Source organism: Synchytrium microbalum (assembly GCF_006535985.1).
Source record: "Synchytrium microbalum strain JEL517 chromosome Unknown SmJEL517_scf0017, whole genome shotgun sequence".
Taxonomy (NCBI): Eukaryota; Fungi; Chytridiomycota; class Chytridiomycetes; order Synchytriales; family Synchytriaceae; genus Synchytrium; species Synchytrium microbalum.
Genome location: NW_022158366.1, coordinates 362086 through 430436, shown reverse-complemented (window position 1 = coordinate 430436; position 68351 = coordinate 362086). Strand labels below are relative to the sequence as shown.

Below are 68351 nucleotides of genomic sequence, written 5' to 3'. Positions count from 1 at the left end.
AACTACCTATCCGTACGCCCTCTTGGGATACACAGCAGACATTGCCGACTTGCTGCTCAAAGCACCCCATCAATCTCTCTGGAACTCTATATCCACTCTCTTCCGCTTCAATGAGGTCAAACTAGATGCCATATACTGTGCTATAGGACATATGGATGTATCAGCTCGAATGCTAGCCAAAGAAGCCCACAAAGCATCTCAAGACACGACAATTACAAGTCTTGAAACGAGAAAGAGTATTAATGACTTGTTGGCGTTTAGTGAGCGTGCGTTTTTGGATGAGAAGGGGATTCCGGGACGGGATTGGTTTAAGCATGTGTTGTATTGTGCTGGTGAGTGCCAAAAAAGCAGATGCTCGGCTTATAACCTTCTAAGCTGTTGTTGTTTTCACCTACCAATTGGCAACTCTATAATCTTGAAAATTCACCTACTAGGATTATGGGCTGGCTATGCAGTTGAAGTGTACCCAGCTATTCGTGAAGCCATTGCATCCAATGATATGCAAGAAGTCCAGCGTCGCATTGACCGTGTTGCTACGATTCTTGAACGGGTTGCTCATGCCATGAAACCATAATAGTTGGGTGGTGAGTATTGATGTTTGCAGTCAAGATATTCATTCATAAAGATCAAGTTGTTTTTTTGCATGAATAGAACAAACCTGAAATGGATGCATTACTTTGTGTCATTTGATGCTGTGTTGCATTGAAGCCTTCCTGTTCAAGACTGTTCTGAAAATCAGGGGTCCCGAAGCGTTCAGAGAACTTAACATTTTGGAAGCCCGACATCGCTCAACATCTAGATTAGATTTGACCATCATAAATATATTATAGTAGAGCTCATGATAATTAATGCGGCAAAGCGTCATCCTTCCATCCCCAAATACAATAGAATTCTCCAACCAGTGTGCGTGTTTCGGGACCAGCATTTACATTGAGACAACAGTTACTCTTCCTCCTTCATGCCAAGAATACGAATGTATGTATCTGATTTTATAGCGTATCCCCACTCATGTAATAGACAGTCTTCTTGACGAGCACCGAGGTGTAATGAGGCAGCTGCGAATAGGCAGAGTAGATTACCAGGCTTAAGAGTAGGAATACCACGGTATCTGAGGATAAAGCAGTGTGTACAATTAGTGTTCAATGACAGATGCTGCAAATACAGACTAGCTATGTAATCCTCAAGCACTTACTGAATGTAGTCTTTTCCCAGCCCTCCAACATGTATAGACCAAAAGTGAGTTCATATTGATAGTTTTTGAGCCGGATCCACTCGCGGAACTCTTTCAGCATGGCTATATATAAAATTGACCAAGATTATTATCAGGATCTTGTTTTTGAAAATTTCAGGTGAGCAAGCGAGGAAGTCGTGACAAGGACTTGGGGACGAACTATATTCAAGCTGAAGCTATATCAAACGCTATCTGGCGCGTCAACTTCCTCTTTAGATCAATAGATCAAACCAAACCTTGTTGTGTCAACTCTCAACATCAACTGTTTGACTTTGAAGCGTACACGGGCACTACGAACGTCTAACAATCCTGCCTATACACTATGATGAGTGATTCTGATATCGAAATCATACAAACTGCACCACCACCGCCAAACATTGAAACCACATTACTCCAACAAGCTGCATTTGGAGTATCTTACTACTGGAATCGTGCTCAATTCGCGTTAGGGTCATTCAACTGGTTTGATCGGTGAGTATCAGGGTTATATGTGGTCGTGGTGTGTTTGGCTGGGTGTGAAAGTGTCAACACATTTGCAAAATTTTGGCCTTGCTTTTTTCCGCAATCGCTGGAGACAATTTTGATCCAAAGTTGATGCAAACAAGCTGCTTAACAGTTATCGTCACTTTATACTCATTTACGTATCAATGTGTTGACAAAAGACGTACCAAATCACACACGAAATCTAACCTTCCATTGCACACATAGCGTCGACACCCACGTAATCCTCGGCGCGCTCCCACAAGACACAGACCTAACAGAGCTCACCAACGCCCCCCTCAACGTATCACACATAATCAACATGTGCCAAGAGACCGAAGGTGTCGAACGACGTGCCAAACTATGCGGTCTAACACACTACCGACTACCATGTCCAGATTTCAATGTCCCGCCCTACGAGCATTTGGTTCGAGGTGCCGAGATACTGAATGCGGTGGCTGATAAAGGGGAGACTGCGTTGGTTCATTGTAAGGCTGGGAAGGGCAGGTCGGCGAGTAAGTCTGACCAATTCATCGGTAGTTTGGGATTTGTTTGACTAGCTCTACTTTAGGTGTCGTAATGTGCTATCTTGTAACCAGGTACCAGCTAGATTTAGAAGGAGCGCAGAATCTGCTGCTGGAAAAGAGGAAGCAGGTGGAACCAAATTTAAAGGACGCTATTGCTATCAGGCTATTTTACGAGAATTTGAAGAATAAGGATGAGCGGAAGCCATTTGTATAAAGGAATAACAATTCATGTCGGATATATTCGTATCCGAAAATTACCTCTTCCCTGCTAAGACCGTTCATCCCCCATCATGTACACTTCATACGCTGCTCCATATCAATGGAATCTTGTACTATGATACCATTACCAATAATTTAAACACATTACACAAACTCTGCTGCACCAACACATGTTTTTTTACTGAACTGTATGAGGGCTGTGGTGTATTTTTCAGGGATATGATTGTACAGCAAAATTATGAAGCAAAACAAAGAAGAATATGCGAAACGATTTCTTCAAACATGACTCGGTGGACCTGACGAGGCAAAGTAATTTGTCGCTGCACTTTGAGCCAAGTTTGAAGTCGTTGGATTACTACAAAAGAAGGGGTGATAAGTTATCGGAGTCGTGATATGAGGTAATTCCAGGTTTCTTTTTTGTTCTTACCTGACACCGATAGCTATCGCTTCGTTCTTCGCACTCTCAAACGAGTGTCCTCCTGCGCCGAATATAGCATATACTTCACGCATCGTCCATAACGAGTACGTGCCAATGAGAATCCACAATGCCATTACGATTATGCATACAACTCCTGTTCCCACAGCACCTCCTGTTATGGCTCCCAACATATTTATGAAACCTGCAGCGCCAGAGCCAGGGATCCCAACTGCCATATAGTAGCAACTAGGAGTTTGATAGAGCAAGAAAAGTTAGACGAGTCAAAGCTCAACACTCCTTGAAGAAATCTGACTTACAAGAGGATATGACATCCAATAAAGATGAAAAACACAAAGTAGAAAAAGGACGAGTTTTTGCTAAATGCCAGATACGCGGGCCTCCACCATAAGAAGAAGCTTCCAGCAGTGATTGTAAATATGTACACCTTTTGAAGAAAAAAAAGAAAAAAAAGGAAGTTGATCAAAAACTTGTTTCAATGCTGGTGGAATCCGCTGGTTTTTTTCGTTCAAAACCTACAAATGATACTCCAAAATCAGAAGCAGCTCCAGGAAGTCCAGGTGGGTGTGCAATTAATATTCCCTATTCAAAATCATCAGAAATGGTTGTGAGGACAGAGTGCTTTTTCATAGTAGTGATTTTCTGAATTTTTGGCATCTTCCGGTTGAAAACTCCAAAAAACAAACACAACAAAACCTCACCAAACACGCAAACATATTCAAGATCAACAACCCTTCACTCGCCAACCACAGATAAAACACTTTTGTAACAATTCTACGATGCTGTTCAGGCACATCTTCCTGGATATCATGATGCACAATCGGATAAAAGGGTGGCCAGTTTGGTGGTTTGGCAGACGTGCCTACACGTCTCAAATACTCTTGCTGCTGCTGAAGCGTTCGTTCACGAACTGCAAGCTCGGCCTCTTTTCGGCGTAAGATTTCTTCTTTTTGGGCTAGTGAGTCTGAGTCGGGGACGATAAGTGAGTTGTTTATTGCAAACGCATACAACAGCCAAAACAAAAGAGCAAAACAATAAACTCAAATGACGTACCAGTCTTTGTCGAACTCAAGTCAACACCAACATACGAGCTATTCGGAAATGCACCATTCGTAGGCAGCACAGGTGATTCAGGACTCCTCTGTGGAGCAGGTGTATAAAACTGGAGTCCGGCAGATGGAGCTTGTGTGAATGGCGTTGCAATCAGTGAGCTTCGAGTGTTTGTTCCGAGGAGTGTTGATGATGATGGTGCGAGCTTGTAGTTGTCTAGGAAGTGACGAATAAGGTGTTGGATTAGACTTGTCAACTATCCCTGTTGAAATGTGTGCAGTCCTTTCAACTTTTTATGTTAGTTGGGCTTGTCAAGAATGAAAATGGAAGCTCTTCTAGGCTATTTATATCCGGTCTGCAGAGTTTTTGTTCTTCTTAGTGTTGAACGCTGCCTTGTTGTGCTTGACAACGTTTTGACCCTCCGATTTTGAGACTTTAGATAACCAGCTAACAGAGACAAACTGCTTCGTCTGCATGCGTACCTGCGAATGGATCTTCATCGTCGTCAATGATGAAGTCTCCTCTTGAACTCATCTTGGAATTTCAACTGGTTTGTTGAGAGTGTTTGAGTTGGTGGATGGTCGTTTGTCGTTCAAACCCTGGTAGGCAATCTAAAAGCCACTGCTACAACAGGATCAAGCTTTGGAATGAATGTACCGATTCATATGCGTGAAGTACACCATAAGAGCGTGTCGCCTTTCCGCTTTACTCCACAATCGCGTCGAGATCCGACAACGATCACTGCCACTCTATACCAAACTTGCCTTCACAATTTCGGCATCATTAGTATTGCTATACGATGTTTTCGGCATTCCATTAAATAACTTATTTACATTCCAGGTGCCTTCATTTCCACCATCGCAGTCTTCCACCATTCACGATTAAACCGATTTCCAAACATGGATCGGAATGCTAGTGTTGGTGTCGATGGTACTGCTTCTTGTTCATTATCTTCTATAGGGAAAGCAAAAGGATAAAAACTTAGTGCGAAACTGCTCGAATAGACTTGGCATCATACAGCGAGATGGTAACTTACTAGATTCAACCTGCTGACTCTTGATAAACTCGACAAGAAAGTCCAACGACATCTCCTCCTGCAGCACCATCCGATTCCCTTCATCATGATAACATGCCGCAATCAACGTAGGGAATAAGACCTGTGCCAAATCAGGTCTTATAAAATACTCGAATGGCAATTCTCCCAGTATTTGCAACACTACTGGACGTTGTCCAAATCTTAAAACCGATCTTCCTACTCCCTCGGGCTCTAATGCGGCTGCTCCAAGTAACAAGATGAGTTCGTGTAGTAATTCATCATGTAGTTGTTTTATGTGGTCGTCGGTACATGTCGGGTACCAGTTGGCCCGATACTTGAGCCAAAATTGGATTAGGTGGAGGAACTCGGTTCGGTGCGGGTGTGGAGTTAGATATGCATGCAGTGTTGGGAGTGATATGGTGGCTATGTGGTTTAGTGTTTGGAGGGCGTGTATACCCATTGTTAGGAAATCTAGTGGGAGATTGGTGGCTGCTGCTGCTCTAGCTGATCCACCATGGTATCTAGAATGAGAGTACAAGCACGTGTTAGTGAATGCAATGGAAGGCCTGCCTGCTTCTTCTTTCTTTTGGGTCATAGGTACAAATTCAATACTTACAAAAGAAGAGCATCCAACATGGTAATAATCCCAGCCAAATCAGTACTTGCAAATGTAGATGCCAGTGCCGGCGCGGCACCTGTATTTGGCTTGGCAGCATATAATGGCAGCTTCCATAGACTAAACAGCGAGTCAAGTCAGACAAGGCAAAACATGGCTTTCCTCATAAGCATCAATGCAATGCAATGAACTTACTCCGTATGCTGGAAACACGTCAGCGCTTCCATAAACACCATACACCTTTTTACAAATACAAATTGAGGTGCATCGACATCTAGAGGTCCATGAACTACCAACAGAATGTTGTACAACATGTCTACAAAGTCCAATGCGAGTATAAAACTAGAAAACAATATGTTAGATCAATGAGCCAAAAAAACACTTGGGACGGCTGGACTTACTTGATCATTTCATCAATAACTTTAGCAGCTACACTCCCAAAGACACCATCAGTGCCACACTTGAGACACGAGGCAATGAACTCGAATAGCTCTGCACTAGCCAACAAGCAGACATCTGAGGTTGGATTACAGACTGGCAGTAATCGAGACAGTAGGTCAATAGCTTCTATAGCAACATCTTCTCCTTCTGAAGTTAATACCAGTCGATCTTTGCTCGGTGCCACTGACATTGCAATGTTGAGAACACGAACAGCCGGTATAATCAACCTGTGTCACGATAAAATTTACAACAAAAACGAGTAACAATGTCCAGAACTAACCACTTACGTTGGTGGCAAGACAGACCAACCGTGAGCATCCTGCGTTCCAATAGCTCTACAAATCCACGTCAAACAACCGTTTGAACACAATACCGACAAATCATTCGGATTCGTCACATCAATAAGCCTTATGACATCTTCCAAAGCCTTGATGCAATTCGTAACAATAGCCACTCGTTCTGTCTCTTTACTACTATTTGCACCAGTAGCAGAACTACTTCCATTACTAACACCACTATACAGCACTACGAATTTCTCAAGACGAGTGGCAGATTGATCTAGTGCATGGACCAACCCACGATTCCGCTGTGACGAAGGCGGTAGAGCAGGTGGTAACAATACTATTCCTTTGGTCAAGTCTTTTAAACGTTGGCGAATCTTTTTCAGTCGTCGTTTAGTTGGTTTGTCTCTCTCTTGTATACGACGTGGTGGCGGAGTGGGGGACAGGAGTGATCGGTCTTCTGATATCATAGGGCGTCGGAATGGAGATGGTGGTGCAGAGCCGTGAGTATGATCAGCGTTTGTGTCATCATCGTTGAACTACAGATGTTGAATAGAATAAGCAGATGAACCTTTCTTAACCCTGTAAATTCGGTCACAAGATCAAAGGTCCTACCTCAACATTACATTGAAGACACATCAAATGTCTCTTGTCAGGAGTCCTAACGGCAGAAACTCGACTAACAACTTCTTCAGCTTGTCGATTCTGTGCTGCGGCTCGCTCCTTGACATTAACCACAAACTCTTCATGTCGTTTAGACACCTTTTCAAGCTTTTCAGTCAACTCTCGTCTCTTCTCAGCACTTTCAGCCTCTTTTTGATCACGTTTCAGTTCAGCACGACGCATTCTTTCATGCGTAGATCCTTTACGTCGTTCCATTTCTTGACGACGGACTTGCTCTGCTTTTAATTCTAGATCACGGCGTCTTTCTTCTTCTCGTTGAATCCATGCTATCCGATCTGCTTCTTGAATACGTCGTCGTTCTAGTGCTGCTTCTTGTAATGCAGCTGATTCAGATAGACGTCTAAGACGTTCATCTTCTAGTTCTTGAAGACGAGCAGAGGCTGTTCCATGTCGTTGTTGCACTTCTGCTTTTTTACTTTCGTTGCTAAAACGCATAAAAAAGGTCATTGAGATCGATACGTTGACGAATATAGATCAAACGCACACTATGCTCACTTGAGTTCTGATATAAATGCAATCTCGTTCTTCTTCTTGTCCTCCTCTTTGGCCTTTTCCTTGATACTCTTTAAATGAGACTTGCGTAATTTTTCAGCCTTGACTTGCTTTTCATCAATGATTTCTTTTAATTGTCTCTTTTGCTCCATTTGAGTCTGCTGTCGTTCACGTACAGCCTGCTCAATCTACATTTGGAGGCTCTTTAGTTCGAGAGTCGAACAGATGACAAAAACATCGGGAAATACCTGCACAGCTTTGGTACGTTGTTTCTCAATCTTGTCATTCAAGAAGGTTTCGCGTAATTCTTGAGCTTTGAGTTGTTTACGTTCTAATTCTAGAGGATCTTGATTCCGTTTGGGAATAGGAGGTGACATGATTCTGAACTCAAACGGTGGTGGTGACAAGGTGTTTTCGCTCACCCTAAGAAATGAAGCATGAGTGTTTTGTTACTATTCTCAACAACAAGTAAATTGGTAACAGTGCAAAAACGACCACATACAGGTCTGCCCAACTCATAGTTCGTTTACGACGTCCGGTTTCAGAAGTTTCAGTACTGGAAGGTAATCGACTAGCCAATAAGAAGGCACGTTCACTAGCACCTCCGTCAGCAGTAGAAGTAGATTCCGAGTCTTCGCTACTCTTTTTCAGAGATTCTGAGTCTTCGCTACTCTTTTTCAGAGACTCTGATTTGGCCTCAGGATCCATTACAGCGTCCCATAGCAGACCTAAGGCCGGTGGAGGTACGACAGCTAATATATCTGACTTTGTTACTAGACCGCTTTTGACTATTGATGCGAATGGTGTTGGCTGTGGTATTTGACTTGGCTGTGGTTGGTGCTGGATATGCTGTTCTATAGGTTCGGATGGTTGTGATCGTGGTTGAGTGGAATCAGGAGGTGTCAGTCTTGTTACATCAGCCTTGAGTAGAGGTATAGGCTGAGGTGATTTTATACCAGTAGTGGCAGATAGTTTTTGTTTGAGCTATGAGGAGTTCGGTGCATGACCTAGTCAGAAAAATGCCAACAAAAAGCGACAAATGAAAGTCTATGAGTATCAACCTGATCGAATAGTGCACGGTGTTGGTCCAACAACTCCATTACACGAATGCACGTCTCTAGATTTAACTGCTCGCTGCATTGCCGATTAAGATCAGTCAAGGTTCTAGCAAAAGAAGGTCGACATTGGATTAGCTTGGAGTGTGTCCGTTTTCTCTAACTATTGCACCTACTTGATGAGACTATTCAAAGATGGCTGAGTAATGCTCGCTATTGAAGATCTACTTGATCTAGCGGTTGCATCGGTAGAGGCTGTGGACAACCTTGGGAAGCCTTCAGCGGGAGCGACGAGAGGAGCTCCATATCGTTGTGATGCTTGTGTTGCTGTCTTGACAGCATTACGAATAGGAATAGACGACGGAGTAGTTTTACGAGTAGCGACAGTAGATGCTAGTTGTTTAACGGGTGTGGTTGTTGCTGTTGCATCACGTTTTGTTGGTGCATTAGAGGATGGTCGTTGTTTAGGAATTGGCGCAGTTCTGGAGGTGGAACTAGAGTCAAGGGCCCGTCTGGAAGCTTGTAATGGTTTAACTAGTGATATTTAAATGTGATTAGCGGCAGATCTAGTCCACGTTTGCGGTTGAATGACAACTAATGTATTAATCCACAATGTGAGATGTAAAATGTGTACCTGGAGTAGATGAAGTTGATTTGGGTAATCCGCTACGGTAAATGGAAGATCTAGATCTATCTCTAGCAGATCGCATAGACTCTGGAGCTGTATGAGCAGCAGCAACGGCAGCAGCAGCAGTTGCATTAATTCGTCGTGTTTTCTTTGACTGAATAATGGTCCATGTGTCTTGATGCACATCCGTTGGCATGCTAGGATTATGATCTATATTATACATGCCATCTGATGGAGGAGGCATCCTCTCCACAGACGTCATCATCGTGATCGTGACGCCTTCACAGTTCGTTTCAACGCCAATTAGGACTCGAAAGTTGCGAAGCAGACAGTAGTAAGATATTTACGCGTAAAAATTTATTATTCAACATTTTATATTATAACATTAGATTGCTTCACGTTGAACAGCCTTCACTTTACTCCAAACGAAACAATGATTGCGAATAGTCTAACACGACAATAAGGGAGTTCAGAGAGCATATCACCCATATCACGTCAAATAACGCGTCATAATTACTTCATTACTTCAAGCTTCAGAAACACACTCTGCGTTGGACGCCGACTTTGTGTTGGTTCTGTACGTCAACTACTTGATTCTTAATTCCTTAACACCATTCTTGACATAGATATTCCAGTCAGAGCATCATCGTCTACTTTTCACATCATATATATTCTCGAAATCGTCGAGCAAAGCTTCCATCTTTAGCAAGAAAAGGCTCCTCCACTCTCAAAATCCTTCAAACTAGCTCAAGATGCCGTTTGTCGGTCAGTCAGCTTATACCATGAAATGAATACACAATTCGTCATTTACTAACTACTATTTATCATGTTTTTTATACAGAGAAGATGTATCTACCTCCCAACGTCTCTGAAGATAGTGTTGAACGAGGAAAATTTCGCAGCACCATCATGTATGTTGGTGACAGTATTCCTTACTAGTTCAATACATAATTTGAAATATCTAGTAATAATCGTTCACTGCCTCACTCTGTTAGTGACCTGGAGGAAAAAGGACGAGTTCACATCGAGTATATCAAGGAGAAAGGTCGACAAATCCGTATCACTGGTGACGATGCCGACGACGTAAAGGCTGCATTGGTCAAAATTAAGGATCAAACTGAACCTCCCCAGCAAGGTGAGTCTCTGTGGTAACTGGTAGTTTCTTCACCTACTGTACGCACTTCTTGACATCTCGTCGTCACACTTGTAGCTTCTCGTCATCAGTGGCCACGAGCTCCAAGACCTGAAGAGTTTGGTTGGGGTAAGAGAGCTGAAATTGCATTGATGCGCGTGGATTTTGCTTTGAAGGATTTGTTATCTCATTCCTCATACTTTTCCACTTACCTAAAAACAGGTCAAGCTCGAGTAAGTTGGGACACAACATAAAAGCCTCCTTATTAACTAAGGAATGCATGCAATCTTTACACTTGCAATCCTCACACGTCCTCATATTATTCATGCAAACAGAATGTGATTCTACGGACCGATGTCACCGAACCCAACAGCAACACCTTTCAGAGCTCACGACAACCATTTGGTGGTGTTGATGTCAATGCACCTCCAACCTGGATGCCTCTTCAGCCCACTGGAATTGGTCTCAAACGACCACTTGGCAGCTCCTCTCGAAACCATAATAATAGTATTAATAGTACTGGTCTTGAGTGGAATTCATCAACTCTTGGTCATCATTCTCGCGATGAAGCTCCTGATTGGTCTCGACCTCCGTCTCTTGCAACCAACTACTATGGAACTGGGCTCGACAGGAGAGCACCTGCTCCTTCTCCTCAAATGGGCAATTACAGGCCATCTCCTTCTTTAAATGTTTGCAGTGACGCTGGAAACTGGAACGTACCACCTTCTCCAGCTCCCAGCGACTGGATGGAATCGCCTTCTCAATCGGTAAAGAATTGGATGGCAGACTCTCCTACTGTAAACAGCAATGGAAGGGCCTTGTCATCTCTTCCTACTGCCACCCGTAATAATATACCCCCATACGAGTCTTCAAACCCATCATTTTTTCATCCCACTGACGCCGAAGCGGGAGACGACGAGTCACCAGAGTATGTTTGTGGCCCAACCACTCGACGCAGACGATCTGATGCACCATCACCTCCCAAACTACCTGAAAATAATGAATGCGGTGATCAAAGTGAGAGCTTGGATGGTCTTTGTGGTACCAGTAGCACAAGTACTACTGTGACCAATAGTCAGAGTAGAAGTATATATAATTACAACGGTCGTGCTGCCTCAAACGTACAAGTCACTTCTTCATGGAACTCAGACTCATTGTCGTCTGAACGTCCATCATCGTTGTCATCGCAACAAGGAAGGACTGGCTCACTCTTGATTTCTGAGCACACTCGTCGTCCCTCAGACAACGTTGTTATTAACACAGCGAGTCCAGCATTCAAGATGACAAATAATCACTTGACTCGTCCTGCCGACGACGTGTCCCTCAATGCACGAGCCAGGAAAGTACCTGATAGTCTCGTGGCTGCTGCTTTGCAATCTGGTAGAACTGGTGATTTCGGTGCCTCGTATCCATCATCACCATCAGATATTGTTGAACCAGTTGAAGAAGGAGTCGTTGCCAAACCAGCTCAGAAACCTGGAGCTAAGGAAAAGCCTGTAAATTCAACAAAGGCCGCTGAAGTCAACATTGACAATGTCAACGTTGGAGCAGCGAAACCTGCTGAATTCAAACCAGCTGAACAGACCAGACCAGCTTACCAGGTCAGCAATGGATCATTGCCTTCTGCCGCTGGTGCACCCACTGCTGGTGCATCTGCCAGTAGTACTGGCAAAGTAAGATTAGTCAAAAAGCCACACGTCTTTAAGCTCAGGATTCGCACTGACTTGAGTGAAGCCCAAGAAAATGAGGTGAAACAAAGGATTACTGATTGGAGGAAAGAAGCTGAATCATCAGGTGTCACTGTCATGTCTTGCATTGACAAGCAGAATGTAAGTTGCATTGACATTTTCTTCTAGTATATTCTGTACATGGCACTAGCTAACAGAATTGACTTCTTAGGGTGTACTTGTTATTGGTCCAGCTACTTCTCGTGCAGTCATTGAACGATACCTTGGATTGTTGGTGGATTTGGAAGCTTCACTTGTCCGCTCGGTAAGCCATCTTTGGCTTATTCACCTGCATGTTGCTAATATCCTCTTTTTTTAAAAAAAAATAGCTGGTGGGAACTCGTTTACCACAACGCAATGAAGATGGAAGTCGTATCTGCCATTCAGAAACCATTAGTCCATCTGGAAGTGCATCAGGGTCTCAAATTGCATCCACTTCAGCTGCTCTTGGCAATGGAACAGCAGCAGTATCGGTTGCAAACGCTGGTGTCGCTGGTGCCACTGTACGATTGGCTACAAGTGTACCACCTACCGCAAGTGGCGCAATGGCTGCACTCGCATTTGGTGCGCCTGTACTCACAACATCAGTAGGCACTACTGGCGGTGATACCGGTATGGCTGGTCAACAAACAGCATACCCATATCCAGCGTCTCAAATGCCATACAATCCTATGCAAGGATACCCTGGATTCCAACATCCAGCATATCAACCATATTCACACTTTGGTATGCCGAATCAAGCTGTACCAAGGATGAATCAGCAACATCCAGTACCTCAAGCATGGTCTGGAGCCGGTGCTATGCCGCCTACTATGCATCACAACTTTGCCTATTATGGAGCTGGCAACAAATACAAATACAGCGATATAAGGAGCAAGGAGGAAATGTGAAAGAAGGGAAGAAACACATAGATTTGTGTAGTAGTAGCATTTGTACCCATGTAAGGAAAGAAACCAGTTGTTTTATAAAGCTCATACCCCCTGAAAATAAAGTTCTAGCAATACCCCCATTGAATATGTTGAATTTCCGTCGTCGCGTTGCCTGGTCCGTACGTCGATTCTTGCACACGACTGACTCGACTAGAAAAATCTTCAGCCTTGATATCTCGCCTTCGTGACGCCAGATCTGTAACGTACATCGCATAGCTCTTATCGGAAGCCAAAATTCCCAAAGCTGTCTTCTTTGAAAGAATCTCCTTCCTCATATACAAAACATCGAAATATCAAAAGATGGCGTATACTGGTAATTTGTCAACACTGGCATTGATTTATTTCGTAGTCTGCCTAATATGTGCACACGTCTCTTATTAGGAAAGATGTACCTCCCTCCCAGGTTCTCTGAGCAGCTTCAACAAATCTGCACGTGAGCTCTGCAGGTGAGCTTTTCATGTACATCGCACATTACAACTCGATAGCTCGAATACAAGCGTTGAATTAATTATTTACTGATGATACTCGTTTGCTTTTATTAGAGACATTGAAAAGGAAGGATGAGTTACAATCACATATGTCAAGGAGGGAAGGTTATTCCTATTACTGGCGATGAGCAAGATGGAGTCACAGCTGTGTAAGTTGAATGCTGATTTTGTTGGATTGTGTCGTGGTGATGATGTTTGTTAGCTGGCCGGTATTCTATATGCTGATTTGAATGTGCAAATATCACGTTCATGCTGGAGGTGTTTGTCGCTGGTCTTTTCGACAAATCTGTCAAAAGACCTTAAGCTATTTGAACATTTCTGTATATACAATTGCGCAGATGCACTATGCTGCTTTCAAAACACACGGTCACTAAAGGTTACGACAACTTAAACACCAATTCTTGTTTAGCATGGCTAGAATCAGGAATCTGACTGGACAAGCTCAAGCTCCTTCTATCAATTCGTTGGGGCGACCTGAAAGGCCGGATGGAATTCATTAGGGTAAGACAAGAGAGGGGAATGGCAACTGGATTTTGTTGCAATCGTGTGGTGGACTTATTTTTGCTCATCTCTCCTTTCTTCAAATAGGTCAAGCTGGAGTAAGTTGTCGCTGAGAACCCTTTCTCGAAATAACAATAATAATCGTCTCGAGATGAACGAATGGTCGACCGCCCCCTCTTGCCAAAAGCAATGCCTATGGACATGGAAAGTGCACGGTCTCAGCTACTTCTCCTCCTCAGCTAGGCAAATATAGATAATCTCCGCCTCAAAGTGAACTTGTAAACTGGAAATTGCCACCTTCTCCGATTGTCGGTAATGGACGTTTCATTGCCTTCTTCGACAGCTCCTCGTCTCCTTCTCCACTATCTCGTAAGGATAAACCTCAAACGGGACTTCAATTCCATCATACTCTCGTCCCACTGGTAAATTATTATCCGACAAATATGGAAACGACTTCTCATCAAACTATGATCGTACACCTCGACGACAAAGTGACACAGCATATAACCAGCCCCACCCTTCCAAACCATCGAATAATAATAACTGGAAAGATTGATATCGAGATGTGAATGGTCGTCGTGGTAGCACTGGTACCAGCACTACTGTCGCCAGTAATCGTAATAGTACTCGTAAAAGTTTCGATCAACGTACTTACTCGCACGTACAGTCCTCTCCTTTATGGAATTCAAGCACTTTGGTGTCTGAACGTCCATCATCAATGTCATCTCAACCAGGAACGACTGGCTCTCTCTTGACGTCTGAATACAGTCGTCATCCTTCAGACATGCGTGCTACCAACACCGAGAGTCCAGCTTTCAGGATGGGAAGTAATGCGTCGTAGTCGTACTGCCAGTTCTCCAGTCAGGAATGAATCTGGCAGTAGCGTGTCGGAGGCTGTTGCTGCACCATTTGGTCAAAGTAGTGATTTTGGTGCTTCGCATGCAGCATCAACATCAGCTACTGTTGACGGTGTTGAAAACGAAAAGGTCACTGAAGACAAGAAGACACTTGACGGAAAGCTTTCAAAACCAGCTGAGAGTGTAAGTCAATGTTGACAAAGTCAAAGTTGAAGACGCGCAACCCGATTAAATCAACCCAGCTCCAACGCTTACTGCTGCTGGTGTATCCACTGCTGATGCATCTGCTAGTAGTAGCCCCGACGAAGTAATAATAATCAGAAGACGCTTTTCCAAAGTAAGAATTCGCACTGACTTGACTGCAGACCAAGAAGGGCCTGTGAAGAAAGATTGCTGATTGGAGCCGAGAGGCTGAAGTATGAGGAGTCTCTGTTGTTTCTTGTATTGACAAACAAAATGTATGGTGTTGTACTCAACATGTGTTTGTCGATACGGACTGATGCGTGCTTTTTTGTAGGGAGTACTAATTAAAGGTACATCTTCTTCTCGTGAGATAGTTGAACGATATCATCAATTAGTGGTGGATTTGCAAGCTCAACTTGTCCGCTCAGTAAAGAATCTTAAAAAGAATCTTGGAATCAATTGGTTGATTTCAGCTGATGCGCAACATTTTTTGCCGAACCTAGCTTGTGGGAATTCGTATACCACAACGCAGGGAAGATGGAACTCGCATTCGCTATGCAGAAACCAACAGTCCATCTGGAAGTGCATCAAAGACCGCCAAAGGCGCTTCTACAAAAGCAGCTGAAGCACGCCAAGTTGCATCAACTTCAGCTAGTCTTGGCAATGGAACAGCAACAGCAGTAGTCGACACTGGTGTATCGTCAACTGAATTAGTTGAAACCACTCGTGTGACTGCTGCTGCTGTTGAACTGGCTCCAAATGTACTGGCTGCCGCAAGCCCACGATCACCAAAGCCTTGTCTCGAATTTGGTGCGCCTCCACTTTTGTCACCACCAGAACCCACTACTTCTGGTGATACTCTTCTGGGTGGTCAAGAAAGGACATACCCACATCCAATACGTCACGTGCCTTACAATCTCATGGATACTCTGGAATCCCACATCCAGCATATCGACCATACCCTTACTTTGGTGTGCCAAATCCAGCTGTACCAATGATGGATCAACACAATCCCATGCAAGGATACTCTGGATTCCAACGTCCAGCATATCGACCATATCCTTACTTCGGCGTGCCAAATCCAGTTGTACCAATGATGGATCAGCAGCCTCCCCACGGCAAGGATGGTCTGGAGCCACTCCTATGCCGCCTACTGCGTATCCCAGCTTTGCATATTATGGAGATGGAACAGTCAAGATTTGCCGGAGAACATTGGCGATAGGAAATGAAGGTACTAAGTACGGGTAAAGTAACATAAGATACACAGCAATGATAGATCAAAACTCTTGAATTGGTTTATAAAGACTTTCCTCCCAATAAATTTGAAGCATTTTTGCACGTAGCTCAATAAATCTTTAAATATTTAGATTTTCTCGAGCTGTTTCTCGCGTTGGTCTTCGATATGTGTCTTCGAGCTTCGTCTGTCATTCCTTCCAAACCTTCAGTAAAACCCAACACAACTTGACTAGCTCAAGTAAAACTAGACAGCAAAAGGCCCAGTAGACAGGGCTGTAGAGAGGGTCAAATCGCATTAACTTATATACCCCTCAAAACCCCATCTCATAGCTCCCTCATCTTCCAAACCCTCGTCAAAAAAAAATGACGGATTCAAACGCAATAAACACATATCCAACAAGACCTGAATTCGGGACATACAATCCAGATCAGCCCGATTCTCCATCACGACATATAAGCAGTACGAGTACAGCTATGAGAGAACGAGCTCCCGCCGCAGGAAGTCAAACAATGACCATTACAAATGAGCAGGAAGGAGATCATCAGCATGAGGTTGCTATAGCTGGGATGCTGCATTTGCAAGGTGGTGGTGATCAGAGATCTGATAGGAAGGTGAAGTGGAGGACTGGTGTTGTGGATAATGAGGGGATGGGAAAGAAGACTTCAAAATGTGAGTCTTGCTGTGAGCCATAGCATCCCTTGTTTGCTTTTCACGCTGAGCATCACTTATCTAACGCTTCCTTCGTATCTAGCATGCTGTATATATCACAAACCATACTCATTCGATGACTCAGATTCATCCGATTATTCAACATCAGACGAAGACAGTCCAAATGTACCTAATCGATATGAACGACAACCGAAATACCGCAACGCACCGAATAACAGTAGTAGTGGTAATGGTGGTGCTAGTGGTAGTAAATCGACTCGTAAGAAGAAGCATAGTCATCATCGTCATGACCATTATCATGAATCTTGTGATGGACATTGTGGAGACGGGCCAGGAGAGGCGTCAAGTGGTGGTGGTGCAAGTGGTGATCAGAATTTGGCCTCATCGTGATCTTCCTCATATGTATTTTATAAGCAAGCTGTATAGCAGGTTTAATATATCGTCGCCAGTGTCTTCAAAACAGATTGCCCGAAGCTTTTCACAGTTCCAAGTCTTTGATCTGCGAGGCTACGAAGCTGCTTTGTAACTAGATATGTCTACCATGAAAGCTGCCATGATTACTGGTGAAGGCATCTCAAATATTGTGGTTGCTGAGATTGAAAGACCAGTACCGCGACAAGGTACGTTTTAATAGCGATCACACACTAGTAGCTTGGTGTTTCTTGTACTGCAAGTGTCTTACCAATACTGATTTACATACGTAGGAGAGATTTTGGTTCGCATCCACGCAGCATCTCTGGTAGCTCTCGAAGTTCATCAACCCACGATTTTGCAAGTTTGTGATCAACACCGTTTACTCATCCTCTATAACACTTATAGAATCCAGCTGATTGGAAACTCGCTAAATCAGACGCATACAAAGGAAGATACCCAGTCCAAACTGGTTGTGATCTTGCTGGGGTTGTTGTCGCAGTAGGTCCCAACTGCTCCAAACTCCAGTTAGGCGATTCAGTAGCTGGATTTACGAGATTAACTACTCGACGAGGACGTGGAGGATACTCTGAATACGCCATCATGGACGAACTTTATACAATGAAGATGCCAGCATACATGCCATTTACAGAGGCAACAAGCTTTGGAGTCGGATACTTGACTTCTGTGCTTGCTATAAATCATCATATGAGGATACCTTTGCCACCTGCTAAAGTAAAGGACGCGGATTTCGTGTTGGTTTGGGGTGCTTCGTCTTCTTGTGGATTGTTTGCTGTGCAGATTCTTAAACTTGCTGGAATGCGGGTAATTGGGACTGCTTCTCCGAGGAATCATGACGTATGTATTGTTTTGAGGATTAATTGAAGTCGTGTGCTGCTGACAACTTTTTATTCGATAGTACGTGAAGTCTTTGGGAGCAGAATTTGTCGTAGACTCGAATAGTCCCAGTGTGTTGACCGAAATCAAACGTATCACTGGTGACTCGCCCTTGAAATGGGCTGTAGACTGTATTGGCTCAGAAACCGCTCTCGCAAGTAACGCCATTCTCAATTGCTATTTACAAGCACCTTCTTAACCAGATTTCACTCAATTCATAGCAATGCGCAAAAGCATTAACACCTGGCATACCCACACAACTCGCTACTATATCCGGTGCGCCGGCAATGCTGCCTTCGCCTAGTATCACCCATCACCCAGTCTATCTTGGTGATTACATTCACGTTCCAGCCAAGAAAGCCTTCCTAGAGAACTTTGTGCAGAACGTTGCAAACCCCCTCTTGTTTGCTGGCAAGGAGCCCATCATAATAGGGAATCGAGCTTTGATATTGGGAGGATTGGATCAAGTAGCGACTGCTTTTAAAATGAGCTCTGAGGGCCGAGTGTCTGGTCAGAAACTCGTTGTAATACCAGGTTTGACGAGGCCTGAATCTGTGGTTGCTAAAATGTAACACACAATTACCGCTAAATGTTTTGATATGTTTACCTTGATTGGCCAGCTTGATAAAAACAGAGGTATTTTGAGGGTGTGTGATGAATCGATCTGGAGTATTTGTTCTGGTGAATGAACACTGAATCTATCTCCTGATGTACTGGGAGGGCTCTGAAACCATGTCTTTTCACGAATGGCGGTTTGAGAGGAGGCACTTGAAGTTCGAATTCGAGAATTCAAACACAATTTGATTTTGAGGAAACTAACTGGAATAGCAGCAATTCTGTGTCTATAATAGGTAAGAGAGCGTCCAATCGCAGTAGTTCATGGGCTGTAATGTCAGTAACTCAGTGTTCAACCCGCTTTCAAGTTCAATGACATTACTCGATCGAGCTAGACCCTTCCGATCGAAGGATCTTATACAAGTCAAACCAAAGACTCAAACACCATACCGAAACTAGGTGCCTACTTTCGCTGTCTTCAGGACTTTGATAGTTGAGAAAGTCAGAAAGTCTGACTCTGTAAGGCTTTACGGCTTTACGAGCGAGTCAAGGTGGGTGCAAGCGAGGATAATATTATTCGAAATATAACAAAACCTACGCGTGACACGCTCGTTCCTTTCGTTGACTGTCGTTGAACTTTCAAAATTCTCACTTTTTCAAGTTTTTGCAAAGATGTCGTTTTTGGAAGCTTGCTGCCACTGGTGGATCGAAATCCAGACTTTCACGCTGCAGAGGACATCTTGTCATGACGAACGGTGTCATTCTATCCACCGGCAAAGGAGCTGAACGAATTTACAACTCTGTTTGCGTCACTTGAAACGGATGCAGTCACAGTAGTGTACATGCACTTATGAGATACCAATGGGGTGCCTTACTGAGTCCATCTTTTCGATGTGGTGTAGCAGAAAGGCCTAGCATATACAGCGAATTCACTCTATTCATGACGGTCGAGAATACTTCTGCACGACAAAATGTACTTCATCGATAATGACAAATCCAATGATAGGAGGGACCTCAGGAATAAGTGGATGTACACTACTAGTCACGTCCCAAAGCCAGCAACAAAAATCTTTTCGCTCACGCATCCCATCCCACTCACTGAAGCACTGAACAGCGGGGCCTCCAGCTCCTCGACTTTCCACGGAGTTATCAGTATTCCGAAAGACGACGTAGTCCCTTCTCCACCTCTCAACAATACCGCTCACCTGCAGCAAATGCCACAGCAAAATTAATTGGATTTTCACAATTTCACAAGCTCCTAGTACTGACTTTCTGGAAGAGATATAGCTCTTCAACCCAGTAACTCAGCAGACGAAGACTCACCTTCAGCAACTCCCACCCCAAGATTAATTGGAAGTTCACTACCTCCTGGTTTTGACTTTGGCGCTCAGATTTATTATGGTTCTGTTTGGATACCTTCATTCGAAGATTATTACTTAGCCAGGGTTGAACGCAAGACAGTAGAGAAAGGAGAAGTAGTGGCTAACAAGGACTTTAGAGAAAGAAACGTTGAAATTGAAATACCTCGAACTTTCCATGTCCAATTTGCCATGAACTGGTCCGTCTGTATATCAGCGGTGCATTGTTGGCCAGATGGACAGTTAGTTTTTAAGGAAGTCGTATCGAGCGAAGAGGAAGTCAGAATACCGCTCAGGCTATGGGATGAAGAAACGGAACAGGAGGTACTTATTAAGTCAACAAATCCCAAAGCAGCTCTCTCGTTGACCTCGTTTCACGTTTTACGCAACCCAGCGATGTCGTACTCTGATTGAGTTTAAGAGCTCCAACCCTGGGAAGAAACTGATCTTTTCGCTGTCATCCACTGCTAATATGCTGGTTGTTCATATTGCTCTACCTAAGGAAGCTAGGACCTTGTATACTTCGGTAAATAACCACATTAGTTAGCCAATTAAAAGTGTAGAGTCCTCACTGCTTCCCTAAATTATACAATCCAAATCCAAACCAGATGAACTAATGGAGACAGAATCATTGATATAGCACCAAAGAATCTGTTAATAGGACCGACGAAATACGTGTTTGACCATACTATAGAAACAGTGGCTGCAGTGTCGCTGGATTTTAAAGCCTTAGCCGACAGCAACGACCCTTTAAACCAGAACATTCTTGCTAGCCGATATGAAGTAGAAACGAAGCAATCGGTCGTGCAATACGTCTCACCTAAAAGGACGTTTGTTGCTTTTATTGACTTCTCAAATAATTGCACCGAGATGGCAGTTGCCAGCCGAGACTTGGTTGGTTTGCCTGAATATGTTTACCTCTACAGAATCTTGACTGGAGCCAAGGTCTTTGCTGAAAGTTATGCTAAATCTGTCATCTCAGATATCGCAAAACGGTCTACTACGACACGGCCCGGGATGTCCAGGACATTTCGTATAGCATAAATAACACTCTTCAAGTGATGGCATGGCCGTGGCGTGTCCGCATTGGTCCTGATTTCGGGTGCTCTGTAACGTGGCTGGATAGTCAGTTTCAGGCGCTGTTCCTTGAAGACGATACAACTCTTCAACAAACGTTGCTTTCTAGCTATGAATCGCAGTCAGTGAGAAGACAGTTTCCAGTTTTGTGGAATCAGCAGGTATCGGTTAACGAGCTTTTGACTGCATCACTACTGACGAACTGTATCTGGTCGGACGAAATCCCAGTGATTCTGAAGAAGTCACAGTCATCACCATCGAGGACTCTTGGAATTCCATGTGTTCCAAAGTGAACTGTATCGGATGGAAGTTTACAGATGCAAAGAGAGTGATTGACATAGTGGTTAACCGAATCTATGAGTCAATCCAGCGACAACGGGTTCAAGGCCGCTTCTGAAAGGATCAAGTCCTCTTTGTCTGCAAATCCTTCGGTAATTGGGCTAGTTAGAATTTCCCACTTTGATTTCGAGTGGACCACCTGATAGCTTTTGTCGTACGTAGGACCACACTCATTTCGAGTTTCTGACGCCTCTCTTGGACCAGAATTCTCAAAGCTACCCAGATTCCCGAGACCGAGAGGGATTAGGGTGATTTTATGGGAACTTGATGTCCTGACGCTGGTTTAATCTACGGTTTTCTTGATAATATGAATTGAACATTTTCCTGATGAATAGACGTGATTTCAGTCAAGACTTGATAATGTTTATTTGAAGAAGTTAACAGTGTCGAAACTCGTTCGCTCAATGGCCTTCCATTGTCATGGTGAATCGCCTTCGAGTGAAGAGTTAGTGTTGGATCTACTCAACAGACCGGCTAGACAGGAATTGTCCAGTTGAGTATCGTCATTACAGCTCTCACACGTATTTAGTACCCTTTTCGTTGGGTGCAGCAGCCAGTACCGATGTTAAACCACTAAATCGACAACAGTTCCATAACACGTATTGAACGCGTTCCTCGTAAGGCGATTTATACGATATCTCACGTATATTGTTTATATTCGCTGCCTTCAAATCACCAAAGAGCGATTCCTGATAAACTCTAGTTCCAATCTCTTTAACAAATCGCTAAAAACACACTTTGACTCAAAATGTTAGCCGGAGACAGCAAAATGAAGGCGGCCATGGTCACCAAGGCTTCCATTGAAGACGGCATCGAAGTTCAAACAGTTGATAAACCTGTTCCTGCCAAAGGTAACTACATTTGTTTTTGGTGGTTGCCAGTGTTTGTAGTTTCGGCAGAGCCCAGTCTGATACAGCTGTGAACTGCCTTACTGACGATTCCCATTATCATTATGCAATAGGAGAAGTACTTGTCCAAGTCACGGCATCTGCAATAAATCCCGTGGACTGGAAATTGGTAAAATATGGAGCTTACAAGTCGTATCCTGGTCCAGTAAGAACATCATTTACTCCTAGGAACTTCTTTCCAAGTTATCTCATCTTATAATCTGTCATTATTGTAGCTCGGTTGTGATTTCGCTGGTGTTGTGACTGCATTGGGAGACGATGTCAAGGACTTTGCTGTTGGTGATGAAGTCATGGGCTTTACAAGGCTTATGGAAGCTGGACGCGGTACTTTTGCACAGTTTCTAGTCGCGGAAGCTTCATGCTGTATCAGGAAACCAGCATCTATGCCCTTTGATGAAGGTAATGCAACAGCCATTCTTGACTCATGTATGTGCGCTCGTTTTTTGTCTTGTAACTCACGATCCTTACGCTCTAGCTTCGACATTTGGTGTCGGATCCTTGACTGCAGCCCTCGCACTGTTTTTCCATCAAAAACTGGCCAAACCATCAACGTCACCCAAAGACCAGGGTTATTATCTTGTTTGGGGAGCTTCAAGTTCTGTCGGATTGTTTGCAGTTCAATTGGCCAAAGCAGCTGGTTTCCAAGTCATTGGAACTTGTTCGCCCAGAAACTTTGATTTGGTGAAATCGTTTGGAGCTGATTTCGTGTTGGATTCAAACAAGGTATCAGTGATCTGTGAGTTGCTTCTTCAACTGATTCTAACTGTGACGTGTGATTTACAGGAAACTGCTCTTTTGGGAGAAATCGACAATATAATAAAGGACGTCGAGCTCAAATATGCACTTGACTGTATTGGAGCTGATACAGCACTTGTAACGCTACGAGACAATTTCCTTTTTCTTGTCAGCTCCCTGATACCAACGTTTCTATTCCTCCCAACTAGCATTGCGCCATAGCATTGGCATCTGGAGGAATATTGTGCACTATCGCCGGTGAACCAAAATCATCGCCTGAAGACATTGAAGTCATTCCAACCTTATTGGGAGGCTATGAAAAGGATGTCAAAAAGAAACGGTTTGTTGAGGATTTCATTTTGAATGATTTGAACAGTTTCTTGTTGAAGAAGGGTAAGCTTGTTATGGGTTGGCTTCAGTGCTGTTAAAGCATGCAATAAGCAAAAAAACTGAATGAACAATCGTTATTGATAGGTTTGATTAAAGGAAACCCTACACAAATTCTTGATGGTGGTCTGAGTGCAGTCAAGGAAGGCTTTGAGTTGTCCTCAACTGGAAAAGTCTCTGGCAAAAAGCTAGTGCTTTTGCAGCATACATAAGCTTGCAAGATTGACCTGTTTGTTTCAGAATTTTCAGTCCTTCACATTCAACATCAGCATCTACAGTATGTTATAAAAATCAACTAATAAACACAATCGAAGAGAAGCACAGCATCTTGCAGTTGAACAGAACCTTTTTATCGATTGTTTACGTTGACCCGATGTCCTTGTCTTTCTATTATATCATATCCACTTCTTTTCAAACACTAACATTTGAATACGTCCTACCTTTGTAGTTAGACTCGAACGTCAAACACTTTTTCAAAATGGTATGCCATGAAGCTGTGTCTACCGGACATCATGGCGAATGGAAGAACAATCATACCTGAACGTTTAAGTTTACTTTGTAACATACTCTCAAATCACCACCATTCTTCTTCCCCACTACACATAGTGTAGCGCCGACCACACTTAGCTGTCACTGATAGCGAAGCATCAACGAAGAATAGCGAGAATCTCGCAAGGTTTCTCAATTGAACTCAATTGATAAGAACCTTGCCCACAAGACTTCCTTCATAGGTATAGCCTGCACCGTTCAAACCACCTTGATATCCATGATGCAGTGAAGACTTTCACAAACACCTAGAGATACCTTGGCCGTTGAGTGCGCATATTGACTGAGGCTGCAACACTACCTTACTGCGAGAATCCCATCTGCTCCATACAGACTCTTGAAGAGAGTCAAGCGCATCTGTTTGATGATGATGGGTTTGTTCGTACATTAGTGAATTGCATAGTTTAATGTTGATGTCATCCACAAGAGAGAGAACCCGAAACATACCAAGAATCTGGCCACTATGTAGACTGCTGAGATTTTATAGTAGCGACTACTTTACATCCTCCATTAAGAGCACAGGGTTTGTCTGCGATGGATGGGTTCAAATATTTACGTGGAAAGAATTCTGTGTCAAGGCAAGTAATGCGACCGAAGCCCGGACATGACACTTGACTGGTGACTTGTCATGCGGAGGATGAGACTGGCTAGCAGTGCTTGTTTCTTTCTCCTCCTCTCCTACTTTGGTTGTATGTTGGGAAAGAATTTGTGGGGAAGGCGGTTCACGAAAGGTCTACAGCGTCTCAGACGTTCAAACTTATGCAGATGGAATCTGACTCTACTGTATGTGGAATTCCATAGCGACTCTCCCTGACAGGCAAGATCTTGGACGGTCAAGCACTTCAACAACTGCCAGTGTCGAAGCTGCTTCTACGCGAGACAGTCCTCTGAATGCAAAGTAGAGAAGCATCACGAAGTTAAGAATCTAACAGTCACGTAGTGGTTGAAATTGCATCAAGTGGCAGCCCTGCTTCATCCCATTAACAGCATGTCGTGGTCTGGTTCTATTACAGCAAATATTCTCTTTACAAACACTACTTCTACTACTTCTATGACTTTCCCCTTCACTGCTATATATAGTAAACTTCTTCTATTGAAGCTCCAACTTAATCTTGACATTCATAGCAACCAACTCTGTGCACAAGTACCTAAAGACATACGGAACAGCAATAATCGAAACATGTTTACCAGTCCCACAAGACCTACAAACAACCCTTTCACGTGGTCCCAACACACCAACAGCACCACCCTGAGGTTTCAACGACATTGTAGACAGGAGCGATCCACATTTCGAGCATACATATTGCTGAGAGTAATCCGAGCAATTCATTAATCGATCCTGCAAGAGGAAGGACACTCCATGAGCCAGCAACGAGTCACGTTCCATTTCACCGAATCGGATACCACCAGCTCGTTTACGACCTTTAACGGGTTGTTGAGTCAAATTATGTACGGGTCCTGTGGTACGTACTTGGAACTTATCAGACACCATGTGACGTAGACGTTGGTAGTATACAACTCCTAGATATATATCGGCTTTAAACTCTTCTCCTGTTATACCAGAATACATGGGCTCGTTGCCATGATAGTTATATCCTGATTGTCGTAATTCTTCACCAAAGTAGTCGGCTGCTATATTGGTTTCAGAAAATGTGAAGGGTGTAGCGTCCTGTGATATACCGTGCATGGCACCAGATTTACCGGCTAGAGATTCTACAAACATACCAATTGTCATACGAGATGGGAAGGCGTGGGGGTTGATGATTACGTCGGGTATGATTCCGGATTCGGAGAATGGCATGTCGACTGATGGCCATCGTTGAGACATGACTCCCTTTTGGCCGTGACGAGATGAGAACTTGTCACCTACTATGGGTGAACGTGGTACTCGTAGCTTTATAAAGACTTTGGTGACATAGGTTTCGTCACAACCTGAGAGATAGAACAATTTTGTTAACAGCGTAAAAGGCGACTTTGACGAATCTTCTACAAACAAATAGTCTCACCAACAATATTGACTTGATCCACATAAACATCTTCCGACCCTTTATAATTTACAACCTTCACCATTCCTTTAGCTTCATCCACATACGCATACATGGGATCCTTGGCAGTCAACTTGACTCCAATATGCGGTAACCCATCAATATCCAAGAATTTAGATACTTTGGCAAGATCGAAGGCAGCGGCCCGTTTAGCACCACGTGCGGTTCCATCTCGAAACTTTAGTCCAAAGTAGCATGGTTCGCCTCTCTTTGCCATATCAGACAAGTCTACAAATTCGCCCTTGTAGATGATACCATGTCCAAATCCACGATCGTGTGATGAGCGGGCAATAATCATGGCGTCTTCCATATCGTATCCAGTGTATGAGATGACTGCTACGACGGCGTTCATTCCGTTTGGGTAAGAGTCCATACCGTATTCTTCGTATAGAGACGGCTTGACAATGGGTACTTGAGGAGTTACGATACGGTATAGCTTGTTATCGGTACGATGAGGGAGGTTGTGAGCTGCTGTACCCATAGATTGCTTGCCCATCTGTATAGTTGAATAGAGAATAAATACAAACAAAAAAACTTTTGGTGCAAAGCTTTCAGCACTTGCGTCATACCTGACACTGGTACATGTTACGTGGCGACTGATTGAAATCAGAAAAGGGCGTCATGTTGGCTATTACACTCAACATGTTTGTAGGAGCCACTTCAATATGAGTTGTGAGACCTGGTACTATGTCTTCAGGTAGGCAAGCAACATCCATATAAACCTGAAAAAGATTAGAATCGTGTCAGACAAAACGAACATGTATCGAGTGACGATGTAAACAGATAATTCCTGTATCGATTTCTCACCTGCTCGAACGTTCCAACCATATCAACAGTTCCAGTTGGAATGTACTTGACTGGTCTCATCATTCTAGCTGGTGCTGAAAACAAGAACAAGCCAGGATATTGTCCACCTTTAGATGGAGGTACCCAACCAATCTCCAAATCCATCGGTATCTAAAGAAACGTTGGACAATTCGGTCAAACCTTGCAGATACGTTTGGACAACATTGGCAAAAAAAGAGTGACGAGTACCAATGCATGCACAAGACAAGCTGATGACGAAAGTGAACAAAAAACAGAGCCCGCCGACACTCACCCCTTTAATTCCTTTGACCTTCCATAACCTCAAAGTCTTCGATACTTGTTCTGCACATTTGGCAGTACAATATCCAACAACTCGGCCATCCAAGAAAATTGTCAAGATGGTCCTTTCTTGTCTAGCCTTCAGCTTAAATAGATTCTCGCCATTATCATCATCCACATCCATACGATCATCTCCATTTTCTAATGCTTCACCATCACCCAAAGCAGGTATGGTTTGCAATACTCCTAATTCAGCAACAGCATTCGGAACTGTGCTCGTATCAATAGGATGTGTGACGACTCTACAACTATGACTTAGATGGTTGAGTAGACCACATGGTGATCCATCTGGAGTATGTACTGGACATAAGAAGCCCCATGCTTCAGGTAAGAGTTTACGAACTGTTGTGGTTTTCAGTTCTGCAAAGAAGGCACCACGGTGTATGGATCGAAAATGCGACAGGTACCGTAGAAAGTTGAGTTTTTCGGCGACGATGGTATATCCTGATGTTTGCTGCAAGTCTAGACCACTATTTGTAACCAAGTTACCAGTGGCTAGAAAGTATTCCATCTTTTTACCGATATCAATATTTACTTTGCTCAAGGCTTTGAGTAAGTACTTGCCTATAAGAAAAGTAGTTTGAGTCGTCGAGTATCAATGCCAGCAGTAAGGCCTTCATAGACAACTTACGATCATGGAAGTTCACACCCATAGCATTCTTCCGCAAATCGATTTGAATCTGGGACTTCCATCCTGTAAGAATGTCACCAATCTTCTCCTTCATATAAGCCACATAGAGGAAACCACCCAACAAGACTTCTTGGTGATTTGGAGCATCTGGATTGTCGGGCGAGCATTCACCAGCAACCAGAGAATACAGCTTTTGTAGCATGAATCTAATAGTGCGAAATAGGAGAGGGTAGTCTAGACGCAAACATCCCAACTATTGAAGTTGTAAATTTGTCTTCAACCAACTCAAACTTTGCTGCCAGCCAGCACGCAGACTCTTCATAAAACCACTTAACGCAACAACTCACATCAATACATCAAACTTGTCACGAGGAGATTCCAAATGGACGAGAATGATCTGCTTCAAGAAGTCCAATCCAACTTGTTCTTCTGTAGCATCATCAGCAGAATCTAGCATGACTGCAAACTTGGATCCCAAATAAGCTAGACATGATTTACGAGTGGACACAGGGTACCTCCTAAACGATCGTAATAGTAACTCGACTCGATCCGTCAAGAAGGAATCATGATAGCGGCCCATCATGATTTTTTCGAATATTTCTTTATCGGATACTTCTTTTAGTGCCTTTAATACTAGGAGGTATGGTACCATGAATTCCTGTTTACGGTAGATGAATCGTATGGTGATTGCACCGTCTGTGCAGTAGTGGAGGGTGATAGTTTGGGATGTTTGGTCGTGTCGTACGGATCTCATTGCGACACCGAATGGAGTATATGTTGGACCTCTCTTTTGGAAGGAGGTTCGTATGATGGCTGTTGCGTTGTTTCGGCGCGGCACAATGAGCAAACGTATCAGCCTTTCGATACCGTTTACGATGAAGTAGCCTCCAAATTCATCAGGGTCTTCCTTCATTTTGATGAGCTCTTTTGGCGATTTACCATCCAGATGGCATCGAGTTGACTATTGGAAAAGATTGTTAAGAGTGTTTTTAGCCAAAACAATGAAGCATCTCTGAAAATTCCTACAGCTACAGCAGTAAACTCCTTATTGAACCACACGAGTACTTACACGGACGAGTATGGGAAGATATCCAGCAGTTTTGACTTCAGCCTGTACAGGACCTCCATTGACAGTCCAACATATCTTGAACTGTAATTGAGCTCGATATGATATACCTCGTTCTCGACATTCAGACGGCAGCACCCGTTTCGCAACAGCACCCTTAGTGCCAGGCAGTGATGGTTTACCTATATTTACATTGGCAATCCACACTAAAGAGAGTGAGCAGATCAGCGTCAATGTCAAAGATGTCATTTCTTCAAGCGAGAGGAGCGAACAAAGCATAAATCCAAATTCATATGAGGTGATAAATGAAGAATCTACAGCAATTCATACTCTCTAGTCTGTTTCTTCCACGTTCACCAGGACCATTCTCCGTTACTGGAGTATCAAACATGACTCTGTGACCTATATCAGCGACAGCCTTGTCGATGAGGCCGGCAGTTGACGTTCCCCATTGAAATAAAGCATTAAATGATTCTACATGAGGGGCGGATATTTTGGATAGTCGAGCGTAATGTGGTTTTTTGTCTGAAGGGTTTAGAGAGAGGGTTTCTCTCTTAATGTTTTCGAAAGATCCTACTCGTTTCTCTGCCTTGGATGGTGGTGCTTGACCAATCTCACTACTCGCCATCGTTGCTTTTCTCCTGTGAAGGAAGCTTACGAGGTGAACGTTTTGTGCAAAAAAAAGTTGGTTAAGAGGAAGCTGAGTATCCAGAACACGCACAACTTGAAGGTTTAGCATTATATCCAGACATGTAGCCTTTTCATATCGAGATTTAACGCGTCACGAAGCTTATACCGCTAGAAGATCCAAGCTCTATTGAGAGTTATTCGCAAATCGCCACACTTCTGCACATCAGCAGTCAGAAGAGACGTACGGCGAACTTGAATACCTTGATTACTTGCTTACTCGATCATTTAGATACATGGTAACTTCCGATCAAGGCAAAAGAGGAGTTTGAAACAAACAAGGAACGAAACGAAAAAGAAGCCACTTGTCGAGCACCGAGGAACACACCACGTAGCAAGGAACTACAAAGTCAAGCTCGGAAGTCTAGTATCGAAGCATACTCAGAGGCTTCATTTACAGCCGTCCTCTGATTAACTTTCACCGGTTAAAAGGTCTGATTTTGTGCTGAAAGCTCAAAAGCAGATGCAAACGTAGCCAGAGCCCAGACAACTGTATATACCTGTTGCCTCATATTGTGGATATCAATATCATTGTGGAAACGTCATATACTACTTAAATACCTCTCTGTCTCCCTTGTCGCCTCTTGTATTGATTTGGACATTGCCATCCCCCATCCCCGGAAAAAAATCTCACAAACTGTCTATAAGTTTGTCTATACAACTCCTCCGACACTCCATACTCCCTCTCCTCTCTTCAAATCCCTCCCATATCGATTACCTCCTCGTAGACCACCTACAAACGTCAAAGGTCTATTCGTAAACGTCATCTCCGAAAAAGTAGCTTACCGAACAGCGAACACACCCACCGAATCTCGCACCGTTTGTAAGTAAATATATTGAAGCATGGAGGAATTTGCTTATCATCAACCTAAACCCAAGAATCAGCCGCAAGGCCAGGTACGAATTGTTGCCCGACTTTTTTTTTTTGCTCTTGGAGCTTCGTTACAATTGTACTGCCATCCATCACAATCACCTGGCAGATGAAGCTGACACTCAATCCGTCACTCTAGCTGGCTGCCATGATGCGTCCAAGGCAGGATTGGGAGTCAGAAGTACCAGCCCAGAATGCCTTTGCAAAGGATGTAAATCGTTCCAGCTCAGCACCTCCATCCCAACTCGTCATGAATGATAGAGCAAGGGTATGTAATGGCCTGAGCGCTATGCCCTTATGTTTGGCTTTGATACTCACTGCCTTCAACAAATAGGAAATGGAGGAATCACAGTATGATGGAATGGATCCCCGAGTCGATCCCGAATACGCCCCATACTATTACATGAACTCTAGGCCAGATCCGAGGCTAGCATCACCTTCATATGCCCAACAGAACAATCAGCAATGGCAAGTTTGGGCACCACCTCCTCTCGGTGGCAAAGGAGAAAACAGCAAGAGAGAAGCTGTCCTATCACCAGCCCGATCAGACTATGAAACATATACTCATACTGGATATGAGGACGAATACTCTATCGGCATGAATGGCCCAAGAGGCAATGGTGGTGCTGGTGGTAGTGGTAATCCAGACGACATGTATCACGGCAATGATCAAGATGTACCAGAGCCCATGTCTGCTCGTGAACCAACAGGATATAAGACACCAGCCAGAGATGTAGGAGGTGACAGCAATGGAATGGTGACGACTCCTTCTTCAGCACCACCAGACTTTAGGATGCATCCGTTGTCTCCCATTCGTGGTGAGAGAATGCCTGCCGAGTACATGTCCCCTAATAGAGCTAAACCAGACTCTCGGATAATGGGTGAACGAGCCTGGAATGGTGAACTGGCTTCTCCTCAATCGTCATCACGATCTGCACCGCCACTTGTAGACGATCCCATGTCTCCCAAACGTCGGCTGATTGACTTGATACAGGACGACTTTCCACGTACACCTTCTCCTTTATTTGCAAACCAAAGACCATTAAATGATCCTAATACGCCATCTACACCGGTAGATGGAGACAACAAGAAACATGCTCTGCAAGAACAGCTCAGAGAGCAAATGAGAGCTGGACAGCATGATGCTCTGGACTTGGAGCGAGATGATGAAGATGCTAGAGTTGCTGCTGTGCTATCGGGTGTATTGGCTGAAGACAATCGAGCTGATGTGCCTCAGAGTCCATCTTCTCGTGCTGCTTCATCGCCTCCTGGCCCTCAGTCACCTTACATAAGACAGCAAATGCCTGAATATGCAAATCAAAATGCATTGATGGGTGCCATGCGTAATATGTCGCTGACTGATGTGAGTTTTTGATGCTAACATTTATATAGCGCTTGCTCTCGTTTTTGGCATATTCACCTTTCCTGCCCTTTTCCTTTCAGGACGAGTTCGACTACAGGATGACAGGACGAATGCCTAAGAATCCATATGATAGGAATTATGATCCAAGAAGTCCTGGATACGATGGTTCAAACAACTACATGATGGGTATGTTGAATGCGAGAAAAAAAACAAAGAAATTGTGAAGCAAACTTGCTTGTACTAATACAACAATACTTGATGTGTTTAGATCAAGGAATGAGTCCATCCGGTGGTGGTCCATACTCATATCCTAGTTCGCCGCGTGGTAGAGGTAAGCACTCCATTCAGTAGAGAACAGCATCCGAAACGGAAAAATGACCTAAAGATGAATCAACTCTACAATAGGACACGAGATGCAGCAATGGGATCAAAGAGGGACGTATGACCAATCCTTTAACCGACGTAACTCGAACAGTCTCGGCCTGTCGCAAACAAACCAATACGCATACGCCGAACATCGTAAATCACTCCCTGCCAACTTCACAGATTACGCAGCATTAGAATACGCAGCAGCTCAAGCTGCAGCTGGTAAACGAGCTTTCGATCCAGCTCTCATGGCTGCCTTCTCCATGGCCTCAGCAGGTGTCGATCCTCGTATGAATCCATACGGCGTCGATCCTCGTCGAGCAGTCACCGTCAACATGCCATTAGGAGGATCATCTGCATCAATGGACAAAAAAATGAGAATGCTGATGCAACAGCAAATGATGTTCCGTGAGCAGATGATGATGAGACGGGATTATAATAATGGACCACCGTCTCCAACGTCCATGGGTTATGGCAGTAGTGATCGTGGAAGTGATCGTGGTAGAGGCAGAATGCATCAGTCTAGTCCCCCACCAAGTTTGGATCCTGGTCATGGTATGCGAAGTCCTCTGTTGGAGGAGTTCAGAAACAACAAGAATAAGAAGTATGAACTTAGGGTACGTTGCGCTGCCATTCCGTCTCACCTATGTGGCCGTTTTTTGTCATCTGAAGTGTCGATCTTGGAGTTTATATTGGAGATGTCACAAGCTCTTATGAACTCACCCTCTGTCCTCTACTCAAATAGGACATTGTTGGCAGTATAGTTGAATTCAGTGGCGATCAACATGGATCACGATTCATCCAACAGAAGTTGGAGACTGCATCAAGTGAAGACAAACAGATGGTCTTCGAAGAAATATTGCCCAATGCCCTGCAGCTCATGACGGACGTATTTGGAAACTATGTCATTCAGAAGTTCTTTGAGCATGGTGTGTATTTGATGCGAATCGCTTTTTTTGTGCTGGCATCTCACAGCCTGTACCAACCCAATTAACCAACCCAATTATAGGCAACCAAATCCAGAAACAAGTACTTGGCAAGCAGATGGAGACCCATGTTCTCTCTCTGTCCCTGCAAATGTACGGCTGCCGTGTAGTCCAAAAGGCATTAGAGCACGTCTTGACGGATCAACAAGCTGCTCTCGTACATGAATTAGATGGACACGTCCTGAAATGCGTCAAGGACCAGAATGGAAACCACGTAATCCAAAAAGCTATAGAAAGAGTCCCAGCCGAACACATCCAATTCATAATCGATGCCTTCCATGGACAAGTCTACTCCCTAGCCATTCATCCTTATGGATGTAGAGTCATCCAAAGGATATTCGAACACTGCACCGACGATTTGATGCAGCCACTATTAGAAGAGTTGCATACGTATGCCTTGAATTTGATTCAAGACCAGTATGGCAACTATGTAATCCAGCACGTCTTGGAACGTGGCAAGCCGGCTGACAAGGCTCTGATTGTTGCCAAAGTCAGAGGGAATGTCTTGCAGATGAGCAAGCACAAGTTCGCTTCTAATGTAGTGGAGAAGTGTGTTGCATATGGCAGCAAGAAGGATAGGCAGATGCTGATTGACGAGGTGATTCAGACAAGATCGGATGGGTAAGCTTTGTTTTTGTTGCGTAGAGCGGTTGAAACCCAAGTTATGCTTGCTTTGATGGTGGTGTATTGTTTGGAATGATGGCATTTTGGTCGCAGATATGCTTGCTCAATCTCTATGACTTGAATTTTGGCATGGACTTAGAACAAACTTTCTCCTCTCACTTTAGCACCTCGCCTCTAATAACCATGATGAAAGACCAGTTTGCGAACTATGTAGTTCAGAAGATGCTAGATGTGGTAGATGGTGACCAAAAGGACATACTGGTCACGAAGATCCGACCTCATCTGCAGTCTCTGAAAAAGTATACTTACGGAAAGCACCTCATAGCCAGTGAGTAGCGCCCTCTGATTCTTTGAGATGATGATGAGATCATTGTGGCGCAACTCTTGGTTGCACTGGCAGGCCTCTTTGATATGTTCGAGCTCTTTGGCTCACATCCTTTTGTTTTTTTTGCAGAGGTGGAAAAGATGCTGGGGTACAATGCTGCTAATGGACTGGCATTAGGACCACCTAGTCCAACCGATGAATGATCGTATAGTCCTTTATTGTCGTCTCGTTTTTGGGGTTGGAGAGTAGAGTTTCTTCCCAAAAAATTCATGTTTTGGAAGGTAATTGTGTTATTGTGTTTGTTAGACCCAAAAGAAAATATTTCGTTGTTGTAATAATGTGTAAGATCAAGAGAACATTATAAAAGAGTTGAATCATAACAGTTGTTTTATTGGCTGCAAGCACGAAAAAATTGAGGTTCATCAAAACATTGTAAAAAAAAGGTACGCAGCTATGTTTCAACATGACCTTACGTGTTAAATAAATCCCGAATCGTGAAATATCAATGTCTTGTATATGGATTTAGGTGTTTCCGATAGTTAATTCACCTTCTATCGGCTTATGGGTGTGAAAACGCAGTTGCCCAAGGCTTGCACGTGGCGAGCAGAGACAGCTGGAGGAAGATTCAAGGGTGGGTATAATGATATTGACGTGTAATTTTGGTATTGGTATTGTTGTCTCGTTTCATCTGTCAAGAAAGCTTTTGTATTGAAAGAGTTACAAATACGACATGCGATATAATATTTGCTGGCCTAGAATTAACTTTGAACATAGGATGAAATTTGAGATGTTCGTAATATTCAATGTTCACTTGTCTTTCAGTACTAAGTTCTCATGGCCATCATTGCAAATCATGGCAAATCACCACCATCAACTCATCACTCTTCTTTTGTTATAGATAGGACAATGGACACCATTCGTGGACCTACAAAGATCTCAACAAGCAAGTCATCGACTACTGGATTTGCTGACAATGAAACTCAGATAACAACTCCAACTGGAGCAACGGCAGCTCCTGCTAACGAAAACGTGACGGTTGCTACAACACTACCTCAGTTAATTGCTCTTATTACTACCGAAGCTGCACGGGGAGAAAGTAGTGTGAATTTATCGCAACGAGACCTGACAGAACTTCCTCCAGAAATCGCCCTCTTGACTTCGAAAGAACGGTAAAATCAAGGAAACGACTTTTGTTTGGTGTTCATCAACGAGCATTGCCTGACTCTTTCTGTTTTGAAATGCCATACTAGATTGGGACTAAGTAGCAATCGGCTCACAAACTTGCCGTTTGAGTTCAAGTCGTTGAGGAAGTTACGGTACCTGAACCTGAAGTCAAACCAACTTCGAGAAGTACCTCAGATTGTAAGGACAGATATTTGTTAGACGATACGTATACTTCCACGCTTTTGCTTCCTTGATCATGACTGACGAATCCTCTTCATTCCACCAGTTATGTGAAATGGAACACTTGGAAATACTTGGTATAGTCGATTGCGATTCCTCGCTCATCTGGATCCAAAAGTGATCTTTCAGTAGCCACATTCCTTTCCTTGCTTACGCTCATCTCTCCTGCAGACATCAGTCGTAACAAGATTCGAAGATTGCCAACGTCATTCGGCAAACTCATGAATCTTAGGGTGTTGAGTGTTGCTAGAAACAGACTCGTCGAGCTGCCAAAATATATTGGAGACATGAGAGAACTGAAAGTGCTGAAGCTTGGTAAATCAAAGTTGAGCATCCTCGAGATGCTGGAGCCATGCTGATACTCCCTCTCGTTGCAGAATACAATCCGATTGAATGGCCGCCCCCGGACGTAGTCCATGCCAATTCAGACATATCCACCGATGCTTGGCTCAAAAATTTGAAGGACTACTTGCTGCGAGAAGGTTCTTTGCTAGTTCGATACCCTGCCGGAGGCACAATGCTAACCAGTCAGTAACTCTATTAGGTGATCGCAGAAGTGCCATGAGAAGGCTACCCTCTCGCGAAATATTATCAACGGAGAACAGGCTAGAGTCTGAACTGGGTGCTAACTGGAAAGAATGTGATACACTATGTGATTTATACTTCAATGGGCGACCGCCATTGAAAGAAGTGACAAGTCGAGGAGATCGGGTACTGGATATATGTAGAACCGTCGCCTTTGCAACAGCACAGTTATATCGTGTTGTTCGTCAGATGGTGACAAACGCTTCAGATCGAACCATCGCAGAAAAGGAAGCCATTGCTCTAAATAGACAGTCCAGAAGGTTGATTGCTCTCTTGATGGAAACGGAAGAGCAAACGAGTAAAAGTGGTAAAGCTGGTGATGAAGAACCGCATACTCGATTGAAAGCTGTTGCTGCTATGGCTGCCACTGAAGCACGTAGGCTAGTAGTTGAGGTGACAAAGCATTTGCCTGTGTTGCTAGTCAATCGGGATCCAAGGCAACTTAGGTCTATGCTTGTATCGTGGTATTCTGTCACACTCGAAGTCGGAGAAGCTTTGCAAGCCGCAACAGAGTTAGCAATTGCCTCACCTGTCGTCATGAGCGCCCCTCATTTAGGTCTTCGTATGGGCGGCTCATCGTCATCACCACCGCCATCACGTCGCAGTAAAGAGATTGGGTCCGTTGGAACCTCGTTACTGTCTCTAGATTCGACCACAGCCCTAACCCCATCTCCAGCCACCTTATCCGTATCGAATGCATATAATACCACAGTAGCAGCTATAGATTCTACGTTCTTGTCGATGGCCGATAGCGCAGCAAAAGCCACATCGCAGATCCTAGTCATGTTGAGAGATATTCCTGAGAGGTTGTCGGTTACTGCTCTGACTGGACGTGGTGGTAGTACGCCGTCTAGTCCTAGTAATACTCCTAGTAATTTCGTTTCTGAAGGTGATGCCGTGGATGGAGTATCGAGTGTTAACGCTGGTGGTAAAAAGTCCTTGTCGGGACCAGATGGTGACATGTCAGCTCTGATAAAGAAGGCCTCAGATGTGACCGCGTCGCTCGTACAGACAATCAATGAAGCAGTCAAGCAACAGAATCCTATGTTACAGACGCGAGTCTACGCTGATGTGGATAACTTTGTCAAGGTATGTGGTTGCGTTGGGTCGAGCAGCGCTATCAGTTTTGAGAAGATCTTCACTAGCGTCTTCCTGATTGTGGTTTTTCTGTTTTTGGATGAATGTAGACTGTAGTACAAGTCAGTGTTGGAGCCAGAGATATGGCCAAACGATACCCACTTAGTTCACAAGTTCGAGATGGGCTTCAGCAGGTTACTAGATCGACACGTGAACTTGCAGCTCATTTATCTAGAACTGGTGCCGCTGGTGGTATTGGTGGAGCTGGAACTGGTTCATCCATCACGAACGAGTCTGGTCCTCTTACATAATCAGTGTAAATAGGTAACATACATGTTCAACGCACTTTGCTTCTGTAAATAGATGTCTCATGTAAAGACACAGAAAGACAATAATTGAACCTGTCTGGAACGTTGCGGTGGCCAACCAAAAGAAAAACAGATAACACAATTCAGAAGTACCCTCCATTTTGCGGAAGTTCCAGACAACTTGATTTGATTGACATAAAATATTTCTATACATATATTCCAACTGCCAAGAATAGATACAGAGTTCCAAACCCTACCAACGAAGCAACAAAGGATGGCGTTTCAGACTCTATAGAGTGTCTAAAGCTGAAGTTTGGCATGAAGAAACATACCAACGAAGAGTGAACTCAAAGCAGCCAGGCCAATTTCCATAGTCCAGCTTCGTGTTGATTTGGTTTGCATGACTTCGTATCTGCAAGAAGTAGAAATGAGCCAGAAAACCTCTCAATGTTTTCCAAGTATACTTTGACTGTTTCCGCTTGCAACCACATGACTCTTTAATACACAAAGCCAACCAGACACAGAATGAGATGAAATTCCTTACAATAAGAATGCGCTTCCACCAGCGAATCCAATGAGCAGTAAGATTGTAGCTGCCAATGCGAAATTGAGGCTGGGATTTGATACTGGGATCCTAAGTCAGGCAAGAACATGTTAGCATTTACTATGCAATGGAACCATGACATTACGAATGCACAAGGATTCGACTGAAGGGTTGTTGGGCCAATGTGACGAATGTTCGAATTTAATTTACGTACAGTTCATTCCATTGCTAAAGGAGTGAATAAAGAGATAAGAACTTAAGAAATGCTCAAATTACAGGTTCATGACGTGATGAATATAACTTGTTAATCTCTTACTGAAGACATGGTGAGATTGATTCCCACACAAACCACTCCAACGATGAATGTCTTTACAAGGATTCTAGGCTGGCGAGAGCCTTCTTGGTTGATTCTGCTACAAGATACGGAAGCAAGGTCTGCTCTTCCTCTACTTTCTCCCTTGATCCAAGAGTACGTATTGATGTCAGGTTCGGAAATCGGAAGAAAGCGTCAATGAGCTTAAATGCTTGTAATGGTTTTACTGACGCGTCTTTATTCTAGTGTCGAGGACGTTTACTATGGATGTATCGATTTTGACCCAAGACGTGAACTGAGTCGAACCAGCCACATCAAACAACAGTTGAGCAAAATGTTGCTTCCTGATGCGACAAAAAAGAACACATTCAAATGTGATTACCTTATTAGAAAACATTTATTTGATCTGCAATCTTGCTTGTTCGGATTGCCGGCATCGAGTCATCATCATATACATGATGTGACGAGCTTGGATGACTTCAGATTACAAGTTGTTGCTGCTCATACAGACAAGAGTCCTGGTAAGCAATACGTCAGAGTAGTTTCGGTTGGCTTTTTTTGTCTGTTGTCTTTTTTTGTCTGTTGTCATGCGTTCCACTTCTGCAGAGCTCGATCGCTAAGCTTCTTTTTCTTACACAGGTCGTCGAGGTGTAGTCGTGATTGATAGCATCACGACCCTGTTCTTGTTTCATACAATGTCGGAAATCGCTTCATTCTTGATCGGTTTCAAAGATCTTGGAGGTAGGCTACCAAAGCTGCTTCAAGCCTAACGAGGGGGTCCTTGAAAGGAAGAGTCACACCATCACATATCTGTTAGATACATTCCGATGCATTATTATACATCACACCGACGTACCCTTTCCGAAAATGATCTTGTCACCTTCAATCATGTTGGCAGACATGTCAACTACCGTGTTGGATGTCACACCGTATGATGATGGTCAAGACTCTCGACTATTAAATCGTGGGCGTTTGAATTTCATGCATGCTAAAAAGTCAGGGAGAGGTGTTCAGGAGGTATGGTTGGGATGCTCCAGTCGCCATCGACGAACACCAAATGAGAACAAGTCGCCTAACAGCGCCTTTTAGACTCGATTATACTCTATTGAGTCCGATGGTCGTATACAGTTTGAAGAGATTGTGTCGGCACCTGCCTCTACTGCCATTATCATGTCTGCTCAAGAGACAAGGAGAGCTGCTAGTGCTGCTCCAGTGAGTTTGAATTTTTGTGCAGCGACAAATGCCAAAAAAAGATTTCGGACTGGACGTATGACTCTAAATCCCAATAGGATCCCACCGCTGGCCTTTCATTCGAGCTCAAATTGACTGATGAGCAACGCAAATCTAGATCAGAAGTTGCGTTGCCTTATATGGAAGCGCAAGGTATGAGTACGTACTGCGATTTGCTCCTTTTCTTGTTTGTTGGCTTACTCGCAATATCTCATGTTCTCACACTGAATGAATAATATTTCTTAGTATCAACACCATCCAAGGAGATCATCACAGTGTTTGATGAAGATGTTTCAGATGACGATGATCCTGACTTTGATTTAGAGATATGATGTTGAGAGTGGACTGTATACATGCGATGTACATGTTTGCAAGATTATATTGCTGTTTTTGTTGGCATCTGCTAGCCTCCACAATGGTACAAAAGGTGACCTTGTTTTCTGGAATTGAATTTGGAAATGGAGCTCTGAGACGGTTCAGATTGGTTAACTGACTCCTTTCAATTATACTCTAGCACCCAAACCTCATTATTGCACGGTATTTCAGAAAGCATCTTTTGTGTACATATGATTTTGTCGCAACTGTATACAATATAAACATACAAGTTACATAGCTTAGTTACATGGTCGTACAAGTTACATTACAACCCATCAGCGCTCATTGAATTCGAGACGTCACAATCTAAAACAGGGCGGATGCACCTTAAGAAGTAGCGCGCTGCACTCTCAAATCCTCTTCAAGCAACAAAAACTCGAGAATCCCCAAAGTTTCCAACGTCTGCCGTTTCGTTCCATCATCATACATATTTCTACGGCCTATGTCCTGCTGTTGCTGCTGTTGTCCCTGTTGATAGTCCCTCGGATTCGTGTGATAATTCCTTGGAAGCATTGGCAGGTGCTGCTGTGGTTGAATCTGTGGCAGCACATGTGGTATGTGATTGCTCCTATTATTAATGTCTTCATCGTGCCCTGTACTATCATGTACTGCTCTGCTATGAGCAATCTGTGCAAGCCTCATCCATGTCCGTGGATCCATGTGTCCGTTAGGAGCAGCGGAAGTAGCAGAAGGATGATTTTGCTGCTGCTGAGGCTTTATAGGGTCGACTTTGAACCTTGTGGTTTCCATTTTAGGTTTATGGGGTTGTCCTGACGTGCTGTTGTTCGTCACTGCTGTCTCTGGTTTACGTTTGGGAACTGGTGGTAATGGCTGGTTAGACTTAAGTGGGACCTTACGTAATGGGATGTGATTTTTGGGTGACAGTGGGAATGATGGTTTGGTTGATTGTGGTGGTGTTTTTTCGACTGTTGGTATGGTGATTGCCTTTGTACGGGATGGTGCAGGTACGGAGGATGCTTTTACAGGTGATTTCGGGGGCTGTTCTATTGGTAATCTAATTGGTTTTTCCTTTTGTTGTTGTGGTGGTTGTGGCTTCTGCGAATCAGCTTTCAAAGCTTGCTTAAAATCAGAAGGGATTCCATTCACCAGTGTACGAGGCGTAATGACTTTGAGTCTTGGGGGTGAATCTATGTTCTGCTGCTGCTGTGGTTTACCGTTTACCGTCTGTTGCTGCAGAGTATTATACTTCAAATCACCAACGTTCCTAAATCCAATATCGCATTCTTCGTCATTTTCTTCAACAAGCGCTTCTTGAGATTCCCAAGACCATACACGTATCCGTTTAGCACGTTCACGTTCGTCTGCTTGTTTTTCAAGCAGTTCTCGTTGCTTCTTGTCATTAATTTGAGCCATCAGATCCATTGAGTATTGTTTTGCCTTTGATCGTTGGTCTTCTAAGGCACTGTCGTCACGCAATGTCGATCGTCTCCTTCCATATTGTGGAGAGTGATAGTCAAAATCCATTTTGAATCGTGTTGAGACGTATGTGTGGTGGTTGGTGAGTTGGTTCGTATTGTTTGACAATTGATGTTGACCCTCTGATAGATCCAAGTGATATAACGATGTGTTCCAAGAGCAATCAATAAATTAGACACGGATTATCACTTAAAATTGAATATAAATCTACGTTCCAATACACCCTGCAAGCACAACTCCAAACGTGCAAAAAAGATCAAAGAGTGCACAGCAGTCACAGATCAAAAAGTGCACAATGTAAGAGAATGAAGTGTTTCTGTCACTTACCAAGCTAACAATCCTACCCCTTTATACTAGAACAAGCTACTGCTATATTACAAGGATGGAGGCCTTCCTATCTTCCCTTCCCGAATGGAACGATGATCAACGATTAAGAGCACTATACGCCTCCTTCCCAGACAAGACTGTAAACAAGACTGCCTACGAATCACGAATGGCAATATGGAAACGGATTCTAATATCTTCCATATCGAATCAGTGGTTGTCCGATTCGAAATGTTGTTTGCATCGACGTGATTTGGAGGCGAAGTTTAAGAGAAAGGGAACTACGCCGTTGGGACTGCAGACTGTTATCGTGAGCATTTCAAGACTGTGTCAACACTAGTGAACTATTGCTGTTGTCATATATTGATCCATCCCGATACATAATAGGACGATATGGTCGAATCTGGATTACTAGTCGATGTAACGTTATTCAAGCAAGATAAATCATGGAATATGTGGCTACTTGATGCTTTGGTACATGCACCCGTGAATTGGGCCTGGCAACAAATGTTTGGAAGTCAACAATCTGCTCAAAACGACAAGGTCTATGTTCTTGTATCTGCTGTACAGGTAAACAAAAGACCTAATCTCTGGTAATTAATAAGTTGGATTGACAGGAATCGCTTTGTAGGACATTGCTAATACGTTGTCCGAATCTATATATAACGGATCCCATTCATCAATCGACTTGATCTTCACACTACAGGATTTGAAGCTACAATATGCTACGAATACTTTATTGTCTGATGTATTGTTGGTATGCAGGCAGCTGGCATCTGAAAGCAAGATCTTGATACAGCTTGGTGCAGAGGCCGAGTCATCGGTATGTGCTACTGATTTCCCATGGCAATGTTGATCCATTTTTTCTCCCTCGACCAATTTTGTTCGTTTTACTAGATTATCAAATTCAAACCACCAAGAAGCAACCTGACACCGATAAATGAGACCGACAAGGGCATTGTCACCATTAAGACAACATTAAGTCATCTAAACAAGCAGGTGTCTCGATTAGATGAACGATCTGCCCAGTAAGTTCGCAAATTTTTTCCAAAGCTAAAATATTTATGAGCCTTCCTTACAGACCTTTCCTCATATTAACAAAAGGTTGATGGATCAAACAAAGCAACACATCAAGAACAAGGATAGGATAAGAGCCAAGTTTGTATTAAAGCAACGTAAAATGGTTGAGGATGTGTTGGAGAAACGGTTGGCGTCTTTGGCAACACTTGAGGCCATAATAGACAAGTTACAAGCTGCTGAGACTGATGCTGAGGTGAGCTCGAATCAAGTCACATCGGCTTGCTCTTTTTTTGCCCTCGTCTATTCAACAAAGCCTCGATATTCACCAAAACCTTTCAAAAACCAGCTCATTTCCGTATATCAAATCGGAACCAGAACTCTGCAAGAGTTTGTATCTCATACGGGACTCACAGTTGCCAAAGTGGACGCTACAATGGACGCATTAGATGACGTCTTAGCGGATCAACGTGAAGTGGAGGATGCTATGATGACTGGCAATGCCATGGTGCAACCTAACATATCTGAAGATGAGTTAGAGCAAGAATTGGACTCTATACTTGCTGAACAGGCCAAGCCAGCTGTGCCTGTCGCTGCTGTTAATGTGGTGACGGAGGGTACACAGAAGGTTGATGGTAGTGTAAATGATGAGCTTTTACGTGAGTTGGACGAGTTAACTGTGCCCACTATACACGATAAAACGACAGCAAAGTCATCACATAGACAAGAACTTGTACCATCATCATGAGTTTGGGTTGTTGAAGGCTCTTTGGAAAAACAATTGGATTGGGTTGTATATAGGGGGTAAACGAAGTTTCAACACATACACTTTGCATTATGAAGGGCCTCACGGGTGTTGCAGACTGTATTGTGGAGCTTTCCACATTGTTTCTGCGAGTTATCGTCTAGATTCGCCCCTTAGCGTGTTGCAAAATTCCATATGACTCCGTTGGCAGCGAATGGTTGTGAATGGGTTGTGAATATCGGACGGCGTAGAGAAAATGTCACAGTTGCGTCCATTCCTTCCTTTGTAAACAACAACATTGCCCTTTGGCAATTCTCACAATGACGAACTGCAGGAGGAGAATCTAGGTCAACTTTACGTATTCGCGAAGTCTAGCTTTATTTGGCTGGCCATCTTTATAAAGCAGTAAGTACTTTCAAACAAATTCTGATCAAATTCAGTCGCGGAAACCACACTGAAATCTCATGAACTTGTTGATTTGATTAGTCCATACACTCCATCAAGTATACTCGACAAGTATGAGCTCTGCCAGTGAGCCGGAAACGGCGTCATCATGACAATCCAGTGATGTACATCCAACATCAACGTTGCAAATCATTGATGCTCCTGATGATTCAACAGAAGAAGAAGGACGTCGCATTCCAAATGACATTTTCATCATCATCGTATCGAGTTTCGATATGAAATCACTATATACTGCAAGCTTTGTCTGCAAGGACATCTATTACCTCCTTTGAGAAGCCCTAATATGTTTGTTTTTAGTTGTATGACGACTATTACTTGCATACTCATTTGCAGTCATGCAGTGGACTAGAATGGTCAAAAGTGTATCGTCTGCAATGGAAGCAGAGCAACTACAAGCAACTAGATTGTTTAGGAAGCTGTTGTCAAAACGTATGTACCATTACACATCATACCCCCAGTCATTGAATTCATCCAACATGGAGAATTCAAAATCAAGATGCATGCATGTTGGGTCATCGTGAATGCCACAGCAAGAGCTTGAAGTGTGCCTGATGCCCATGATAAAATGGAACACACGATGAGACGGCGTCAACAGGACTGCAAGCTTGTGGCCATCTTCAGGAGGTTGAGTGTCTTTGAGGGGTTTCTTGCAGCGAGATATTGGCATTGTATGTATGGGGATGTCTTCAACACATACATTTGGGCAGCTTTCATGAAAACGCAATTGAGACTTTCATTGATTCAAGAAGCCCATACAGCTTTGAGGAAACGTGAAAATCAACGTGCTCAAAGCTGTAAGAGCAACGGCAAAAAAGCGATTACAGAGGACAATCACACTGCCAACCAGTATTTTTCGTTTTGTACAATTTCTTTTTATTTCTAGCAAACATTTCTCCTCCTTCTCTTTCTGTAAATCCTCATCATTTAGCAATTTAGCTTCTCTTTAAAGAATACACACACGACGACAACAACAACAAGACAAGACTTTTATGATTAAGTCGTAATATGGAGTTCGAATCCGGGGTGATTAGAAACCGTGAATTTTGATTTTATCCTTTGTGACGATTTCTTCTTGAGTCAGGAATGCTTGAATCTTCAAACGTTGATCTCCTTGCAATTGAATTACTTCGCCCAACTCTTCATCCTGCACAAGAGTGCCGTTGCATGCGAATTCCTAGTATAAAGTGAATGCAGGTGGTAATTAGATGGATGCTTGAATGGTAGGAATGAATGCATGAATGCAATGGAAGGATGATTTTCCAACTGATGGAGTTCCTGCGCAAAAAACGAAAAACAGAAGCCATCACAACTGCATGACTGACATGTATCCAATCAATGCTTTTACCACCATAGCATACCTTCTTGAAAGCCTTCAATAACTTCTTTTGGTCGAGTTCAGCAGGCAAGCCTTGGACAGTAGTCAAAGTCTTTCGACCGTTTCGTTGTTGGATCCGAATATCTAGTTATGATGCATGAATTAGTAAGATATTTGGATGAGTGAATACATCATCATTCAATTCATAACATCCAAATCAATGATCAAGTGGGTGATATGAATGATGGGGCATCAGTGTAACTATGACTATATAGAAACCATCATAGTGGAGAGAGGCCTTCATCCAGAACGGAATCCAGCCCCAGTATATTGCATCCACTCTGAATTTTCAGTGTGATATTGTTTTTGTTTCATCATTGCCTTGAGTCATTCATATCACCACATTGATTTTTTTTGCGTTTTGATGGGGATGTGTTGCAAGATGGAGATGGTCAATGCCGAGTACTGATGGATGAAAGATAGTATCCATATGGAATATTGCATTTATATACACAATAGTATCATCCCCATCCATCCCCATCGTATGTCAAAGCAAAGACTGAACATGCAACATTCCAAATACATACGAATATAGCCCTGGGCCTTTGACCCTGCCTCCTCGTCTCCGGTATCAGCAAAGGGGTCGTAAGATGCAAGGCTAAGCACATGATGGAATGAGTTAGTGGGTGGTATGCGTTATCCATTTGATGCAATGAGAAAGCCACACACACATACTTTTGGATGGTTTCGGACATACAAAGCAGGATGTAGTGAATGGGATTATGACCCTCTGAGATGATGATAGTGTAGGACTGCTGCTTGCTAGTGTTGTCTACTTGTTGTTTGTTAGGCTCGAGATAGCCCTTATTGATGCTTGTTGAATTAGAAAGCAACGAGATGTTGGGGGTCAGTGACGGTGAGTGACTAAACATATACAAGCAATAGACGTATTGCTTGATGATGAATATATCTACGTATATCTCTTTTGCCTTGTCTTCTTAATCAAGCTACCACTGAAAACGCGAAAAATTGAAGACAGTTTGCTTGAACATGACTTGACGCGACTGTACACCCTGAACAGTGCCATAGAGCATTTCAATCACTCTAGTAACCTGTAAATCACGTAATTACCGTCTTCCTTTTCCTAGCTCCGATGACAAATGTCATTCCGTTCTGATTCAGACTCCTTCCATCAGCCTCAATTCAAGAGAGATACTTCAACCATGCTTACCAGGAGATTGGGACTGGCTGCTGCCCTATGCGTCACTTACTTGTCACTCGCTACTTCTGCTTCCGATGTTGCGGACTTGACCAAAGGTACACTACAATTGTCGCCGTTTGAAATGTTGATTGTGTTGTGAAGTGAATGGAGGTCGATCAATGGAGGCACTCGACCACTGTATATGCAATTTCATTGTATTTCCTTTACCGTATCATCCTGCTGGTGGTGTAACTGTCACTTCCAACACAACAAAAACAGATTCATTCGCTGGATTCTTGGATACTTCGGACTTGGCATTGGTAGAGTTCTTTGCCCCTTGGTGTGGTCACTGGTAGGTCTTGTCCCAATATACGTTCTATGTCGTTTGTCTTTGATTGATCACCTCACAATCACATACCCTTCTTCACGAATCTTGACACCAAACACTTTCTAACCAAAACACTTACACCTGTATAGCAAAGGCAAGTCTCCCCCCACTCCAACTCTCAACCGGATTCTCATCTTTTACACCCTCATCATGTACAGCATTGGCACCAGAATACGAAGTCGCTGCTACAGAATTGAAACCTAGCAAAATCGCATTGGCCAAAGTCGACTGTACCGTCGAAACTGCATTGTGTGAAGAACACGGTGTTAAGGGTTATCCTACTCTCAAAGTATTCAAGAATAAGAATGCCATGGACTATGCGGGCCAACGTAAAGCTGATTCCATTGTTTCTTATATGAAGAAGTGAGCAGTAGAGTGTTGAGTATCATTAGCATGTTATTCATGGAGGGTAGCGATTGTGGATAAAGGAGTCATTGAACGCTTGGGTTGACAGATGACAAATTCTGATGTCAAGTGCAGTTGCGCTTTTTTGGCTCATTCCCCAGACATATTGATGGACAAAGAGTGTTTTGATGGAGTGTTGAAAACGTTGCCACATTCTATATTGTTGATTTTTTTTTGCTTTTCCTCCCCTTCATCAAACTGTCACGCAATCTACTCTTCTAACCACATCCTATCTTTCAACCAGATTGGCAAGACCAGCAGTCACAGAACTCACCGCTGACAAGGTCGCTGCATTCTCAGCAGATGACAAGGTCGTCATTATCGGCTTCTTTGCCAATACAACCTCCGAGTATAAATCATTCCAGAACGTCGCAGCTAAATTAAGTGAAAAATTCTCATTCGGTGTATGCTCTGATCCCGCTGCCAAAAAGGAATACGGTGACGCTTCAGTAGTCCTATTCAAGAAATTCGACGAGGGTAAAAACCTATATACAGACACCATCACCGAATCAGGCCTCGAATCATTCATCGGATCCAACTCGGTCCCACTCATGGATGACATTGGGCCAGAAAACTATGCATCCTACGTAGAAAGTGGCAAACCCCTAGCATACTTTTTTACAGCCACAGACGACCAAAAGGCCTCATGGATTGAATCCATTGCCAAAGAATTCAAGGCTGATATAAACTTTGTATATATTGATGCCGTCAAATTCGGTGGACATGCCAAAAACTTGAACTTAAAGGAAGACTGGCCGGCTTTTGCTATACAGCGACCTGCTGAGGGCACTAAATACCCCATGGATCAATCTAAACCGGTAGATGAAGCTAGTGTACGTGCATTTGTCACGGACTTTGTCAAGGGTAATGTTGCTCCCTCTATGAAATCGGAACCAGAGCCTGAAAGTAATGATGGGCCAGTAAAGATTATTGTGGGTACCAATTATGAAAAGATTGTTATGGATGCTTCCAAGGATGTGTTTTTGGAACTTTATGCTCGTAAGTTTCTTTTCTCGTTGCGATTGTTTAGGACGATTTTGACAGCTGGAGCATCGAAGGGAAAAAAATGATAGCTGTCTCATCTTCTGATGATCATGTCCTATTTAAAATCGCTACATATACATCTCACTAACCCACAACCATCCTATCCTTTAACCTGCCAATCCTTCAGCATGGTGTGGCCACTGCAAGAAACTCGCTCCAATCTGGGACGAACTAGGATCCACACTCGCCACAACAGCACCAGGAATCATCATTGCCAAAATGGACGCGACTGAAAACGACTTGCCAGTGACTGCAGGATACCAAGTCCAAGGATTCCCAACCTTGAAATTGATTAAAGCCAATAGTAATGAGGTCCTTGATTACTCTGGTGATCGGTCGTTGGAAGCCTTTTTGCGTTTCTTGAAGGAGAATGCAAGCAATGGTAGTGAGGTTGGTGGGGCTGCTAAGGCTGCTGCTGCTGCGGAAGGTTCGTCAGAGGGTTCTTCAGAAGGTATGTTTCGCAAGCGTCGTGTCAAGTTGGGAAGACATCCCAAGTCCGGCAAGCAGGTTTTTTGCTACATTATCATAGACTTATGCTACAGACTTATGCTCTGTTTTTCTATGTAGGTGATGACTCGGGTCCAGATCGGGATGAGCTATAAATTGTTTAAAAGTCTTTTTTCTCTCAAACACCAAAATATACTTCAAAACGAACATTTACAAACAACATGACCTGGTGCAAAAGGCTACTACGTGGGCTTTATAATAGCGACTCGTCTAGGAGTTCTTCTTGAGTTTCATGCTCCAAGATAACGACTCGTCCTGGAGTTATTATTCAAGTTTCTCCCAGACGTAACAAGAAAACAAAAAAGGCAACGCATCATGTCAAATCAATCCTCCATTGACTGTTTTTATTGTTCCAACTCTTTTATGAAATGTGGGCTTTTGCAACAACCGGTAAAACCTGTTCACTTTATTATTCAGCAGCTGTATCAGCAGCAACAGCCGATTCTTTGACTTCGGGTGATTCTGGCGCTGCGACAGCAGCTGCTGCTTCAGATGTAGGTGCAGCAGGAGAACCTGGGGCGGCAGTGATTTTTGCTTTTAATTGAGCTACCTTGGCTTCAGCCTATTGGAGAAAGGATTGGTGTGAGCATTGATGATGAAGACCAAAAAAACGGATCTCTAAACGTGAGATATAGTGCGACAACTGTCCACCAGCCACATCACACATACCTTCTCCTTATTCTTAACAGTCTCCTCAGCCTGACTAGTCAACCACGCGTCCTTCTTCTCCTTCAAAACTTTCACAGTACCCTCAACATCCCCAACAGAAGAAGGCAAATCAACCTTCAATTTAGAAAACTGAGAAATCATTTCAAAATCCAGTCTCAATTTTGATGGTGATGATGGTGTGCCTGAACTATTACTACCAATACCACCAATACCATTCACACCCCCTGATTTCTTTGATGATTTAGGAGTCTTTGCTTTGCCGAGCATGAGGAAATCATCATCCATACGATCAGATTTCTTCTTCATGATTACTGCACCATCTGGAATGGATTCTACAGATCGGGATGGGGTTGATGGAACTGCTGGTGCTGGTGCTGTGGTACTACCATTAGGAGTGCTGCTGCTGCCGTTTGATAGGGATGATGGTGGAGAGATATACGTGTTTGTGAGATATTTGATGAGGATGTCGGCGATAGAGATCTCGTCGGAAAAGGCTGGAATTTCTGCTGCTTCGAGCACTTTTTCGATATCCTTGGCAAGTTTTTGTTGTTCGTATTCTTCTTTTCGTTTCTTGCCTTCTTCGGCACGTTTTGCTCGTTCTACCTTCATTTGTTCGTAGTATTCCTACAGTTGTAAGGTAGTGCGTGTGAGCACGGAATGATGCTTTTGGTTATCTTCGTAATGTGTTCTTTTTTTGTCATGTCTGCCACACGTCATCCCACCAAAATATCTTGATTTACACGTACATCTTTACGTTTCCTAAAAGCATCCTGCACCTCCTTTCTCTTTGTAAAAGCAGCATCCAAACTGGCTTTCAAACTCTGTCTCTCATCATACAAGGACTTCATAGATCCAGATTGACTCTTTCGTTCAGCGTCAAGAGCATTCAATGCATCTCTGGCTTCATCCAGAGCAGAACGGTTGGTATTACGTTCTGGTTCCATTGCGTCCAATGCAGCACGACAATCTTCAACGGCCTTCTTGTCTGCATCTACAGAGGATTGGAGTGCTGCAGCATCGGATTTGACAGATTCTATTGCCTTTTTGGATTTGCGGAGAGATGATATTTCGGCGACAATCTAGTAGGATGGAGTTGTTGGTGGTGAGTAAGATGGCTAGGATCGGCATATCGTGTAATGGTTTGGCAACCTTTTTTTCTTCAATGAGGGAAGTGGTGCCAGACTGTTGTTGTTGTTCCAATGCACTAATACAGAGCGTTGGTGTGAGTACCTACAAGTCGAATCTCGTACTCCCGATGTACTTACGCAATCTTCCTGTCAATATCATCAGAAGAACTACTTCCTCTTGAACCCTTCAAAGTTTCAATCTAACAACACGTTCATCAGCACAGGTACCACTAATCCAACACAATACACTGTATACCTTCTTCTTAATCCCCGCCTGCAGGGCCTTCAACTGTTCCAGTGTAGCATTCCGTCTCTCGTTACCCTCATTACGTTTCTTTGTCAACTCGTCGATTTGGGCACGCAATTCACGTCTCTTGAGTTCGACAGCATCTTTGGGAGTGTCACCAGTCAGTTTCGTTTTGGATTCATTCTGTTATGAAGGGGGTGTGGAAGTTAGATAACAACGGCTATTGCACCCAACAAAATCAGACACGATTTTTTTGAAATGTGGTGTCCAAACCAAGGAGCAGATAGCATGTAGATGGAAGGAGAGATGCTTTCACGAAGCAGTATTTTACAAGGGATATATGTGACGAGTAAGAGACGTACCAGTTTGTTCATTGACTCCCGTATTGAATCAATCTGACGTGAAATCTGGTCTAGTTCGATGCGATACGCTTCCTCATCTGGTCGTTGAGCTTTTCCTGCTCTCTTTGGAGCATCTTCCGCTGATGCCATCTTGCTCTCTAATTACTTGCTTCCTTCTTTGCTGGTTGATGGGTATTCTTGATTGTGAGATACAACAGGAGGTGTTTGAAAGCGTTGGACGTGATTGGCACCAATTTGAGCATCTAGTAAATTTGAGCTTTGAGCTTAATGGTGGAATGCCGGTTTACTTCTCCTTTTACTGACCTGCCAACAAGAAGGTCGCGAAATCAATCTGGTGGAATGTCGATGTGATGTGGACGTGTTTTGCAAGTGGGAACCTTTTCAGACATCCATTTCCTTGATAAATTTCCTACGAGATCCATCTTTGCAACAAGTATGAACGCATTGCGCTATCTGGAATGGTGTGCCGTACCATATCTACCAGACCCTTGATTTTGGTTCCAAGCTACCTGCTATACATACAGATAGTCTGATACAATTGCATCGGGAGATACTAGCCTTGCCTTATTGGACGATTGTTAATCAGGAGCATTGTGAAATTGTTTGTCAAGGTTGTTTAAATTATTACACTAGCATTGACGTATAAAAAAAAGGCATGGCATGAACACATTTACTACTGATTATACTATTTAAGAATGAGCTATCGGTTTATGGCTTCTTACTGGTCTTTGCTCCCAGACCAAGTGAAAAATGGTATATACATACTGTCAAACAATGAGGCCGCAGTCAAACAATGAGGCCGCAGTCTTGCTTGAGATCGAATTCAAAGCGTTTATTGCATCTTCATTTCCCTGCTCTGCAGCTAATTGAATCCACCAACGAGCTTCAGAGTAACTTTGCTGGACACCCTTGCCGTGGTAATACATCCAACCGACATTTCCTTGTGCAATCGGATTATTCTCCTTAGCAGCTAATCGATACCATTTCAAAGCTTCAGAGGCACTTTCTTCAACACCCGTGCCATTCAGATACATCGACCCAAGGCTACATTGTGCATCTAAATGTCCTTGTTCAGCAGCTAATCGAGACCATTCCAAAGCTTCGAAAACTTCAAACTTGCTAATGTTTTATATCCTCTTCATCTTGAGAGAACCCCGAAGAGTGATATAATCCTACAACTTGGAATACTGCCTGTTAATCCTTATTCATTCAATCCATCGGTTGTTACTTTGACCAAACGAGATGAACCTTGCGCTAACTGCATCTCTCTAGGATTGTCCAGTTGCTAATTCGAGAACTAGGAATAAGCATTATGGGTGAGTTCAGTGGTGAAACAGGGAGATTGGATCACCATGTGTTTTTGGAAGAAACATATACGAACACAGTAAATTTACAATTTGATTGTTATTCACTGGTTCCGTGCCTTTCTAAACATTGCTTCTGTTAATAGACGGATGATTACACAAGGATACAATCGATTGCTTGCATTTCCACTTTAGCTGATACCTACTCGTCATTGCTGGGCCTCAGGCTGCATCTGTTTCTACACACTTGTTGGTCGTGCGGGCGGAACAAGCTCTACTAAACATCAAGACATTTCGCACTTGTGAACTTAAGGGCCAGGACAATATACGCCATGTCTAGTTTCTACGATGCAAGTGGTCTATCCTCACATTGATCTGTACGAGCACAACCGAGTCTGGTCGGATATTAGTGAATCTGATTCATGCCAGTTCCATGTGTAGTAATGTCTGGTCTAGCGCTTAAATTTCCAGAAGGTGCTTTTAAAGTGATTCCACGTGCCTTCAACCGCATATGTGGCCAATGAACACGAAATTCGAAACTTCGAGAGAACGAAAACCAGGCAAGCACACAAGCCCATGACAGACTAGAGCGCAAGAGCATCTGATTCCTTTCAATGACGAACTGAACAATATGGCATGGAACTGTCTCATTTGCATCGTTTCCTGAGTGCTGAACAGGAAATGAGAGGAAATGTCTCGGACATGCTCTCTCTACATCACAACAATAATCTTTCATGGGACCCGCCAAATCAATTGGCAGGACATGAGAAAGTGTTGTGGGGCTTTAGGCTCGAGCTTTCGTGATTGATTTGTTGGGTGTACTCGACACACTGGTTTTACAACCCCAAAGGAGAACATAAGCGAAGAAGAGGAGCTTCTCTTTGAAAGGTATGTGAAATGTATGTAGATTTCGTCGTGCATCAGTTTGTTGCTCTGAAAGACTGGGAGAGCACGGGGGATTGTTGAAACTTTAAAACATGTGTGACAAGTTCAAGAAGGACGTGCTTGAAATTATAAGCTGTTGAAAAATGAAGCTACTTGTGTTGCGTGATGAGATGCTAAACATAAAGCATAGAGCAGGGCAAGAGTACAGTGATGGGTATGGGCATTGGTTGGTGGAGATGTGGACAATTGTCAGAGGAGGTTATGGACAAAACAATAAACTGTTGCTGCTGAAGTTAGGGGAAACGGCGAGTAGTGCGAGTGCTCAACTAAATCGGTTGAATGGGGAGATTAGTAGATTAAAGTTTGAATTGAGGGCAGGGCGTGATCAGCTCTCTAGAACGGAGGCATCTCTACAGGACGACGAGTTTGTAGCAGTTGAACAGTATGTCGCGCAGATTCAACAGTATTATACCAACATAAAGTCTAAATTGGAAACTGTTTCCTAAACTCAATTTGAAACCAGCTCTAAACACAAAAAGCCATGAAATAAATCAATCAATTGTCAACCAGTACAATGCGAAAACTGTTACTGTATTTACACACAAAACTTGCAATAACTGTTAAATAACAGTCTAACAGTTTAAATTACTTGGCCATACTCGTAGCCTTAAAATTAAGCCGTCGATCAAGTGCAGCCTTCCCAGCAGGATTCACATTGTTCCTGTTTGCTTGCTTCTTAAGCGCCGATTCACGACAAAAGTTGGCATGTCGTTCTAAACTATCAGGTGAAAATTTACGTCCACATGTCGGACACTCGTTCAGTTCTATTTCAACTGCAACTGCGAAGGATCCTCTAGCACCACCAGCTTGCTTAGCTGCTGCTTTGATTGCTTTTACGGCTCCCATGTCTTTGGTCGAGTGTCGAACTGGGGCCCTTTTTATTCGTGTGTCCTCGAAGGTCTTTGTTGCCTGTCGATTGAGGTTGGAGGAGGTGTAAGATTGGTGAATGTGTGTATGATATGTTGGTTTGCAACAACAGACCTTGTCAGAATTCTGTTTCTCTAGTGTAGCCTTGTAGAATTTGGCTGCCTCTGTACCCTCAGTCCTCACCACACTTGAGTCAAAGACCTTTCGATGACTATTGGACATTTTGCGGCATGCTTCCATATGTTTTTCCTACAAAACTATGGAGTCAGATCCTTGAATGTAATGTTTATAACAGATAGCAACACGATATTACCAGCCTATTCGAAGCGAATTTGCGATTACACAATTCACATGCTACTCGTTCAGCAAATTCATCATATTCCTGTGTTGATTCGAAAGGCGAGTCAGTGACCACTTCATGTCTTTCACACTTTCACTTTCTTCTAATACGTACAGAATCAGCCGGCCTAGCCTGTATAGCTCGGACTTGATTCACCTCATATGCGTTTGGTTCATAATTGTTGACTTCATGTTGTGCTTCATGTATAGGGGAAGCAGGTTGCTGTATTGGCGAATGTGTCACCGATTCTTCTGCTGCCGATGCATATTCAGCATGAGAGTAGGGACGTTGCTGATACTGTTCCTCTTCTCTGTGGACTCCCCGCCCAATGTTTTTGGCACATCTTGATGTATTGATGTTGGCTGTAAGATTTCCCGTAAAAAGGTAAGATCAAGTGTGAATTGTGCTCTTACCGCATCTAGGAAGTGGAAATCATGTTAGTATCAGGGATCTGTACTGATAATCAGCTGGTAAATCAACCCTACCATATGAGTGCCGAATGACTGTTTTGAGATCTGGGCACCGCATGCAACGCAAAGTGTCATAGTGGAGAAAGTAGTTCCAGTAGTACGGCCTGCTGATCTAGTGGCTGCCTCTGGTTTCTTGCTAGTAAGTTTCCGTTAGGCTTCTAGCCTTTGTTATTTGTTGAATAATGAAGAGGTTGAATCATGACGGGCGATCACTAATACCATCCATATGTAGTCTAATGAAATTTTTAACGTAATTCTACAGGATAACGGCTTTCAAATTGTCGTACGTCACGGCAAGGTCTTGTTTTTCACAGTTCATCAAACATCAAACCCAAAAGCGCACAAGTGGTGCGGTGAGCCTTGCGTTTCGAGCTCGTTTTATCGTCAATTTAATGACATTGTTTTATATAGGTCATGAATTTTGAAGTATCAGACATATCAAAGGGTCTAGAGTCGCGATCGATCCCTTCAACGTCTGTACCAACACCACCCTTCCAGTACCTACGCACAACTGTCATATCCCAGGACTTTGACTTGTCGGACGACTTGCTAGTGGGCTGTGACTGTGAAAATGAATGTGAAACAGGTAGTTGCAGCTGTCTAGTCTCAAACAAACACCACTATCGGAACGGTACATTGATACAGGAGCCAGTATTTGAATGCCACTCTGACTGTAAATGCTCAGCAACGTGCACGAATCGGCTTATACAGCATGGCATTACGAAAAAGCTATATATCGCAAGACATGATACTAAGGGGTTGTGTTTACACACGTTTGACGATGTACAACGTGGAGAGTTTATATGTGAATATGCTGGACAGGTGATATTGCAATCTGTTGCAGCTGAAAGATATGAGCAGTATAGGGCCGAAGGACGATCCAACTATATATTGTGTGTGCTCGAACATGGACGAGATTCGATGGCAGCAACACGTGTAGATCCTACCATCATGGGGAATGTGGGGAGATTTGCAAACCATAGCTGTGAACCCAACACGCATGTTGTACCAGTGAGAGTTGGTTTGATGATTCCAAGGCTGTGCTTATTTGCTCTGAGAGACATTAAACCTCTCGAAGAGCTAACGTTTAGTTATGGTGCCGTCTTTGAGGAGAACGCTCAAGATCTCATTCCATGCTTGTGTGGGGCTGCTGCCTGCAAGAAATGTGAGTAGTGGGAGTTGATGAATGTCTTTGATGTGCTCAACCGCTCCCTTTTTACTAGTCTTGCCATTCAATCCGTGATATTCCGTAAGATTATGAAGCGGAATGAAGATTTTCTCGAACTGCTGGCCTGACTTTGATCTCTTAATTCGCCGAACGACACCAAACGGTGTTTGGCTGTAAAAGCAATGACTCGATGCTCGATGAGCTAAATACGCGTAAATACGTAAAAACGCGAAAATACACGTAAATACACGTAAATAAATAGTAGATTCATGTAAATAAACAGCAATACACTTATTGCCTCATGATTCGATTTAGCTTCATGTTTTCATGAACATCTCGAGAGCTTTTCAGACATTGTTCAGGATCAACCGTCTTATAGGTCATATGTACATTCGCCCAATGAGTACCTCCCCCATGTATCCAGATCCATCGTCCCTGTCGAATTCAGGACAAATCAAATCCACACATTTGCACTTGAAGCTTTCAGCTGATTTCAACTCCAAGATTCTACATGGCTCTGTAACTCATGATGTAGAAGCTACTTCTGATGTATCTGTCGTATCTCTGGATACCAGTTTCCTGGACATCAAGTCTGTCACATCGCATCATCACGAGAAATTAGAGGTTTGCTGTCAACGCATTATTCGGCACGCGTTGGAACGGTTGGATTCTAACCGCAAGCTTACTAGTATGAGCTTCAACCACGTAATGAAGTGTTTGGATCTCGTTTGGATATAAAGCTGCCTAAATCATTGAGTGCTGGTGCAAAGTCAAGCTTCACCATTCATTATCAAACTACTGGTAAAGAGAAGGCAACTCTTTTTGAACATTCTATCCAGTTTCTTATCTCCTCTTTTCTTAGACAAGTGCACCGCTGGTAAATATAGAATGGTTTTGACATATTGACCTTTCATCTCAAGCTCACAAAATGGTCAACATTTAGCTCAATGGCTGGAACCATCAATGACGGTGGGCAAAAAGCATCCCTACATGTTTACGCAATGTCAAGCAATCCACGCCAGAAGTCTCGTACCATGCTTTGACACGCCCGGTGTAAAACTCACATACACTGCTGAAATCACTGCCCCAGCACAATTCAGGGCTCTGATGAGCGCCATACCAGAATCAGACGCAGTGGAAGATTCTGCAACTTCAACCAAAACATGGAAGTTTAAACAACCTATTTCCATTCCTTCGTATTTGATTGCTTTGGCTATTGGTAATATCGTTGGAAAGCCTGTTGGACCGAGAAGTACTGTTTGGTGTGAGCCCGAGATGGTGGATGCCGCGCAGTGGGAGTTTCCTGATACTGAGACTTTCGTGGAAACGGGAGAGAAGTTGTTGACGCCGTATGGTATGTCAGAGTCGCATGATGATGAGGCATAATGTTAACTTTATTTTCTTCACTTCAGTTTGGGGCCGATATGATCTCCTGGTCCTCCCGTCTAGTTTCCCTTATGGTGGAATGGTCGGTTGTGTGAATCTGGACAACTGACCGGCGTGGCTGATGTTCCTCGATTTTAGGAGAATCCGTGTCTCACTTTTGTGACGCCTACGTTGCTAGCAGGCGATAGATCTTTACAAGATGTGGTGGCCCATGAGATATCTCATTCTTGGATGGGCAATTTGGTTACGACTAAAGATTGGCAAAACTTTTGGTATTTTTGGATTACTTTGCTGATGGTTGTTTTGGTGTTCTAACTCGCGTTCTGGTTCTGCGCAGGCTCAATGAAGGATGTACGACTACAACTTGTCAATAACGAAACCGTTTTCTCATCCTCGCAATCTATTTCGAATTAGTCACGATGTGGTGTGAACGCAAAATCATTGGTCGTATGCATGGAAATGCAGAGGCTGATTTCAGTGCAATTATTGGCATGAAAGCTTTGCAAGAAAGCATCGACCTGTATGAAGAAATCCACAAGCCAGAATTGAGCGCCTTGTTGCCAAACTTGACTGGTGGTGTAGACCCAGATGATGCATTTTCCTCGGTGCCGTACGAGAAGGGTTTTAACTTCTTGTTTTACTTGGAATCGCTTCTTGGTAAAGATTCGATGGAAGAGTATATGAGAGGTAAAATGCAACTGTTTTTCCGAAAAATATGTATCGTCTGTGTTTATCTCTTTATTTTGCATTTACCAGCACACGTAAAGAAATTTTCACACAAATCAATTGACACCAACGACTTTAAGACGTTCTTGTATGAATTCTTGGCTGACAAGAAGACAATACTGGATTCGGTGGACTGGAATGCTTGGTTAAACGGTACAGGCATGCCACCAGTGAAGAATCACTTTGATGAAAGTCTGGCAGTAGCTTGTGATGCGCTCGTGAAGAAAGTAGAGGCCGCTAGAACTGACTCGTCAGTCAAGTTTGAAAAGTCGGAATTTGATGCCTTTTCGCCAAGTCAAAAAAGTATGGCCATTTGAGCTTGGAATATCATGCACTTTTTGGCATTTTCTGACCACTCTTCCATTCGTAGTGGTATTCCTGGAAAAGCTGCTCACAAAACCACCATACTCCCATGCTATCTTGGCTACACTGGATGCAGCCTTCCAGATGATGAATTATCAAAGTGCTGAAATCAAGTTCCGATGGTGTTGGTTGTGTTTGCAAGCTAGCTATAAGCCCATTTATACTGTAACCGCTACATTCCTTGGACAAGTTGGACGTATGAAGGTAAGAACAAGAATTGGCATGCTTCTGGTTGCAATGTCGTGGCGACTGACCAATTAGTACTTTTCAGTATGTACGGCCTTTGTATCGAGCTCTCTCGAAAGCTGAAGACGGTGGAAAGGAGCTTGCCATCAAGACATTTGAGGCCAATAGGACCTTTTATCATCCTATCTGTAGGGATATGGTCGCTAAGGTACTTCTCTCCTGGTCAGTTTCAGGCATTTGGCAATACTGATCTATAGTTTTTTGTTTAGGACTTGGGACTCGCTGCAATCGCATTGAAATTGTAATGAAAAAAGGGGTTTCTAATGTGCTATTTTACAGAATATACAGAATAGTTACAGAAATTTACAGTGACAGAATGAGAACCAGAACAATGTGTACAAAATCCAGGACGGCTCTAAACGGGGCAGCCCTTGATTATATCGGCCATTCGTTCAGCTACGGCCATGACCGGAGCAGCTATCAAAAGATTTGACGTGAGATTCATCAGCCAAAAAAAGCCAATCTGTACCAAGTGGAGATCAGACGTCACCTGTGTTTCCAGCGGTTACTCGAGGGAAGACAGAAGCATCAATAACCCTCAAGCTCAACACTCCTCGTACACGACATTCTCTGTCGACAACACCCATGGGATCAGAATCAGCAGCCATCTTGCAAGTGCCGACACTAGACAAATCATTCATGAATACTCTGGTCATTGGACATGTCCTGGCCATTTAAACACTTACGGATGGAAGATCGTAACTGCATTCCTCCGAATGATTTCACGAAGATAGTCTCTTGACTTGATTGCGTCTTCTCGATTGAGTTTGTGTGCTCTCATGATCTATGAGAAAAGCCCGGGACTAAGTACGCCACTACAAGATCGTCATCGAATTCGATCTTACCTCTTCAACAACGGCCTCATCAGCATACTCTTCACCAACACGAGCACGTTTCATCTTTCGCATTTGCTCCACGATACGACGGACTTCCATTGCACAGTCAACCATATCTTCCAAATCGTCTGGGTGTGAGAGGTAGTTGGGTTGGATTTCGGGAGCGACCTAACACAAAAGAAGGAGGGTCAGGATTTGTGCTGGCATTCGTAGAATAGCTTAGTTTCTTTTGCTTACCCAAGCAGACTTGCTCTTGATTGAAATGGTACCCACAGACTGTGGTTTCAAGAGAGACGCCATAGGAGATATGACATTAGGATACTTTTTAGGTGGGTTGATTGAAAAGGATTTAAGCTTGTGTGCTTCTTCGTCGAATATGTCGTCGTCTTTTAAGGGGCCAAGTGGGACTGGTTTCGCAGTCTGGTATGAATAATATTGTTAGTCATGGTAGATGTCAGTCATTATGAAGAACTCTTACATTAATTTTAGTTTTCTCCAACCAAAGCTAAAAAAGAGAAATTGTCAGTCTAAACTGAAATGGTACACTCACAAGTAAGCACTTTCGATTCTCTTACATTTTCACTGGTACTTGGCGCAAAATGAATTTGCAAGTTTGGTGGTGGTGCTCTAGTTCGTCCCTCTACACTACTGACTCGATCAACATACGATTGTGACGAGAAGAAGGATACAGCTTGCACGAAACTAGACGCCAAGACTCCAGAACGGTGCCACGTGTAATGATGCAATCCAGCTACAAGTGTCTTGGGATCGTGCTTGTAGACTGGGATTTTGCTGATAAAGGGGATGGCAGCGAATAAATCTGTGAAGATAGATGTTCAAGTCAGAGCTGGGGGGTTTTATCTTCCTTGGAAAGTGATTTTCTTTTGGATGTCTGCTAAACGTACGATCTTGAAGATTCTTCCCAACCCCAGGCAAATCAACACGACAAGTAATCTGAGCGGCCTCTAATTCAGCTTTGGCACCGATTCCAGACAGCATGAGCAAATGAGGGCTTCCAACAGCTCCAGCGCACACAATGACCTCTCGTTTAGCGTATATTACACTTTTGGGACATCCAGGGCCACGAGTTACAGTCACACCGACTGCTTTGCATTCGAGTGCTGAGCTGTCGTCCAGGAGGATCCTGATTGAAAACCAAACAAAGCTCGATCAGTCGCAATTTCTATGTGAGGATGCTTTGCGCAATGACGTACTTCGAGACTTGGTACTCTGTAATCAGCGTAAAGTTGGGACGGTATTTCTTTGACCTTGGATCCAGCATAGGGTGGATGTAGGCAGTTGCCGTAGTCACACGTTTGCCATCAAAGATGGTGGTGTGAGTGACACCAGTTCCGAATTCTTTGACTCCATTGTAATCTAAACGATACGAAAATTTTAGAATTTGTCAGATTACCAAATCACAGGTCTGTTTTTTTATACCATCTCCTAAACGACAAATAGGCTTATGAGGCTCCTCAACAGCACAAGTTCCGTTTGGGCCATGACCAACGCCCAATTCTGATGCTGATGCAACCCTATGTATTGAATGACAATTAGAATCGCCAATCCATATTACTTGTCAGCTTTGTTGGCCTACCAGTCAAGAGCAAGAGGGTGAACATTCCCGTTCCCAGTACGAGAGATTTGTACTGGGCCTTCATATCCGTGTTCATCAGCATCGATCTCCTTCTTTGAGATCTCGTAGCTTTCAAACTTCTTATAGTACTCTATGTACAGGAATATTTTCAGTTGAATGTCAAAGGTCCATAACAGAGTTTTTTTTTACTCACCTTGCATGTTTGACCATCCCCATCCAATAAGTCCGAAGTCTCGCTCCCATTCGTTAAAGTCCTCGGGCGAGCATCGGGCGTATATCATGGCATTGATTGAGCCGGATCCGCCCAAGACTTTACCTCGTGGCCAGTAGGCAGGTCTTGATCGTAATTCCTTTTGGTCTTTGGTAGTATATCCTATATGCGCATGCTCCGAATCAGTATCGTTTCAATTCATGAAAGCTTTATAAGTCACAAATACCCCAGTCGATCTATCAAAAGCAAATGTTTTAGCACTTGCGACACATAGACCAAACAATCAGCAATCCACCATATACCTGACTATTCCAAGTCAGCAACGCCATTCCAGGCACATTCACAGCTGGCTTGTCCTTGTGATCTGCACCAGCCTCAATCAGACAAACGGTAACATTCTCATCTTCTGCTAGACGCGCAGCGATTATACACCCCTACCACAACTTGTAAGCTACTGATTTCAATACGGCAACGAGTTCAGAAGTACATACAGCAGAGCCTCCACCAACAATTACATCTAGACATGAGCGACCGCATAGTGAGTTTTCGGCCACAAAGTTGAAACATGCGAGTAGGGCAGATTTTGTAGGAGGAGAACTTACAGTCAAACTCTTGACATCCATTCTCAACACCAATTGTAAATGGAGAATTCGAGAATGTCTTCTTTGGTGCGGCTGGGCCAATGATGGCTCTTCTGACAGCTAACAAGCAAGATTCAGGGCAACATGTTAGAAGATGCTTGGGAATTGTGAGCAGTTCAAGAGATCCAACCTTTTCGCAAAAGACTGGTTTTCTTCATGGCTGATTTGGATTGTTCTGTTGGTGAGTCAAAGTTAGCCGTTGTTAGGTTTGCGTAAAGTCAAGTTTTTGCTTTTCGTTGTTCTTGCTTGCTGTGATTGGATCAGACTTTCGTTTTTGTGCAGATGAGGAGATTGGAGATCAAGGACAAGAAGACTAGCTACTAGCCAGAGATACTTTTCGTTTAAACTGCCAAAGATTTATAAATATCGTGGCAGGTTTTGTCACGGTCAAAGTCACAATTTTGATAAAGACAGCAGGGCAATATGTTCTCACCGGAAGTACACAGATCGATATTCGCATCGTATTATTCAAATTGTCAAGTTTGCATATGACTGAATTTATCATAACTGATTTTACTTTTTGTCTTTAAAAAAATATAACTTCAAATAACAATAGCAACGACCACGACTACTATATTTACTTTCTACCATATTCAGCTCTAATGATTTCAGCAGCACGTTCGCCCACAGCAATGGCAGGAGCATTAGTATTGCCAGCTGAAATTCGAGGCAATATCGAAGCATCAACTACTCGTAGGCCCAATACATTCCTTACACGACAATGGTTGTCAACGACACCTAATGGATCCGATTCAACAGCCATAGAGCAAGTTGATGTTGGATGATAAACCTAGAATTGCATTGTATGAATGGGTTGTTGTCACTGGTACTTTTTTTGCAACTTACAGTAATAGCATTTCGACGAAGGTATTCCTTCACGTATTCTCGAGACGCAATAGCACCTTCACGATCCAGTTTCGTGACTCGTTGAACTTCATCGACGATTGACTCATCAATTACTTCAGCTCCGATCTTTGAAGTTTTTGAATCGCTCTTTTGCATGATTTTCATGATTCGGCGAGCCTCAATCCTATTGAACACCACAAAATGACTTAGCTTGATACTGCCTCAGCTTCATAGCAAGACATTGCTTACATGCCATCAGCCATGTCCTCGAGATCTTGCTCATTCGAAAAGTATTTTGGGTCGATTTCAGGCGCATCCCAAGGACTCTTTGACTTAATAGTCACAGTTCCAAGAGAAGCTGGTTTGAGCAAAGTAGGGAATACGGATACAGCATTGGCGACCAATAGCTTCTTGTTGGTACTGATACTTTTTACTCGATGAGCTTGTTCGTCAAACACTTCTCCATTTGTCAATGGAAGTATGGGTCCAAAAGTTAGAGTATCAAACCGAGCGGTTGCTTGGAAGAAGGGGGCCCCTGATGCAGGAGCCTAGGAAAAGAGAATTGTTACTACATCACTGCCGCTTCTCCCGAGTGTCGGGATACTCACAAAGTGAAGTTGCAGATTCGGTGGAGGTGGACGAGACCTGAAACTGTGTGGCAGAGTCTTTTCGACACGTTCCAAGTATTTCTCGCTTGAGAAGAAGCCAGTTACTTGCATACCAGAAGACGTAAAGAATCCTGACTTGTTCATTACATAATCCCATAAGGTGTTCAGGACAAAGCTAAAAAGGTTCATCGATGATATCAGTACATGGCTTTCAAGTCATATCTTTGCACAATCATGACCGCAACTTCCACTTGACTTACAAAAGATTTCGACCAATGTGACCCTTCTTGCAATGATACACGACTGGAGCAAACAAGTGGTCTTGTAAACGCTTTCCAACGCCAGGTAAGTCCACCAAACACTCAATTCCAACACTTTCAAGCTCCTTCTTATCTCCAATACCACTCAAATTGAGCAAATGAGGACTTCCAACGGCGCCAGCAGACAGAATGACTTCTCGTCGAGCACGTATAGTCTTTTCGGGTGACATTGGTGATTCAGCATATGCGACACCCACTGCTTTATAGCTTTTATGCGTAGAAGGCTCCAATATAACTCTTGTAACTTGTTGGCTGGATAGCAAGTAAAAGTTGGGTCGGTATGTTGGAAGGTTCTCATCAATGATGGGGTGAATGTATGCTTTCCCGGTAGTCCATCGCTGGCCGTTGTATATGTTTGTGTGCACTATACCAGCTCCAAATTGTTTCTCAGAGTTGTAGTCGGCTCCATACTTTGAGAACTGTAATGCATCTTTTGGTTGCCCTTCTGGCCATCCGCATGTACCCAGTTTGTTTTGTCCAACACCTTTATGATACAAAATGTTAGGCAAGCTGAGTTTTTGTGGCTAAAGAGAGTATCGAACATACCTCGTTCAGCACAGGCCTTCAGGAAATCTGAGGACACGGGTATTAGTTTACCATTGCCAGTGCGAGTAATCTTCATAGGACCCGAGAATCCATGACCGTCTTCGAGTTGGTCTTTTGGAATGGTATAGCCTTCCATTCGTTTGTACACTGTATCCATATGCTATTCAATACAAAAATGTCATTCACTCTATCTGTAAGATCACAAAATAAGCAAAGCGCCAAACAAACCTTCCAGGACCATCCAGTCAGACCCAAATCACGTTCGTACTCATCCCAATCCTCATTCGAAGCACGAACCCAAATCATCGCATTAATTGAGCTGCACCCTCCTAGCACCTAGTTGAACAATTCCAATTATAGCGTTGTTGTTGCTATAAATTCAGTATATTTAGAACACACAAACCTTGCCACGAGGCCAAAAAGAGATTCGAGAACGTTGGTTGACTTGTTTGGTGGTGAAGAATGTCCAATCAATATCGCCTTCCCAGCAGGCCAGATTTAATCCAGGAACGTTGACCTTCCTGAATTTGTAAAAGATTGTGAGCAGCTAGTTCTTTGTGTGCGATTTTCAAGAGTGGCATACATCATGTTAGCATGGTCTGCACCAGCTTCAAGTAAACAAACAGTAGCATTTGGATCTTCAGCGAGACGTGCTGCGAGTGCTGCACCGCTAGAACCTCCTCCAACGACAACATCTGATTTGCGAAAAACAGAAATGTGATGTGTTGAGCAGCGACAAAAACCGAGGGAATAGTCGAATTTCTGCACATACAATCAAATTCTTCTGGAATTTCACGAGATTCCTTGCGCTTTGATGCTAAGTTTAAAAGACACAATTAGCGAAAAGAAGCCTGACTTTTCGTCTCAAACAAAACTTTCGACTTACCAGAGAGCAAAGAGAATGGAAAAACCTGGTAACGAGCCAGTAGATACACGGCCAGAGCACCTAGCGCGATGGCTTTGGGGTGCCTCTTTATTACCTCCATTTTTCTTAGCAAGATCTCGAAAACTGCTCTTGCGTCGCTCTGAGCGACGTGAAGCAAGGTGGATGATTGGAATTTGGCCATCTGACGCAGTTTGTACGGGACATGTTTCGGCCTAATGGAGTTGGACTTGGAGGCAATATAATTGAATCCAATAGGATTGTAGGTCTGCTAATTTGACGCTTGTAATGTTGTCAGAGGAAACAACACGTGGGTATTTCGGAGAAAGTTGACTTTCAACTGGCTGGAGGTTGAATAGATAACATTAGCGACTAGCTGTCAAAATCATTCATTGATTTTTTCGATTTGTTTGACTTTGGAAAAGCTCAGCAACCTTTGACGCGCTGCTGCTGCTGAATTCGATGCATATGGTGGAGCGAGTCATTCACTAACAGATTAGAAGTACGAGAGCACTGGCGACTGCTAATTCTCGGCTGCCAATACCAGCTTTTTCGCAAAGCTTTCCTTGCCTGTATGTTGCCTGAGCAAAATTCAGAGCCTTACCACGTTTGATAACAATTTCCAACTTTTGAATTCTTGCACGCAAATCAACCACATTAGCAGTCGATACCTGATCTTCGTAGAGTGACATAGTGTTACAGTCATGGTAACTGCCGACTTTGAAGACGAGGCGAGGTAAAAGCTTATTTCGTGTCTGCGCCAATTTGCTGTTTTGAGGACGATATATGTGAAGACCACATCTAGCATGGCGAAAGATACTAGAAAAATCTATCAAATTTATTCAAGCGGTCTAACTTCACGCTTGCGCCTCCACTAGACTACATCAATGCAACTTGGGTATGTCACAACAAGCAACAGATACGCAAAACCAGAATGCTTTAAAGCTTCAAGGTGGAGAATGGCGGATCTAGCCTTTTGGACAAATGAATTCTGAAGTCGGATATCACTCGCTTCGTTGCTCTTTATCAGTTGTGTTACTGGCAGTTTAAGACTTCTCTGCCCAGGGGTACAAAACATCGTCACCCACTCCGAACCACTTATTTTAATTTTCTTTTTGCAGATACTAGCAAGTGTTGAAGCGTGGCCAATTATTTCTCTCTTCTCTTCATGGTTTCCATGTTAATGTCTGAGATCGTCTCAACGTATCCGGTTAAGTTTTCTGTTCAATGACCGACTGCAATCGAAGACTCCTGTATCTACTCTGTTCAACACGTGGATTAACGAGATTGATTACTTGGACGATTATTGTGCTGCTGTCTCGTTGCTATCTGCTACTCAAACTTATTCTGGCTACGACTCGCAGGCAAGTTACAAAGTGACTGCAGTTTTCTGTAATGTTAGATTACCAATTAACACATGTCAACAATTCTTTCACATAGCCCGTCTTGCCGAAGAGACGGGCCATGTATCAACTCGAGGCCCGTGGGCTACAATGAGTGGCGTCCTAATTGCCTTCCCCATTGGATGGATTACGCTTGCCGTAATGTTTAGTAGCATTCCCCAAGATCAATACCGTAAGCCTGCTAGTACCTCGATTCCGAAAGCTGACGTAACCTCTCCATTGTCTCTAGTGTTTTTCGCTCCTGCACCTAATTACACCACCAAGATAACCGATATCAGTGTCGGCACCAAACCAGCAATGGCAACAAATGCCGGATTCATGTTCATCGCTTCGACTTGTGTCTATACATTCCAAGCTACTCATACCAAACAGACATATGCTTTCGGCAGAGATGGAGGTGCGTATTAACGTTTCGTTGGTCAGAATGCAATTTTTGACAACTCACATCATTTTCATTAGGTTTGCCATTTTGGAAGTGGTTGCATTACTTTGACCCAACGACAAAGATTCCGACTCCCGTTCTTTATGTTTTGGCTGCTTGCGGTGAGTATGGTTGAAGGCTTTGTCGAATGAAGGCGCTTGAACTAGAAAAAATCTGGTCTTGGTAGCTCCCATCACTTCAGTCAAGTTATTTTTTTCAACACTCGTTTCACTGGGCGTTATTGCTACGTAAATGTGCTATGCTCTTCCTATTGGTCTCCGAGCTCAGCGAGCACACGAGATGCCAAGAGAGTGAGCATCAACAGCACAGCATTTAGGCTTGCTGCATTACATGCAATGGGCGTTCTTGCAGCACATTTATACGTTGGAATGTTGGATTAAAAGCCCTTCCTCTACTCTATAGGCCGTTCTTCGCTCAGCTGGTTTGGCCCCATTAATGCTTTTAGCTGTTTCGTGTACCTCGTTACCGAATGTGTAATCTTGATTATGCCAAGCCATTACACGCCGTTCGTTACCTCCTGACGTTGATACGCCCATGTATCTTCAAAACTTGAACTGAACTGCAGTCATGGTGAGTTGAAGAAAGATTTTCAATGGCAACCATCCAAGCAGTCTGCAACAGATTACGTTCATAAAGACATGCATTTCAATCGTAACTACAAGATAATCATAAGATCTCTTTCAAATTACAGGCTGGTGGAGTTTTAATACTTTTAACAATTGGATGGATTGTGTACGTCGCTAGACACGCCCAAGATTGATACCGCGACTGCTGGTGAGAAATACGGTAGCAAATCTGAGAAGTAATGGGGACGATCAATCCAATACTCTGATATGTGTGTGTTTGTAGGATATTTCGCAGACGCCGATTTCAAGGTTTCTGGAGTTGAAGT

At 43.4% G+C, this 68351-nt stretch overlaps 20 protein-coding genes across 20 annotated transcripts in view; 10 read left to right on the top strand and 10 right to left on the bottom strand.

The window, feature by feature from the left end:
- The window catches only part of SmJEL517_g03382 (uncharacterized protein), a gene marked incomplete at both ends in the record, with an annotated part of 3036 nt that extends 2462 nt beyond the window's left edge, over window positions 1-574 (top strand). Inside the window, 2 exons of the mRNA XM_031169310.1 lie at window positions 1-332; window positions 435-574. The exon at window positions 1-332 is cut by the window's left edge and continues 58 nt beyond it. Of these exons, the coding sequence (XP_031024802.1) occupies window positions 1-332; window positions 435-574 (472 nt within the window). The remainder of the gene's footprint in view (window positions 333-434) is intronic.
- Window positions 575-942: 368 nt separating this feature from the next.
- Window positions 943-1292, bottom strand: SmJEL517_g03381 (uncharacterized protein; the record flags this gene model as incomplete). The annotated part of the gene is made up of 2 exons (XM_031169309.1): window positions 943-1108; window positions 1189-1292. The coding sequence occupies 2 exons, from the start codon at window positions 1290-1292 to the stop codon at window positions 943-945; spliced, it is 270 nt and encodes an 89-aa protein (XP_031024799.1).
- Window positions 1293-1556: 264 nt separating this feature from the next.
- Window positions 1557-2452, top strand: SmJEL517_g03380 (uncharacterized protein; the record flags this gene model as incomplete). Its single annotated transcript, XM_031169308.1, has 3 exons — window positions 1557-1702; window positions 1940-2226; window positions 2283-2452. 3 exons carry the CDS (start codon window positions 1557-1559, stop codon window positions 2450-2452), a joined length of 603 nt encoding a protein of 200 aa, XP_031024800.1.
- Window positions 2453-2733: 281 nt separating this feature from the next.
- On the bottom strand, window positions 2734-4477 carry SmJEL517_g03379 (uncharacterized protein; the record flags this gene model as incomplete). Its single annotated transcript, XM_031169307.1, has 7 exons — window positions 2734-2812; window positions 2885-3121; window positions 3193-3320; window positions 3413-3475; window positions 3595-3857; window positions 3947-4159; window positions 4426-4477. 7 exons carry the CDS (start codon window positions 4475-4477, stop codon window positions 2734-2736), a joined length of 1035 nt encoding a protein of 344 aa, XP_031024752.1.
- A 12115-nt stretch (window positions 4478-16592) lies between these two features.
- SmJEL517_g03378 (uncharacterized protein) lies at window positions 16593-17289 on the top strand (the record flags this gene model as incomplete). The annotated part of the gene is made up of 2 exons (XM_031169306.1): window positions 16593-16899; window positions 16982-17289. The coding sequence occupies 2 exons, from the start codon at window positions 16593-16595 to the stop codon at window positions 17287-17289; spliced, it is 615 nt and encodes a 204-aa protein (XP_031024751.1).
- Window positions 17290-17431: 142 nt separating this feature from the next.
- Window positions 17432-18779, top strand: SmJEL517_g03377 (uncharacterized protein; the record flags this gene model as incomplete). Its single annotated transcript, XM_031169305.1, has 5 exons — window positions 17432-17519; window positions 17604-17674; window positions 17719-18168; window positions 18230-18365; window positions 18442-18779. The coding sequence occupies 5 exons, from the start codon at window positions 17432-17434 to the stop codon at window positions 18777-18779; spliced, it is 1083 nt and encodes a 360-aa protein (XP_031024746.1).
- A 3526-nt stretch (window positions 18780-22305) lies between these two features.
- On the top strand, window positions 22306-23778 carry SmJEL517_g03376 (uncharacterized protein; the record flags this gene model as incomplete). Its single annotated transcript, XM_031169304.1, has 7 exons — window positions 22306-22387; window positions 22498-22589; window positions 22660-22843; window positions 22920-23167; window positions 23228-23317; window positions 23389-23572; window positions 23654-23778. 7 exons carry the CDS (start codon window positions 22306-22308, stop codon window positions 23776-23778), a joined length of 1005 nt encoding a protein of 334 aa, XP_031024745.1.
- Window positions 23779-25202: 1424 nt separating this feature from the next.
- Window positions 25203-29628, bottom strand: SmJEL517_g03375 (DNA-directed RNA polymerase; the record flags this gene model as incomplete). Its single annotated transcript, XM_031169303.1, has 9 exons — window positions 25203-26044; window positions 26119-26653; window positions 26727-26879; window positions 26965-27114; window positions 27257-27867; window positions 27935-28140; window positions 28282-28895; window positions 29004-29206; window positions 29331-29628. 9 exons carry the CDS (start codon window positions 29626-29628, stop codon window positions 25203-25205), a joined length of 3612 nt encoding a protein of 1203 aa, XP_031024744.1.
- A 902-nt stretch (window positions 29629-30530) lies between these two features.
- On the top strand, window positions 30531-34425 carry SmJEL517_g03374 (uncharacterized protein; the record flags this gene model as incomplete). The annotated part of the gene is made up of 10 exons (XM_031169302.1): window positions 30531-30584; window positions 30698-30826; window positions 30893-31921; window positions 32002-32107; window positions 32190-32252; window positions 32327-32904; window positions 33033-33216; window positions 33297-33894; window positions 34062-34225; window positions 34352-34425. The coding sequence occupies 10 exons, from the start codon at window positions 30531-30533 to the stop codon at window positions 34423-34425; spliced, it is 2979 nt and encodes a 992-aa protein (XP_031024743.1).
- A 631-nt stretch (window positions 34426-35056) lies between these two features.
- On the top strand, window positions 35057-37599 carry SmJEL517_g03373 (uncharacterized protein; the record flags this gene model as incomplete). Its single annotated transcript, XM_031169301.1, has 7 exons — window positions 35057-35391; window positions 35473-35584; window positions 35673-35703; window positions 35798-35941; window positions 36004-36108; window positions 36171-37300; window positions 37399-37599. The coding sequence occupies 7 exons, from the start codon at window positions 35057-35059 to the stop codon at window positions 37597-37599; spliced, it is 2058 nt and encodes a 685-aa protein (XP_031024750.1).
- Window positions 37600-37802: 203 nt separating this feature from the next.
- On the bottom strand, window positions 37803-38465 carry SmJEL517_g03372 (uncharacterized protein; the record flags this gene model as incomplete). Its single annotated transcript, XM_031169300.1, has 5 exons — window positions 37803-37849; window positions 37929-38008; window positions 38141-38230; window positions 38355-38368; window positions 38457-38465. 5 exons carry the CDS (start codon window positions 38463-38465, stop codon window positions 37803-37805), a joined length of 240 nt encoding a protein of 79 aa, XP_031024749.1.
- Window positions 38466-41877: 3412 nt separating this feature from the next.
- Window positions 41878-43584, top strand: SmJEL517_g03371 (uncharacterized protein; the record flags this gene model as incomplete). The annotated part of the gene is made up of 6 exons (XM_031169299.1): window positions 41878-42129; window positions 42207-42389; window positions 42451-42642; window positions 42717-42847; window positions 42924-43092; window positions 43186-43584. 6 exons carry the CDS (start codon window positions 41878-41880, stop codon window positions 43582-43584), a joined length of 1326 nt encoding a protein of 441 aa, XP_031024748.1.
- Window positions 43585-45073: 1489 nt separating this feature from the next.
- Window positions 45074-46116, bottom strand: SmJEL517_g03370 (uncharacterized protein; the record flags this gene model as incomplete). The annotated part of the gene is made up of 4 exons (XM_031169298.1): window positions 45074-45220; window positions 45405-45505; window positions 45949-46019; window positions 46097-46116. 4 exons carry the CDS (start codon window positions 46114-46116, stop codon window positions 45074-45076), a joined length of 339 nt encoding a protein of 112 aa, XP_031024747.1.
- A 405-nt stretch (window positions 46117-46521) lies between these two features.
- Window positions 46522-49001, top strand: SmJEL517_g03369 (uncharacterized protein; the record flags this gene model as incomplete). Its single annotated transcript, XM_031169297.1, has 5 exons — window positions 46522-46678; window positions 47109-47313; window positions 47600-48354; window positions 48527-48850; window positions 48967-49001. The coding sequence occupies 5 exons, from the start codon at window positions 46522-46524 to the stop codon at window positions 48999-49001; spliced, it is 1476 nt and encodes a 491-aa protein (XP_031024811.1).
- Window positions 49002-49315: 314 nt separating this feature from the next.
- SmJEL517_g03368 (uncharacterized protein) lies at window positions 49316-51440 on the bottom strand (the record flags this gene model as incomplete). The annotated part of the gene is made up of 7 exons (XM_031169296.1): window positions 49316-49468; window positions 49576-50199; window positions 50322-50654; window positions 50725-50779; window positions 50841-50902; window positions 50959-51132; window positions 51312-51440. 7 exons carry the CDS (start codon window positions 51438-51440, stop codon window positions 49316-49318), a joined length of 1530 nt encoding a protein of 509 aa, XP_031024812.1.
- A 638-nt stretch (window positions 51441-52078) lies between these two features.
- On the bottom strand, window positions 52079-52345 carry SmJEL517_g03367 (uncharacterized protein; the record flags this gene model as incomplete). The annotated part of the gene is made up of 1 exon (XM_031169295.1): window positions 52079-52345. One exon carries the CDS (start codon window positions 52343-52345, stop codon window positions 52079-52081), a length of 267 nt encoding a protein of 88 aa, XP_031024803.1.
- A 1800-nt stretch (window positions 52346-54145) lies between these two features.
- On the bottom strand, window positions 54146-55255 carry SmJEL517_g03366 (uncharacterized protein; the record flags this gene model as incomplete). Its single annotated transcript, XM_031169294.1, has 5 exons — window positions 54146-54469; window positions 54542-54676; window positions 54741-54809; window positions 54882-55129; window positions 55225-55255. The coding sequence occupies 5 exons, from the start codon at window positions 55253-55255 to the stop codon at window positions 54146-54148; spliced, it is 807 nt and encodes a 268-aa protein (XP_031024804.1).
- A 396-nt stretch (window positions 55256-55651) lies between these two features.
- On the top strand, window positions 55652-59371 carry LAP2 (leukotriene-A4 hydrolase; the record flags this gene model as incomplete). Its single annotated transcript, XM_031169293.1, has 14 exons — window positions 55652-55823; window positions 55923-56402; window positions 56785-57029; window positions 57095-57206; window positions 57268-57282; window positions 57349-57759; window positions 57818-57873; window positions 57930-58063; window positions 58129-58142; window positions 58206-58478; window positions 58548-58820; window positions 58888-59084; window positions 59152-59274; window positions 59336-59371. The coding sequence occupies 14 exons, from the start codon at window positions 55652-55654 to the stop codon at window positions 59369-59371; spliced, it is 2541 nt and encodes an 846-aa protein (XP_031024805.1).
- A 110-nt stretch (window positions 59372-59481) lies between these two features.
- On the bottom strand, window positions 59482-62569 carry SmJEL517_g03364 (uncharacterized protein; the record flags this gene model as incomplete). Its single annotated transcript, XM_031169292.1, has 17 exons — window positions 59482-59543; window positions 59617-59750; window positions 59813-59910; window positions 59972-60130; window positions 60200-60382; window positions 60441-60467; window positions 60538-60782; window positions 60868-61106; window positions 61177-61339; window positions 61403-61497; window positions 61560-61689; window positions 61753-61932; window positions 61997-62006; window positions 62073-62204; window positions 62262-62287; window positions 62373-62471; window positions 62542-62569. The coding sequence occupies 17 exons, from the start codon at window positions 62567-62569 to the stop codon at window positions 59482-59484; spliced, it is 2010 nt and encodes a 669-aa protein (XP_031024806.1).
- A 419-nt stretch (window positions 62570-62988) lies between these two features.
- SmJEL517_g03363 (uncharacterized protein) lies at window positions 62989-65717 on the bottom strand (the record flags this gene model as incomplete). Its single annotated transcript, XM_031169291.1, has 11 exons — window positions 62989-63201; window positions 63258-63441; window positions 63507-63805; window positions 63866-64040; window positions 64126-64669; window positions 64732-64891; window positions 64960-65067; window positions 65135-65252; window positions 65315-65426; window positions 65504-65548; window positions 65618-65717. 11 exons carry the CDS (start codon window positions 65715-65717, stop codon window positions 62989-62991), a joined length of 2058 nt encoding a protein of 685 aa, XP_031024807.1.
- Window positions 65718-68351: the final 2634 nt, after the last annotated feature.